The 72,089-nt window shown below is 41.6% G+C and overlaps 1 protein-coding gene and 1 long non-coding RNA gene across 4 annotated transcripts; one reads left to right on the top strand and one right to left on the bottom strand.

Annotated features, from left to right (window-relative positions):
• Window positions 1-15,730: 15,730 nt before the first annotated feature.
• Window positions 15,731-18,044, bottom strand: LOC147884331 (glutaredoxin-like). 3 transcript variants are annotated; one of them, XM_087398332.1, is made up of 4 exons: window positions 17,881-18,024; window positions 17,608-17,696; window positions 16,110-16,208; window positions 15,731-15,918 (listed from the first exon to the last, which is right to left on the bottom strand). In XM_087398332.1, the coding sequence occupies exons 1-4, from the start codon at window positions 17,934-17,936 to the stop codon at window positions 15,854-15,856; spliced, it is 309 nt and encodes a 102-aa protein (XP_087254458.1). In that variant the 5' UTR covers window positions 17,937-18,024; the 3' UTR covers window positions 15,731-15,853. The 3 variants fall into 3 exon arrangements, with proteins under 3 accessions (XP_087254458.1, XP_087254456.1, XP_087254457.1); XM_087398331.1 differs by lacking the exons at window positions 15,731-15,918; window positions 16,110-16,208 and adding exons at window positions 16,958-16,973; window positions 17,207-17,390; XM_087398330.1 differs by lacking the exons at window positions 15,731-15,918; window positions 16,110-16,208 and adding an exon at window positions 16,353-17,390 and having other exon boundaries at window positions 17,881-18,044.
• A 15,601-nt stretch (window positions 18,045-33,645) lies between these two features.
• On the top strand, window positions 33,646-36,767 carry LOC147884330 (uncharacterized). The gene is made up of 3 exons (XR_015543619.1): window positions 33,646-33,996; window positions 34,199-34,281; window positions 36,659-36,767. It is a non-coding gene; the product is annotated as an uncharacterized LOC147884330 (long non-coding RNA).
• The last annotated feature ends 35,322 nt before the right edge of the window (window positions 36,768-72,089 follow it).

The following is a 72,089-nucleotide window of genomic DNA, read 5'->3' as shown; positions in this document are numbered from 1 at the left end:
GATCTATGAGGGAGACGAGTTCTCTACCATGTACTATACCTTGAACCTTGGATCCTTCTTTTGAACCATGAAACTCTTCTAAACCCTGGAACTCCTTCTAAACCTTGGAACCTCCTTCTAAACCTTGAACCTCCCTCTAACCCTCAAACTCCTCCTAAACCCTTCAACTCCCAATGAAGGCAAAAGCATTCATTACCCCAATCATGATGATGCACTTCCCTTTTACACATGCATGCACTATGTTTGCTTACCACGCTTAAGTGTACATCTCTCTCATCGGAAAATGACTTGAGGTCCTAAGCTACACTTATACTACAAATGACCACACCAATATATCTGTAGGTGACAAAAAGCCTCAGAACCCTGCATATTGAGAATACCTGCTCTTCCTACGGAAGTCATGGGAAAGAGCCAACATTTGGCATTTTTGCCAGGGAGACTAACATCTCAAGTAATGAGGGTAATCATACACAAGTATGTGTAAAAGACAAACTACTACAAACTTTCACGAACATAACACTCAAGGGCAAGGAGAGCATTTTTTTCCCAACTCTAGCCAAACATATCAATCCCAAGTGCCAACCTTAGGTTACTACCTTAAGAAATTTTCTTTATTTCTTAAAAATAAGACACTTGAACAAATCAGGCTAGATAATGGACACCACTATGTAGAGCCTGCAATTTTGAACATTTTACCTTTTTATAGAAGAGCGATCCGAGCTAACCATGAAAAGTTATGGCCCGAGAAGAGTTTAGGGTTTGACCCTAACCCTGAACCCATTCTTATAAAAACCCACTCCATCCCCTCATTCTTCTTCTTCCACATCTAGCCTCCATCCTCTTCCCATTCTAGCTCCTCCCTCTCCATCCACCACTAGCCTACTACTCCCATCCTCACACGGTGAGTTATTTAGATCCCTTCTCACTGTGATAACCCACCCACCATCCATTCACCCTCAACAATCCTGTTACATCGAGAAAGACTTGGGAGAGCATTGAAAGTAATTATATCCTCCCTTTGAATTTCTGTCAAATATCCTCGTCAATCAAGTTTCCACCCCACCCCCACCCCCACCCCCACCCCCACCCACCCCTCTCCACCACCCCCACCCCCCCGCCCGCCCACCCCTCTCCACCACCACCCCCCCTCCACACAAATTAAACGTTGTTTCGATCTCTCTTTCACACATGCAAGCACCACCCTATGGGGCATTTTTCCAGCCCATTTCACACCATTTTGGCATCCCTAGAACTCGTTAATTTGCGCTCTCATGTGGGCCCCTTTTCACACTAATTCGATCATAAATTTCTATTATGACCTCCGATTGATGATCCGTATGCATTGGCACATTTTTCTACTCACATGGGACAATCCTAGGCACATTATTAACACGACGGTCCCTACTAAGCTAACACATCTTACAAAAGCAACTTCTTGAAAGGAGGAGATTGAGGAGACAAGGCTACAACTGGCTCTACGTAAAGCCGAACGTGATGGAGAGACAATAAACGAGCGCGAGCCAGAGTTATCATTTGGATGTATGGTGCATCTAAGTTTCTTACCTCTTGACGTAAGTAATTATTTGTGGCAATATATGCTATAAAATAGATGCATCTTCATTGTTTTAATGATGCTCTTTTACAGTACAAAAAGTACAGTGCATTATGGTCCTCTTATGGTCATATGGACGACATTTTCACGTCTAAACCCTAAACCTCCTTCTAAACCCTAAACCTCCCTCTAACCCTTAAATGCCTCCCTTTAACCCTCAAATGGCTCCTAAATCCTTCAACCCCCAATGAATCTGAAAGCCTTCATTATCACAATCATGATGATGCACGTCCCTTTCACACATGCATGCACTATGTTTGCTTACCACATTTAAGCCTATGTCTCTCACTAGAATATGACCCGAGGTCCTAAGCTACACTTATACTACAAAACGACCACACCGATATATCTATAGGTGACAAAAAGCCTCGGAACCCAGCATACTAAGAATATCCTTCTCTTCCTATGGAAGCCGTGGGAAAGAAACAACAGAGAGAAAGAGAACAAATAGAGAAGCAAAGGGAGAGAAAGAGACAAAGGGAGAAAGAGGGAGGGAGGGAGGGAGGAGCAAGCGAGAGAGAGAGAGAGCAATGAGGGAACAAAGGGTGGGGAAGGAAGGAAGAAAGAATTATTAACATCCTTGGAAGACCTCGCGGATCTATGGCACAAAGTACAATCATAGATTGGAACACATAGAAGCCACTATGGGCTATATACAAGACTAGTATCTGACATTTCCATTGGGTACTACCCACCACATTTACAATGGTTTGGAACTCCCTTGCTAGAAGGGTAGGTGCAATAACTTTGTATGGTTTGCTAGTGTGACTCTTTGTCAATTACACAATGATGCTTTTCTTAGCATTTGAGCCAATCACAACCACTAAGAGTTGGTGTCCTTCACCCACTTTGTCATGTAGCATCACTTGGATTTCCATCTAGTGCCATAAGACTTAGGGAAGCCATTTTGTGCTAGAATGACATTTGGTTGGTGATTGATTTTGAACCAATAACAGATACCAAGTCATGGATGTGTACCATTGGTGCCACACATTCTCACAACTGGAAAATATGGTTCCCTCTTTGGATCCAAATGGACAAAGGCCATATGTGCTACTGCATGGGTAGGTTCCAAACCTCTTACCCATCCGATATATTTCAAAAGACAAACATAAGAAGATGGATTACCCCTTGCATCTTCGTGCGGGATATGGTAATACTTATATGATAAAATCCAACACTATACACGTGGCAAATTACTCTAGGTATAATGATTTGCCAATGAGATGCCTATAGAAACTAATAGATGTAACAAAAGACCATAATTGAGTTGAATTTGTTGGTTTAGCCATGGATTTTGTAGCTTTAATTTTTTAAGGTTCATTTATTATTCCATCCTTTGGTATCACATGGCCAGTAGGACACCAACTCAAACACGAAAAACACTCTTTGCTAGATTTAATGAAATACCAACTTGTCTACACCTATCAAAGACCTTACTCAAATATTTTAAATGATTAGAAACAACTGAGTAGACACAAAAATCATCCAAATAAATGGAATTAAACTAAGCCAAGCAGTCTCTAAAAGTTTCAACCATAAATCTTTGAAAGGTAGTTGGAGCATTTTTGAGTTCAAAGGCCATAACTTTAGTGGCAGTGTTTCTTTAGCTTGAAGTTGTTGCAACAAAAATTCTCTACATTAAGGTGAAATTTTGAGTAATTCTACTATTATAAGGTTGACTTTGATTTGCTAGAAAATATCCCACGATTTTTCCATTTCTAGACTGGAATCCCCTTCTAAAGTCGATAATATCTAAGATTGACTTGTACAAGCCTCATCCAAGTTATCTATTGGTGGCACCTTACTCAAAATCAAAAGGTAAGTCCACAACTAGAGCCATTTCCTTCAATTTCCAAGTTATCCATGAGGCAATCCACTTTTGGGTCTTCCAATTGAGTCACTCATAGGAGAGGCTGATCCATCCTCATTGGTGACCTATTATCACGAACACATTACTGCATGTGCATCAATTGAACTTGGAAGTTTTGCTAATATTTCCTAGCACCCAAGGTCAACTTCTCATCTTTCCATGTTTTTTTGAAGTAGTTTTAATTCTCTTGCCACAACATTCACTTAGCCTTGATGTGGTTACCATTACAAAAGTAACAATGACTCTGTGAAGGACCTTAATTCTTATCTTTCCCACTTTTTCCCTTATCCTTACCTTGATTGGGTTTTGGCAATTGTGCTTCCTTACTTATGGACTTAGACTCAGCTTGATTCACTTTTGGTGTCTTCTTTTTTGCATACTAGCAACAAGTAGACTCATCATACACATATTTAGAACAAATCCCATAGTATTTTATCCTACTGTCATTTTTTGCATGTCCTTACTTGGAGCACTTGTTACACCCATTTTGTTCCTAAGTCATCTTCTCCTAGAAGCCCATTTCTTTCAAGGATTTTTCACAGTCAATTTCAAATTATCAAGCTTGGTCAAGGCATCATCATCATTACTTGCTTCAATCTTCTTTTTAGTCTTTTTTTGGAGTCTGCACTTTTTTCCAGAGTGCAACAACATAGTTCAACAATTCTTCAAATGTTTTTGTTGGCTTGACTATCTCCAAGGATTGGAGATTAATTTGAGTGCATCTTGTGATCAATCAAGCTTGCAATGACTTGTCATGTCTAGATTAATTTAAGTGCATCTTGTAATCAATCAAGCTTGCTGACTTGTCATCTAGAGTTGTGCTAAGTTGATTGATCAAATATTGCTATTTGAGCACAAAATATCCAATAGATTCATGTTTCTTCTACTTCAAGTCACTGACTTTAATGTGAACATCCTCCTCATTGATCTCTTGTTGGAATCTTTTAAGGAAAGCCTCAAACATTTGCTGATAATCCTTAAAATAACCAATGGGAAGTCAATTGAACTAGTGTTAAGCTATCTTAGTAAGTGTACACGGAAAATACTTTATGTATTCCTCCTTTTTTACAACATTGTTCATATGACAAACTTGCAAGAAACTCTACGACCGGCTATAAGGGTCTTTGTCTTTATTCCCCTTAAAATCTTGGAATTTAACTTTGATTGGAGTAGTCGATTTGACCTTAACAACAGTAGGAAACTTGGTTTTTTTGGTGCTTCCTCAGCCTTTTTGTCATCTTCATGGCTCGCTTCATGGTGACATTCCCCTATTTGGATGTGCTCATGGCGGCATCCCTTGGTAGTTAAAAATAATGGCACCTACCTACCAACTTGGAACCTTTGGCATTTTTGGCCTTAGTCGTTGTTGATAACGTGTATGGATGTACCCCTGTGCTGGTATAGGACTCGGCATTTGATTCCTTGATGGTGGATTAGGACTAGGTGTTCCTTGTCCCAACAGTGATGACTAGCATCATGAAGCATTTCTTCTATAAATATTCGAGTCTTAATTAGAGGCTTAGCTATGACTGTGTTTAGCCCCCTTTCCTTCATACATGCATGGGCCTCCTTTGTCATTCCCAACTAGAAGTATGTCTAGCTTTAGAAGTGGATTTGTATTGTCATCTTGGATAACTGTGCTCATAGCTCTGTCTACATTATGACCTATTGGATTCCTTAGAGTGGATAACTCTAGGGATGTTTGAGCAGAATCTTCTTGCTAGAGCCTAAAAGTTGCCTCTCTATTGAAGGGTTTAGGCTATCTTGGACATACATTTGGACTTGGCTCAATTCTAGTGTCTGTTGGTATCCTATAATGACTCCTCTCTACATGCAGTCGAGTCTTCATGTATCCCACATCTCTGTGGTTCCCCGGATTCTCTTTTTGTTTCCATTTTTCATCTTGTACTAGCTTTAAATTCATAGCAACTTCTTGGTCTTCCATATTTTGCCACCCTCTTTGGCCTCTCTATAAATACTCTTCTCATCTTGCCGTGTACCTCTCTCCTTGCCAAGCATGTATCAGACATCCTTGTAATGATTGAATGACACAAAGTGCTTCCTAAGAGCACTCCTCAGTCTAGACATCAAACTTCAAACAACAAGGTTGCAAGAGTTGAAAGCTTGAGATTGTCTTGAGAGAAACCTTTTATAGTAGTTTGCTAAATCAAGTAATTATTGTACCATGACTCGGGTTAGCATAGATTGCATTTGGTGTAATTTGTGCATTCAGTTCTATCGAGTCCTATTCTCATTCCACTCAATTTCCAACTCATCACTTTTAGCGCCACTCCCTAGCAAGATTGCCAATCCTATCAACCAAGTTGACTGGTTAACTAGATCTCAATGCAACTATGTTCGTAAGAGAAGATTCCCTCTCTTGAAACAGTGGGTTGCGATGCAAGGTTTTTGACTCAACACTGGAACAATTAGAATTAAACATCGATGTAACTAACAAAGGGCAACACAATGTGTATCCAAATTGTATGAAGATAGGTATAAAAGTACTTTAATAGATAAAGACAATATAAAGGAGCAAGCATTTATTGTACTATAGAAGTAATCTTTCCATTACAATAGTTTATGGCTATACAATTCCTTGACAATTCCACTTAGACTTGATCTCACCTTCCCTTGCCTCGATTTGGCTAAAAGCTCTAGGTGCCAATAGACTTTACTGGCCTTCCTACTTCTATGCTACCTCATAAACTCATTGTATCAAAAGAAGTCTCTAAAGACTCCCTCCCTAATCTCACCTCTACCACTAAGTCGAAGCTTCATTGACTCAATCAAAGGTGATCTCACCGTCTTCTAATTCTATTCCTATCTAACAAGGTGGATAGCATTACACTAGTGGCTACTGTTGGAGACTCACTGTCTCACCAGTCTCGTGGCATCGTTAAATCTTTCACCGTTTCCATGTTGGCTTCCATGTGAGTTCCTTTCTACTGAGTCAATCAGCCTCGAGGATCCTGTAAACTAGAGCTTAATAGAAACCCTGGAATCAGATGCGCCACATGGTCTCTCATCAAATGTTAGTTGTATTTCTTTTATTATTGAGGTAACAATGGCCAAAGACCTCTCCTTCTCAGAACTTAAGCCCAATAATTACATGAAAAAGGCATTGTTACATGAGCTATGAGTTTTCTTTTTGGCAACATGAAAATTTTCATCATTGAGGCATGTTAAATAATAGCCTATGATGACATGGATGATGTTATTTTTCTTCCTTCAATTTCACAAACATAATGGTTGTCTCGTTCACTTTCCTAGCACTCCCCACACGATAGAGAACGTCCATCAAAGTGGAGGTTGATTAGGTTTTCAAAACTCCAATCTACTTAAGTAGAATAGAATACTTATTTGGATCCCAAATCGCATAGTACTAGTAAATGCACAAAATATGTTTGCTATTACTATGCACATAAAGTTGTGAGCTGAACAAGAAGTATGTCACTGACATAACTTTTTACCCAAGTAGGTCAAGGGGACATACTATCTCTACTTTTAAAAAATTCAATTGATTAGCTATTTAGGGGATGTTAAATTAACGCCATTAATCTAAGTTCTAATCCCCTCACTCAATTAGCCTAAGCTCCATGCCCCTCCCCCTCTCCTTTGTCCTCTCCTCCACACTCTGCCTTCTTCTCCATCCTCCTTTCTCCTTCCTTCTCCCTCTCCCTCTCTATGCCTTTGATGGAGAGGTGGAGAGAGAGAGAGTGAGAAAGAGAGAGAGAGAGAATTTTCCAAAGTAAAAACAATCAATTTTTTTAAAAAGGGAAATGCCCCTTTTATAAAGTACACTTATAAGGTCATATTCACATTGTCATTTTCCCACTCTTGAGTAACCTTGCTTTCCACAACCTCCTCTTTCATCTTCAAGAGCATCCTTCTGCACTCATGGCTTCCCCTAGAGAGGATCTTGACCAGTGGATTTCATCTAGTGATTCCCATTCCTCTCTAGATTAGGTTTACCCTATCTTCTGCAAAGCATTCCACATGAGTCGCATTTGAGATCTCTCCTTCTTACTGATTATCCCTCTATCCAATTTTTTGATAGCCTTATCCATGGGCAATTTGTCGCAATTGCTGACTCCCCTCACCAATGGGTTTCATTGGATATTTTGATCTCTTTTGACCAGGGTGCTAACTTCAAGAAGACACTAGGTAGGGCCATGGATAATGTCCCTATCTCTCTCTATGAGTATGATATTCCCATCAAAGATGATTCATCTTCCCCAATTCATTTGATCGAGAGAGATGCAGCCCTTACCATTCTCCTTGCAACTAGCAAGTTTGATGAGGATGTTGGTGAACATCCCCAAGGTCCTTCTACATCCACAAGTGGTGGAGTAGGTCCATCCACAAGTGGTGGAGGAGATGACATAAACCTAGACATAGAACCTGATATTAACCTAGCTGAGGAGCAAGTTGAGAGCTAGGTCATCTTATCATCATATTTGACTTGTGCATATCCATCCTCCACCTATAATCCAGATGGGGTAGCAACCAAGCCACACCTCGCTTCAGTTGATCTAGGATTGAGGGTGAGGAATACCTTACCCTATTGGAATTGATGGAAGAAATCGGTCTTCAAGAGGATGAGGTGCTATGTCGGCTCTCGAAAGAAACCTTTGATGATGTCATTGACTTTGATGCTTCAGTCGACCTAGCAATCGATGAGATTACATGCTTTGATGACTCGAGCCTCACCGATCTGGAGGCCCCAATCCAATGAACACATAAGACAATCGAGGAAGCCGCACCAGAGTATGACACATCCGATGAGTAGTTTATGAATTTTTAGAGGGCATTGTTCGGGGAGAGAGATGAAGAAGCTAGCACCCCAAGCCAGCATGAAGTTCAAGACCAACCACAAAAGGGAGTTCAGTTGGACACTATAGCTGACACCATTCACGATGAGGCAAAAAAGGTATGTAGCTTTGTCAGCTTTATCATGTGATTCAATATGTGAGAAAACCCTAATCCTTAATTATTACTGAAAAAGGATGTTTTCTTAATTTATATAATCACAAATTATGGTTTAGGTTTATGATGTAATATGTGGTTGTATGATATCTTGTGGATTGATGAATATGCTAGACACAAGGGTGAAACCAGAGGATCTTCTGGTGGGGGGATGGCTTCAATTGGACACTACATCAATAGAGTGGCTCAGCACATTTTGGTCTTCCATCGACCGCCACATGGAAAGTAAAATATTATGAAGGCTAGGGTCCTTAGTCGAATAGTGAAGATGAGGGCCATCGATCCTACTGTGGATTGTGTTTTTTTATTAGGCATAATGTAGCTTTTATTTTGTTCTCAAACACATGTTTCGGGCCTCTCCATAGCATCATAGCTATTGCAGAGCTAGCTAGTGTTACGGATCCCCAAGCCATAGGAATTGAAATTGTGCAACCCTCTCTTCTACAGCAAGCTAAAAAGGGAGTTGAACCAAGCAAGCAGAAGGCTAAAGTAACTTGTGCCCTAAACTGGATGTTCTTTGTAATACCACTCTGAGTCAACAAAGAATACAATTTTCAATTTATTTTCTTGTTTGTTACTGAATATTGTTTCCTTTTGCATGTAAGTAAAATTGAGTATTATTTCTTTTTGCATGTTCCATTGAGATTTGCTAAATATTATTTCATTTTGCATGTAAGTAATTTGAGATTGCAAACACAAAGGAAAAATATTATATATTGTTTCAAATTGCATGTAAGTAAATTATAGATTGTAAATACAATAAAAATAAATTGGAGATTGTAGATACAAAGATGATGTGAAAAAGGATACTTTATTATATTCAAAAGAGGATGATAAAAAAGTGATGCCCAAAGGCAGAGTACACCACCTAAACCCTAACTATCACCCAAGGCATGTGTACAAAAAACCTAAGTGCCCTTGGGCTTCCTAAGATGCACAATGAACTGCATATCCTTTGTAGTCACAGTGACCCTTTTCCTGTGGATTGCAGCCAGTTGGGTGTCATCCATGAGGTCTACTAGGTAGGCCTTAAAGGCAACAAGCAAGGCATCTCTGGAAATACACCATGGAGCCTCCACACTTCCATGCCTATAATATCAGGATATGGGACTTGCATGACCTTGCATACCACCCTCATGAAGCTTGCCATCGAGATGAGAAGATCAATAGATTTTTGAAACTTTCTGATATCTTGAAGTGCCACAATTGCTGTCTTGGACTTATATCTCGTCACGGGAGGAGGGCCTCTTTTCCCTAGACGTGGAGGGCCTCTTTACCCTTGACATGGAGGGCCTCTTTGCCCTGGACCTGGAGGTGGGTGTCCTCTCCCGTGTGGGCATGGATGTGGATCCTCTTCTCTCATCTTGGTCCTTTGCTTTGTCCTTCACTCTTGCTCTTCCTCGTTCTCCTCCTCTGTGCTCTCTAAGTCCTTGTCTTGCATCCTAATACTCATGGGCATTCCTCTCTCCGTCTATCTCTAGCCCTGCCCCTTGGTCCCTCTATGGTTTCCTCTCTGGCCTTCGGATTTGTAGTTTCTCCCTTTAGCATGGATCGTTGGGGGGAGAGGAGGAGGGGCTCTCGCTTTCCATCTCTGAGTTTGGATGTGGATTTTGCTCTACCAATCTCCTTGGTGCCTTGATCTTGGGATGACCATGGAGGATGGAGAGACTGTGAGAGAGAAAGGGTGGGGGTGCGAGAGAAAGGGTGGACTCTCAGGGGAAAGTGGGATGGTGTGGGAGTGGAGAGATCTTTAAACAATGAAATGAAAATGAGGGCCCATTCTTTTATATAGGGCATAAAACCCTAATTTTTAAAAATACTTCTCTTTAATATAAACTATAAAAATTTTAAAATTGGTGTTCTCCAGCTTCAGATCCTCTTCAACACAAGCAGCTCATTGGTACTTATCACCAGGCCTGAAATTTCTTATTGGGTTGGTGTGCTTAGTTAGTTCATGCAAAATCCCAAGAAGACTCACCTTCTTGCAGCAAAGAGAGTACTCAAATACCTCCATGATACATAGGATCATGGACTACATTATGCCAAGGCATTCGACTTACAACTCCCTAGATACACAGCTGCTGATTAGGCAAGAAGTATAAATGATAGAAGATCTACCAGTGGGGATACTACTTCAGCCTTGACTCCGTAGCTTTGTCATAGCAAAGTAAGAAGCAACCAACAGTGGAATTGTCTTTGACCAAAGTAGAGTATAGAGGCTCCACCAATGCAACATGCGAAGCAATCTGGTTCAAGCGGCTTCTTTCATAAATTGAGATACTTCTAGATATCCTACTGTGCTCTACTCTAATAATATGAGTAGCATCCAACTAGCAAAGAACAAAGTGTTTCATGCCAAAACAAAACACAATGAAGTGCATTATCACTTCATTTGTGAGAATTTTTTCATTTAAGAGATTGACTTGGTACATTGTTCAACCCAAGAACAGGTTGCAGATATCTTCACCAAGCCGCTTTCCCTTGACAGTGTGCACACTTTCGACATCAGCATGGTCTTCGTCAATTACGACTTAAGAGGGGGAATTGAAGGTTAAGTTGTACACCTTTGTACATACTTTTTCTGTTGCACTTTTTTCTCCCTCTTGTGCATCTTTTGTTGCCATCATGCAACATTCAAAAAAATTGTCTTGTAAAACACCCTCTGCTTATGCAATTTAAGAGGGGGTGTTGAGAGGGGTGTAAATTGCACCACCTAGATAGGGTTCATGTTATAAACCTTAACCCTAACCCTAAGGGGTCCATGTATATATTCCCAACTTCTTTGGAATACAACTTAGTGTACGGTAAGCTATCTCTTGTGCACTCATATCGCTCCCTCTCTTCCCTGTTTTATCAATGATTGGATGAATGATCACCACCTTCCATAGCTTCCTAGCTAGGATCTGAGTCCCTTGACCTTTAACTTTTACAAAGGGCAATTCATTGTGTCAAGATTGCATGTTTCTTTGAATTTCAAACCTACAAAAGACAACCCCATACCTACCACTCCTACACTCCACACAAAGCCTTGGGATAAGGTAGAATAGAGAGGAGATAGCTTTGAGAAGTCGGCTCAACAGAGTTCTGTGTGTACACCTTGGGCTTTGATATCATGTAGAAATATAGAGAGAAAGACTTGCCCAAATAGGACGAGCATATTACTCAAGTTTGACTCCACTCAACATAGAAAACATAACAAATAGAATCGTAAAGCATGATCCACTATAGGACTTCCAAAACGTGTAGGAACCAATACTCCAAGAGAAACGCCTTCTCCACAGACCTCAAGGAGAGGCCTTAGAGGTAAGCAAGAACATAATTAAATATGTGATGGAAGTGGGGGACAAAGTGGCAATAGAGGCTAGAGTAGAGAACTTATTAATAACGGCTGGAAGCCCCTAAGAGGGCCAAATGAACTTGTCCTAGGCCGACTTGATTTGGCTTTGGTAGAGTTATCTAGCCACAAAAGTTTGCTGACTAGTCTACTAGCTAACATTATCCTTAGCCATATAGAGTAGTAGGTTCGATTCCCTTTTGGCCAGTGCTACTGTACTATAGTCTTCAATAGCCATTGCTGTGCCTAAATATAGGAACTCACAACCCTTAAGTGAAATCCAAAAAGGATTTCTCTCTAGCCCTAGTGCTTGCCCCAAATATAGGCATCATAGCACCATCCTAAAAACTCCCAAGTGTAAGGCCTAATGCCTCTACAAGGAAGCTGGAGCTATGGTTAAATTTAAAGGGGCTTACAAGTAGGCACTACGTTTTCAACACAAGGTTCATCTAATAAATTTTCAACATCAACATAAATTACATTCATGCCATTCACTATTGTGATAGGAGCTACAACCATTCAGTGTTTGCTCGATCAAGCTACCAAAGTGAGAAGACTAGAAGAGAGTAATCCCACAAGGCCAACACCCTCGCTAGATTGAAAACCCATGAAAGCTAAGAAGAAATCAATTCCTACAAAAGCTAAGATTGGTTTGGGAAGCCATGATATCAAAGATTGATGAAAGCTAGTAAGAATCCAATTCTTGCAAAAGGTGAGATTGGAATTGGTTCAAGGAATAGCCTTAGCGAGCTTCATACTCAAACCCACAACAACAATGATCAAAGATGGCAACGAGGGCACTCTTGCAAGGGATGTTTCCAATGCTATGAAATACTATGACGGTATATGCAAATTACACGGTGGTTCCCATATACGAGGCCCATAGGCAAATTCTTAAAGACGTCCACAATCACATAACCGACCGTGGAGTAAGCACCATTCGCAACTCTTCATCATGTTGAGGTCAGCTTGAATTTCGAATGCCATCAATGATTGAGCAATAATGGACACGGTACTATCTGAGACAAGAACGTCGAATATATTCTTGATCGCAAGCACCTCTATGGTGTCCATTCAAGGTAGAAGTGGAAAGATCGATAGTATCGGTTTTGTGTACCTGGGAACTACTAGCTAGATGTTGATTTCATATTAAGTTCAAGCAGAACCCAAACAAATCAAATTTCCTTTATTCAATTAACCTAGCTTGAACCAAAATTTCATCACAACGGTAATCGTTATCATGGAGAGATGAAGTCAACGTTAATCTAGATAGGCAAAGGTCGCATGAAGATTCGTGATGTCATGCTCAGCTAAGAGGGACGATCAAAGCATGCACATAGAAACCTACAAAAACAAAACAAGCAAAGTGGTTGAGGCAAGTTACGGCTACAATTATGACAAATGGCTTAATGAGGCTGAAAGTATAGCTAAGGAACTTGATAACCCTAGATCCATCGTTCCAAAGGGTGCCAAATGGGTAGGATGTTCAAGCCTTCACCAAAATCAAGATGTATCTCATCACACTATAGCATCAAAGGTTTGAACACGTTGATTTCAAAAGCCTAGGATCATTGAAAGATCATACATGGTACAAGGAACATAGACAATCATGTTCTAGGAGTTCGTATCTTCTCTAGATCATTCATTCTAACAAATAACGTTATGCATCTAGCTAGTCAATGGTTGAGGCATTATTCATTGAGGGGGGGTTGTTAGATTAGAAGGGTTGACTCCCACTCCTAAGCATGCAGAGGTGAGCATGGCAAGGTGCCACCCTAGGAGGGGAATGAGGTAGAGAAAGTCTTGCCATGCAGGCAACAAAGCTGCTACATGTGCAACACATTCGTCCTTGTGTTTGATGGAGACCCATTTTTCGAGCAATTCTGTCCATGGGACAGCCATGGTGTTTGCCATGGTTTGGGCCACACATTCAGCTAGGTTATGGCCCCAATGAGGGCTGCACATGCACGTGTATATAGGCAACTACACAAACCAGATTGGGAGCGAGCAAAGCCAGGCAAAAAAATGGAGAATGGGTCGAGGATTTTATAGGCTCCAACCTAGGGCTGGCCGACAGGTCTATAGATTAGGTTGGCAGTCAATCTTTGGCCAAACAGGGGATATATATCCCCCATATGAAGCCACTAATGGGGGGCAGACAAGCATTCAGTCTAGCCCATTGCAAGCTACCAAGCAACCCTTGAGAGCGCACAGTGAAGCACTAGAGAGGGAAATGAAAGGCAAAAAAAAACCATTAGAATCCATTTTCCCATGTTCAAGATTTGCTCTGCCCACATGCCATCCCAAGAACATTTCGAACATTTCCCATGCTCCTATTACACTGAAACGACATTTCCCCATTCCAAGAAGTCTTCCTTGGTAACTATAAAGGCAGCAACACAAGGTGACCTACCATTCTCTGGTGGTCCGAGGTCTGTTTTTCAAGACATTCCTAACATTCCCAAGGCCCCTGTTACTCCAAAAGGACGTTTCAACAATAGGATGCAACAGAGGCACAATAGTAGTAGAATTTATAGCACACAGGGCTCCTAAGCACTGAAGACCTCACTTGCAGCAGGAATGAACAAAAGATTGGGCAACAATTCATGGCCTCAAGTAGCACTAGTGGAGAAGCATCCCGTTGTCCCTGTGGTGTACATTGTAAGCACCACTTGTGTATCCATGTTTTTCAGGTGTGATCCCTATATCCCACAACCATTGTGCAAGTCCCTCAATAAACAGAGTCGTTCTTTGCACGTGCATACCTCAGACTCGAGAAACCCAATCACACATCAAAAAGCAAGATAACAAAATATTTCAAAGTGCACACCTCAATAGAGGACCCTACAGACGTCCAAAAGCAGTAATTTTAAAATGCCAGCAAACCAGGTTACACGACTGGAGCTTACCAAAAATGCATGAAAAGCTGCCTAGCATGAACTCCCTTTGCAAATCACTAGACTCTAGAGCACTTAACACCACACCACCTTTGGAGTACGATTGGGTCATGCATGGCTAACTGAAGTCCATCAAAGACGGACCTGCCAAGCTCCCCTAACTTCACAACAAGCAAGCTCCCAGCATGCATAAACAGAAAGCACCATGGAGAACTTCGCCCATCAAGGCCATGGCTCCAGTAGCCAAGGTTGACTCCATGCACGACACCACAAAGGTCAGCCATAGCAAGGCCTTTACATCACAAGCGACCTCTGAAGGTCTTGGATATCAAGAGGCGCAATGCGATACATGAACCACATGCAGGCTGTCATCCTGACAGCTTGAAAAGGGCTCTGGAAGGGGATGCAATATGATGGCTATCATGAGTGCAGGTGCTATTTGCAGGAGGACAGCCCACACGCCTGTGTGCAACATCTCCCAGTGTTCAGTGCTTGAGTTGACTCACATGTGCAGCCAATACTCACCTTTCCACAAATAGACTGGCACGTCTTGCTCACACACTACATGTAATCCTTCACGATCATACTCAACGTGTCTAATCCTTCACGATCATACTCTACGTGTCTAATCCTTCACTGGCTCCAGAATCCAAATTCAAAACAGTGATTTCTTACAGATTACTTAGTTTACCATCCCTTACCATACAACCCTGCCTTTCCCAACAAACTTAGCCTCTCAGAGGCAGTGCCCACACGCTCTATAAACTTATCATGCGAGCTTATATTACATAAGCTGCGTACCTGTTATACACTGAACGATTCAGACTACATCACAATCCTTCAAAAGCATATCAACTACAGATGCTCCCAGGGATTAGACATGCAACTGCCAAACTTACCTTCATTACAAGAGTCCTCTCATCCTCCAAGACTGTTTGTTGGTCAATGAAGGATTAACTCAAGCCAGCAACAAACTCCATCATGCATAACACTTTTAAAGCAGCATGAGCCCAAAAACATGCAAATACTCCCAAGTTCAAGCCATTTCAATCTATAAAAAAGTCTTATTTCGAAAATGGCCTGCTTGGGCACCAGTACATGTGACATTATCTTCTTATAATAATAGTAAATGTTCAGCTGCCTGCAGTTCACAAAGCACTAGCCGCCTGCAAAAGGGGAACCAGTTTTCCCTCCTTGTGCTTTGCCTCTGTACCTGTAAAGCAACAGCATACCAAAAGAATCAGATCAAGCCCATTTTGGCGTGAGAACACAAAGCTCCTACGAAGTCTCTCCTCTAAGGACAAATGCAAGTGTAACACATTGAGGCCATCAAAAATTAACATGCGATAAGCTGCAAAGCATCCAGAATGAGAGGATTTTCCTAATCACAGCATTAGAACTTACTATCGCAGCCACCAATGTGTTTGCCTCCGATAAAGACACTGGGAACAGTTCTCTGTCCTGTCCACTCTAGCAGAGCAGACTGTATCTCTGATCCATCACCAATAAGCCACAAAACAACACATTACATCTCGTGCAAACTTCCTCTCTACAAGATCCTTGGAAAGGTTCATTTATAGAAGAACTATTTCAGCTTCAATTTCAGGACACAATTTACTATGATATTTCATGACTACCAAAACAAGGCTGGCAAATACTAAAGATAAATTGAAACCTGGCGTTAAGTCAACCCCACTTTCCAGAAACAAGCAAGCAAGCTGGTTAAGAGACACAACATATTACAAACCATCCCATCTTCAGAAGGTGATAAAGATGCGATAAGATCAAATAGGAATAAGAAAGGCAGGATGAGGTCGCCTTCTGTGCTGATGCTCGGTATGACGATATGGCATTACAAGTGAGTGACACTTTACTCCCAAGAAAACAATTCTTAAAGGAGAATACTTCAGCACAACAATTCAGTACAATTCTTGGATTTAAAAGAGGTTTAAAAATTGTAACATTGGTGACAGAAGCCTACCATTAGGCCAACTCTAATCGTAGTAGGAATATGAAAGGCACAATCAGGTGGCCTTCTACACAGATGCTCGGTATGACAAAACGCTTTAAAAGTAATTTTCAATTGGCGGAAGCTCAATTTGATTAGACATCCATGTAGGCTGGGATTGTCTGAAATGAATGCCTTTGGCAGTAAAGACCAAGACAAAATGTACCCGTTTCTAGAAAGAATTAAATTGCCTGTAGAGGACATTCCACCTTGGCTTGCAGATTAAACAGTAATAACTCTCCTCTTGCACACGCCAGACTCTGGCCATCCACATATTATGTCAAGCTTTAAGCTCCATGTATCTGTGTAGCCTCCGTAGCTCTCAACTTCAAGAACGAAATTTAAGTTCACATTGAACTTCAAAGATTCTTCCTTGAAAGTCCTATACCATCTACATATGCGGCAATCTAGGTCAGGTTGTTTTGAAATGAAGCGTTGTAAGCTACATGAATCTGGTTGTCTGAAATATCTATCCATTTTCACATCCACAAACCAGGTCAAATTACTGTGAAACTTTTTTTTGTAGGTACAAGTCGAATGCGCAGTCCAAATGCCAAGGTTAGCTGTTTTCTTTGAGCTGTTGCGTGTAGGAATCGGAAAATCTTTGGAAATGAAACCTGGTAGTCCTTCCAATGAAGTAATTGCTGGATTGTAAGTGAAGTGCCCCATTCCCAAACCTAGCACGACAAAGTGGCAACCGCTGAAATGCAACGCCAGAGGCTAAGACATTGTCTAGCGTGCACAAACAGCACTACATAAAGTGGGCATTTAAGCGCCATCGCTAGTCTAACATCACAGGGAAAGTTCGGGACACAGACGTAAAAATACATTTCATAAACACAGACGCCGTATTCCTCCATCAATTCAGCACGATACTTATTGGAGGGAACTTACTCTCTTCACCGAGCTCGATAACTTTGCTTTTGACGCCCAGGCTTGCTAGGAGCTGTTTGACGTCCTTGCAATAAGGACAATACGACTTGCTGCAGAAGAACAAAGCAAATTTAAGATGTCAAGAAGCAACTAAAAGGTGGGAAAGCGCTCTCTCTCTCTCTCTCTCTCTCCAATTCTGAGGTAACATCTCCATCTCCCTCTCTCTCTCTCTCAAAAAAGAAACATGCAGAACTGCCCACGTCCGCACATCGATACATACGTGGAGAAGCATACCTGAAGACGACGACAGGGTTGGCGGAGACAAGGTTCTTCACCTTTTTTAGCGCCATAGCCCGGCTACCCTTTCGAACAGAAGAGACGAAATAGGGAAAGCCCTTTTGGACAAAAGTCAAGAAATATGACAGTCATCATTTTAAATTGTAGGGTAGCTCTTATGGCTTCTTTTTTTACCATAACGTAAGAAGAGTGTATCCCATGGCCACCCTTTTGGATGTAAGGTGAGAAATGGGGTATCCCATGGATGCCCTTTTAAATAGGGTAGTTTTTCTGGTGGCTCTTTTAAATGGGGGGTGGTAATTCTTATGGCAACGAGTAATTTTGATGGACTGAAGGTCAATTTGGTGGCCACCCTATCCTTTTGTTGACCTTGGGTTATCTCAACTATCTTCCGCTTAAAGAGTTGTTCATGGACTACACTCGGACACCCAAAGTGAAATTATTCCTAAGCTTCATCCAAAAGAACTTTGAAACATGAGGTTGGTGAGTCCTCAAGCCAGTGGTATGAGGAACTCAAGCATTCTTCCACGGAGAGTTGGGATTCTGGGGTATCCAATGAATCTAACCATGAGCTGAGCCATGAGCACAGTGATCGACCTTGAAGGTGCAATGCCAATCCAGAGGTCAAAAGAGCCTCATGAATAGTACTAAGAAGAAGACCTACCCGTGAGACATTGACGGAGCATGGAGCATGGAGAATGGTTCAAGCGGTATGCATTATCCAAACCAGTTGGTGGTAGATGAAAATTCCTAGATCATATATCAGAGTTTAAGCAATTTGTCATGCCAATTCAGCTAAGTAGTGCTCCTAACACAGACTGTACATATAAAGATCATGTCCATAGCAACAGTTGCCAACATGGAGCATGTGGTTACTTGGCTCTAACTGATTGCCTACAAGATATTTCAAATTTTGAGCAATTCGTCATGGCAATTTGGCCATGTAGTGCTCCTAACAAAGAATGAACATATAGAGATCATGTCCACAGCGACACTTGCCAAGGTGGAGTGTGTGGTTACTTGGCTATAATTGATCACCGAGCTATTGCGACTTGGGTACCAAGTCCTATGTGAGCTAGATCAGCATAGTTTTCAAGTCCTAGGCCTTCCAGATCATTGGTTTAGGCAAAAAGGCATAAAACAGAAAGTCTAGTTCAGACACGAAGACTTAAATCAAAGAGCCTAGTTGTAGTGAGAAGAGCCAAACTAATAAGTCTAGTTGGAGCAAGAAGGACCAAAGTAAGGAGTCCTTCACTAAGGATTCCTTCACCAATAACAAGAAGGAGCAAAGCAAAATAATAAGTCTAGGTGGAGCAAGAAGGTCTACCAAAGCAAGGGGTGCTTCACCAATAGCAAGAAGGACCAAAGTAAGGAGTCCATCACCATCTACAAGGGGGCCTAAAGCAAGGAGTCTATCACCAACTAGACCTACTACACCTATTGGTCATAAGCCAAGGCTGAGGCCACTCAATCTTATAGACCTAGATCCACTAGATGTATTGCCCAAGCCAGCCACGCTATCAAAGCAAAGGCAGCCCGGCTTATGAAAGGCAGGTTTCAAGAATTCAAGGGTGTTGATGATGAAGACCTGCATAGTTATTTGCAGAGTTTTCTGCGAGTATGCTACATAAATGGGGTCACATCTATGGAGGAGTAAATGAATTACTTCCCTTGCACTATGAATCCTGATAAAGACAACTCATCACTAGTTCAATCAAGTGGTTATTTTTTGGATCGGTAGCAGGCTTTCCTCAAGTGGTTCAACCAAGAAATTAATGATGAAGATGTTTGCACAAAGCTCAGCGACCTAAAGTTCAAAGAAAATGAGTCCATTTAGGACTTTGTTTTTAGAATACGGTCCGTCATTAATAATTTCAACACACACCAATTGATAAGTCATTGGGTGCTTGGCTAGTTATGGGTTGCACACATATTGACTTATGATCACCCGAGATTGTCAACTTGACTAAGAGTTATGAAGAGCTACTGGACCGTGGTAGGCCTAGAGAAAAGTGGACCTGCCTAAAAGAGGACAAAGAACAAGGCTGAAGGGAGTGATCTTGAAGATACTTCCTCCAAGTCGAGCAAGTTAAAGTCCATGCTCAAAAACACTTTGAAAGAATAGGTTTGCCCTAGTTCAAACGAAAAACGGTGCAATAAGTCTTCCAAGCAAGAATGCACTGAAGACGGGTGTTGCACCAAGCATTGCAACACCTATAGCAAATTTGGTCATGATGCTTTTGAGTGTCGATATAATAAAAATCACATTACAGATGTGCATTATGTGTCACCGGAAGCAAAGCTTAAAGATGGACACTTGATGGACGTCCACCGAAACCCGAGAATGGCAAAGGCAAAGGGAAGAATGACAAAAGTAGGAACAAAGTCCATCACATATTCACTACTATTTTTGTGATGAAAATCATACAAAAGTTGGATGCAAATTGTGGCAAGAACATCTCAAGTTGCTCAGGAATAATGCTGAGCAAAAGGAAGTCGATTTCTGAGTATCGAGCCATTTTTACAGAAGTGTTGGACTCAATGGAAGTTAATGCAGCTACTTAGTCACAAGGCCCTATGACTAGTTCAAAGGAGGAACCACCAACCAAAGACATCAATTAGAAGGCACAAAAGTAGGTCATGTCTAAAATCACTAGAATTGAAGGGGACCCATAGTCAACTTGTCCACCAAGGAAGTTAATCCAATTACCTAGTCACATGGTCCTACTACCAGTTTGGAGGAGGAACCATCAAACAAAGACATTAATTGGAAGGCACAAAATCAGTTCGCATCTAAAATCACCAGAGATTTGATGGGGAAAGTTGATTTGCCCACTAAGAAAGTTCTTATATTAGTGATACTAGACTCAGGCAAAGCTTCAACAAGCCAATCTCAATCTTATCTGAGTACCACTGAGTATCCATCACTAGAAATATTAGTTTGATCTGAGTACCACTGAGGATTTGGATGCCCAAAAGTGGTCAAAGCGTGGGAGACCTTCCATGATATGAAGGTTCATGTCACAATCACAGAACTTCTTAAAATTGCCCCATACCACAAAGAATTCCTCTTACAACAACTCCGAGTAGAAGAAAAGCTTACCAATCAAGTGGAATCTTCTATGACCATATCCACCGTCAATACAGTAGTGGTGGATGAAGAACTTCAAGTCATCGCTTTCAAGCTCAAGAGCTAGAACATATCTGGTGTAAATCATGGATGGCAGTTTTGGAGTCAACATTATCTTGGATGTTGTTGTGAAACTATTGAAGCTTAAGAATCTTAAGCCCTCTCCATTGTGGGTACACATGTTTGGAGTGTCGTGCAAGCACACTCAAACCCTTCCCACAAATAGGACAAGCATGGTACCCACTTATTGCAAGTCCTGCATGCATGTGTGAATGTGTTAGTATAAGACATGCGCTAGAAAGAGTCATAAGAGAATCATTATACATGTAAAGACAAAACCACATACCTACGCACTCTCCATATCCTAGGTAGTCATGCATGGTCCACATTAAGATTTCCTTGACTAGACCAAAATGTCATTGGTATGTCTAAGAGCTCTAGAAATATCAAAGACCCGTATGCCTCTCCATAAGATCTATAAATCCTCTATCAAAGGTGCCATGTACATGTCCATATTTTTGGCCTTGTACTTCCTTGGCACAAGTAGTGCAAGCATGTGGTGTCCCTTCTTTATTGTTAGCCATTGTGGGATATTGTAATTCACCAAGACTATAGGCCATGTCGACCAAGATGTCGAGCGTAACCCGAAAGGGTTCACGCTGCCCATGACGACGAGCCCAAGATGTAAGTTGCATGGCTCCCTCACTATGTGCTTCCAAGTAGCACAATCTGCAAGAACCCTCAATGTGTCATCAGTGGAACGATGTGTAGCATGCCAAGTCATCAACTCCGCTACGGATTTGCATCGGAAGTTTTGTATTCTAGCAATGATGGGAAAGTGTCTCAAGACATTTACTAGGATCTGCTCACCCTGCAAGTCATCTCTATATCGTTGCTCCCCACACTTCGGACAACTAACCAAATCTCCATGCTCACGATGAAAGAGAATACAATCATGGATGGTATCATAATCCATACCCACCATTTTTAGCATCTTCTTCACTTCATCTCTTGATGTGGGCATGGTATTTGGTGCAGGCAACATCTTCTAGAGCAACCTATCGCAATTCAAACATACATATGCTTCCAATAATGAGAAACTATGATGATTCTCAAAATAATTAAGATCCAAATTGAGATAAATTATGTGCTAACTTCATTAAGGCTGAGACACTTGTATCGGACCACCCATACTTTGCTTGCAGATTCAAGATTGAGAGACAAGCTCATAGTTTTGATGTCTTAGCACCCTCGTACAACTGTGTTGATTGCAACTCTCGCACCACAGCCTCAATGTACATGTGATGTAGTGCCCCTAACAATAGATCCATCATGTTCACCATACCACCCTCGTCATCATCTGGCACATTCGAGAGACTACCCCCTTGCTCAAAGTGTGAAGGTGTATATACGTGCCCCCTCGCCACCCTCCTCATCTTATCTCAAGGTTTCGTGTAAATTACGAATGCAATATTAATCAACGAACTCAAATAGCATTGACTTACCAATGATCCATCACCACCACCAACGGTTGGTACTGGTGTAGGCTCCTCCCCATACATTTGCAAGTGGTGCATGACAATATGGCATTGATGTCGTACTTCTCGCTTTTGCGATGAGTGCAAGGACAATACAACCTCTTGGTAAGCCACTCTGCGCTCCTAGTCATTGGCTAATCATCTAACGAGCTTCCACTCATCCCTTCCATCTGCACACCTCCAAAATCACAACACAAAATGATTACAATTCACTCAAGATCCAAAAAATAGCCTATTCTTAGTTTTTATGCTCTGTTCATCGGTATATACTGACTTTTAGCCCTGTTTGTAGGTATATACCAACTTTCAGGGATACACAGAGTTAGTATATATCAACGTTTTGGAAATAATACAGCATAGGTATATACCGATGACATTGAGTGCTAAAACCCGAAACCTGCATCACCGCCCCTCATAATTCCATCGCGAAAAAAGCAAAAACCTCTCCTCCTTCCTCACCTTCAGCAACCTCACCTTCCTCCAACCTCTTCCCCACACCCCTCACCCCTATCTAGCCCCTCTCCCAACACTTGTGCTCCCTCTCCATCCTTCTCCCTCTCTACTCATGTGAAAGGTCATTTTCCAAGAAGGTGTGTTAGCTCTTTCCCATGGCTTCCGTGGGAAGAGCAGGGTATTCTCAGTATTATGCAGGGTTCCAAGGCTTTTTGTCACCTACAAATATATCGAGGTTGTCGTTTGTAGTATACGTGTAGGTGAGGACCTTGAGTCATGTTCCGATGAGAGATGTGGTAAGCAAACATAGTGCATGCATGTGTAAAAGGAACGTGTATCATCATGATTGAGGTAATGAAGGTTTTCGACTTCATTGGGGGTTGCAAGGTTTAGGAGGAGTTTAAGGGTTAGAAGGAGGTTCCAGGGTTTAGAAGGAGGTTCCAAGGTTTAGAAGAGCGTCCAGGGTTAGAAGGAGGTCCAAGGTTTAGAGAGAGGTTCCAAGGTTTAAAGAGAAGTTCCAGAGTTTAGAAAAGGTTCCAAGGTTAAGGGTAGAGTACATGGTGGAGAACTCGTCTCCCTTGTACATCATGGAGGTTAAGGGTTGAGGAACTAAGGGTTTAGGTGGAGCATAGGAGTGGGAGAGGAAGAAGGTGTAAGAGCATGGGGGAAAGAAGAGAGAGGAGGGAGGAGGAGGAGAAGGAGGGAGAAAGAGCAAGGAGGAGGAGGAAGGAGGAGGAGGAGGAGGGAGGAGGAGGAAGGAGGAGGGGGAGGAGGGAGGAGGAGGGGGAGGAGGAGGAGGAAGAGGGAGGAGGAGAAGAAAGGAGGAGGGAGGGGTAGGAGGAGAAGGGAGGAGGAGGAGGGAGGAGGAGGGGGAGAGGATGGGTTGCAAGGTTGGAGAGGGAGAGGATGGGCTGCAAGGTTGGAGGAGAGGGGAGGAGGAGCTGCAAGGTTAGGGCATGCTTTTGGACATGGAGTGCAAGGAAGCATGGACACTTGAGACAATTGCTTGGAATACCAAAGTAGAACTCAACACAATGCCCCAAAGAGTGTGGGCTTCATTCCATTATGGGGTATTTATACAAGTTGGAGAGCTTCTCTCTTTGCATGTAGGAATCGTAAGACATTCTCTCTCTACATGTAGAACTTGCATGTAGGAGTTGCATGTAGAACTCGCATGTAGGACTCGCATGTAGAACTCACATGTAGAACTCACACATTGTAGGAGTTGCATGTAGAACTTGCATGTAGAACTCACATGTAGGAGTTGCATGTAGAACTCACATGTAGAACTCGCATGTAGGAGTTGCATGTATAACTTGCATGTATAACTTGCATGTAGAACTCGCATGTAGGAGTTGCATGTAGGAATCGTATGTAGAACTTGCATGTAGAACATGCAAGTTGGATTTCTCAGAGGGATGATTTCTAGCCTTATGCAAGTACAAGCGGAGCTTTGCTGCTAGAATACACACACATTCTATTCTACCTAAGTCCATGTTGGCACAGAGACAACATACTCCCGGATCCATTTTATTACCCATCCTCGGGTTATGGCTTATTACGAGCATGTACCTGGATTGCCATGCCTTTAGTCCACTGGTCGTGGAACTTGTGTCGTGCCAGTCGATCCTGCTATAAAGCATTGGCACCATACAATTTTTGCTCAGTTTCCAGGTAACCTATATCCACCATTTGTTCGAACAGAGATATGTGGCATGCTTCTAAGAAGATCACTCTTTGATAGAGTCGGCTTATAATCTGAGCATAATCTGAGCATCGACCCATTCATTGGGATTGAAACTGAGTGGAGGCAAATGGGTATCGAAGTAACATGGGACCTCCAGAATGAATTCCAATGTTTTACAGAATATAGCACTTAGGCGAAGGAAGCGATCAATGTTGCCGCGCATTATTTGCTCATGCTACTGAAGTGCTCAGATCATTGTGCCTTGGATAGTCCATTCTACACTAGAGTATGGTTTGATCATTGGCCAATTAATGGCTCGATCTTCATCCAAAGTGTGTATGTTGGCTTCCCATTTTTTACATCATGGAACTACATAGAACTTGGGATGGGTTCTGAGACATGGAGGTGCACGTAGTACTCCTTCAAGAAGATTACAACAAAGAGCTTGGGATGGCGCCAATCAGGTTGTGGATCCAACTTGCTTATCCAACCTTCACTAATTTGACGCTGACGAACATTGGTAGGAAAGTTGTCTAGGGTTCATCCACCTCAAGTTTTCATATCATGATAGTTGCTCCAAAATTCCTTGATGGGGTTATTGGGAAGTGGTATCTCATCAAAATCATACCCATCATTGGAACTTGGCATGGGAGTACGAATTGGATTATCTGGATCCTGATATTCATAATCAAATACTATGTCATTTTCTGCTGATGGAAGCACAAGTAGTGTCAGAGGTGATGACGGGGTAGGGAGAGAATTTGGGGACATGGGGGAGAAATATGGAAGAGTGTTAGTTGGCAAAAGGGGGAGCAGAGGGGAGGAGGGGAAGAACTGGGCAAATGGTTTGAGCAGCTTAGTAATCCTCAAGGGTAGGATTAGCAAGGGAGGGGAAGAAGCTAGGTGTGAGGGGCTCATAAGTTTGTGACTGTTGGGTTAGTTGAAAATGGTGAGAGGCATGAGCAAAGAGATGATGGAGGGAATAGATGTTAGGATGGAGCTTAGGGAAGGTTAAGAGGGTGGTAGCAGCAAGGGTAAGTGAGGTTATGAAGTTGGCACAAAGAGTGGTTAGATATGGGAAGTTGGATGTGAGATAGGCCTTGTCATCTTTCGACACTTCTTTTTGCTAGTACGGTGGGATCATCAGCTGCAAGGGTGGGATGTCGGTTATGTCGTGCCGTGCAAATAATAGTGATGGCCTTTGTAGCAATGGTAACAAACCTACAATAACCTTGAGGGGAGGACTACCCATGAGGCATACATATGCAATGAAAGCATCCGTCCTGAGTGCTATAAACCCCGCATGTGTAGACAGGTAGAAGATATTTTTCTCATCTTCGGACAAGTCTTGGCAAATTATGTGTAGGGTTTTGGTCCCTATGGAACGCTCCCATTTGATTGTTGGATGAGCAGATATGATCCTGATTTGGAGTTGCTTCCATTGGATAAGCACACATGCGTTGAGGTGATCTTCCACTTGTAGAGTAGCCACAAGCTCTTGGTACACCACCATTGTGCATTGTAGTGGGGCTTCATTATTGTTGTCTTCCAATGCCTCATTGGTGTGCATTAGCAATTGGAGTTCAAGCTTGGAGATGATTATCTTTTGGGAGTGCATCTCATTCATTTTTTCTTTGTATTGCTAGTAGATGGTTGTATATGCCTCCTTAAGCTTTCTCATAGGGTGACCTTTGCCTATTGAGGATTGTCTTCAGTGGTATTGGACCATTGGTCCAAGACTTGTGCTTGTGAAGTGCTAGCCTCTTGAGCGGTAGTAAGTTGCTCCTTTAAGATTCTACATTCCCTTGTAAGCTCATCAATGCTAAAGGCTCGTACTGCCAAAGATTGTTTCATGTCTTCAAGAATGTCTTTGCAATCCTAGAGCTCTTCTTCTTTGTAAATTAGAATGAGTTGAGCTTGTGCCACTACCTCCGTTTGCTGTGAGCATGTGCGGATGTCAAGGAGTTATAGTAGGTCTATAGGATTGTCGTTGCTTGTATTACTGCTGTCAGCTGTGTTTGACTTTGGTGGAGGTTGGAGGTCACATCCCTCACTACCTTCTCTTAAGCTTGGAGAGCGTGGTTCATGCGCACTTCTTCTACCTCCTTCTCATCTATCTGTGCCCGAAGTGCCTTGACCTCTATGGTAATTGCCTAGAATTGGTCTTCGATTTTTGTTGCAATCTGTCTATCCAATTCTCTTGCATATTCTTCTTTGGAAAAGCTATTGAATAGTTCTGACATTTGGATCACTTGGCTAGCTTGATGTTGGAGAATGATAGACGGTGATGAGGACTGGCGATACTGCTGATACAAGTGGTGCCCATGTAGCCATCCCGATGATTCTATAGTACTTGGGGAAGGTTGTTCCAATGGTATTTCAATCCCTTGTGTACAATAGTCATACTGTTGATCTAGCACTAGCTCCCCTTGTGGCTCATCGACTGGCATGGTGCCAATCTTTCCTCAGGTTCTGGTGCCGATCTTGCCTCAGGCTCTGGTTGCTATTGCTGTTGTTGTTGGAGATATATTGGTTGTTGTTGTGCACTGAGCTGTAGCATCTCATGGGGCAATTCCTCCATCCCGACTTCTAGAATAGGTATTTCTTCTAAGGCATCTGCACTTATCAATGTGATAGTAGGAGAAGTTGGTGATGGCTCCCATACTGGTGAGAAGGGTATGTCCAACTCCTCAATTGGTTTTGGTGACTGGGGTAGAGTCATTTCTCTTTCTTGTAGCCCTTTTTTGATGATTATAGCTAATAAGTGTGGAATTTTACATTTTTGGCCTGATCAACCATCTAGTTTCTTTGTAAAGAAGATGACTAAGTGCTGGACCCAGTCTTGTTTTAGCTTCCTACTTAGCAAAACAAATGTGCGGAGTGGAAGGGATCGATTCTTGCCATACTTAACCCCCAAGATTGTGGATAGGAATTGTGTTGCTTCCTTGAGGTGATGGTTAAGGATTGTGCAAAGCAATATGCCATCCCTACGGAATAGTGTGCCCTTGGTAAGGAGAGACTATACTTTGAGAAACTTTGCATCGGCAAGCCGTGTAGGGTATTTGGCACCGTGTGTTGGTAGTGAGAAAGCCCTTTGAATGACTGTACTGTCGAGGATAATGTTTAATGGGCTTTGATGTACATTGATTGTACTATACTTGCCAACCTTTGCATTGTTGGAGTGGTAAGAATGGAGAAAGTCCCTAATGTATGTGGTCATTGTAGGACTGTCCTCCAAGGTTTTTAGGCTTTCATGCAAACTCCCTAGACCCCTTTGCTCTAAGTAAGATGTTGCTTCCTGGGAAAGAGCATATGTCGATGTAGGTGGCCAAACAAGTTCCAGTGACTGGGCCCCATCAATGGTTGTGTAGGCCAGTGGTGACTGGGGTGGCATTTGTTCTTCTTGGTCATGCACTGAATCCTCTTTGGAGCTATCGCTCTAGACCACAAATGCCTATGGTCATCGTGGTTGAGAGGATGTAGATGACTACGAACTCTAGAGGGGGTCTCATGGTTGAGGCAGTGGGCTCTTTCTATGCATCCTCTTTAGTGGCAGCATCTTTTCTGAACGTGCATCCATGTGCATGTGGTGTACCATTGATCATTAGATTGGTTGACATGCAGGTATGACCTTTCTGTGTGTGTGTGGGAAATTTTATTTTTATACATGCTTTGAGAGTGTGGAATGAAAGTGTGTGGTACAATTATTCATGCGATCATCTATGTGTCTATGCGAAAGCGTGTGAGTGCACGTGACCTAGTAGCTAGGTAGGGACTAACTATATGCTTTTTTTATTACTAGGATTTTCATAGGGCAGCTAGAACTCAGGCATCACTTCTAAGCCCTAGGTTAAAATCGATTGATGCTACCTATATGTGTGAAGACGTACATATGCAAGTGAGTGCTCGTGATACAATCTAATCCTAACTAAGGAAGACTTGGTTTCCCAAATCTTCGTTTTTGTTAGGGATGGCTTGCGTGTTGAAGTAGTAGCACTTCAGTCGGCTCCTGTTTATTGTTGTGTTGAATTGGACTCATCCAATGTTTCTAGCAGCACAGCTCCAATGGGATTCATCTTTTGTACTCAATAGGGTCCTTGATCTAGATACTTTAGTTTCCCCTTGTGTACTTTGGCATTGTATAACAAGGCTGCTGTTGCCTTCCTTGATGTCTTTAGCTTTAAGATTTCTTTCAAACCATGCCTTTCTTCTACGTTTTTCTATTGTCATGGCATGGTAGCCGACTAGTCTTGTCTCTGTATGCCTCTCCAACTGATAGAGCCTTTGCTTCAAGGATTCATGGTCTCCCATGCGTTCCTGTATTGCTATGCATAGGCTTGGTATTACAAATTCTAGTGGGACAACAACTTCAAGGCCATACACCAATTGAAAAGGTGTGTGCCTTGCGCTGACCTTGAGTGTGGTTCTGTATGCCCATAAGGCTGCATTCAGTTTCTCTGCCCAATCAGAACGTTGTGTTTCTACTACCTTGGTGAGGATAATGCATATTATGTTGTTGGTGGATTCGGCCCTGTCCATTCCCTTGGGGGTAGTAGGGTGTGCTTTTTCTATGGATTATCATAAAGCCAGACAAGAGTTCTTGGATTACCTATCCGACATAATTTCAATGGGGCATCTGAATCGGGTGATCACATTTTCACATAGGAATCTTGCTGTGCTTCTGGCATATTCTTTCTGACTGCCTTAGCTTCAGCCCATTTTGTAAAGTAATCAATGGCCACAATGATGGAGTGTGCCTGTGTTCCTTTTGTTGCTGGATGTATGGGAGCCACATAGTCAATCCCCCATTTTTCAAATGGTTTTTGTGCAACAACTGTTGTTAGGGGATTGAAGTCTTTGTGTTGTGGTTTAGTAGTCCGTTGGCATACATCAGAGCCTTTTACATATTCATAGGCATCTACCCACAGTGTTGGCCACCAGTAGCTTGCGAGGAGAACTTTTCTTGCTGTGGCTTCCCCTTGGAAGTGTCCTCCTGTAATGCCTTCATGGACTTCACTTAGGATTAGCATGATCTCATGAGGCATTACACATATTCTTAATATCTATTCCTTGCCCATCTTGTACAGTTGTCTTGCAATGAGATGATAGGGTTTAGCCTTCAAAATCAATTTTCTAGCATCTACTACTTTCATTTTAGGGGGTGGTCTTCCTGCCATTAAGTACCCAATGATATCTCCACACCACTCTGGAACAGCATCTATTTGAAATAATGTGGCATCTGGTAAGTCGTCTTCTACTCCAGTGGCTTCTTCTCCCGACTTGACACGAGACGTGATTGGCAATGTAGTGTTGGGCACCTTTGCGGACCACTACTTTGAAGTTGAATTCTTGAAGCAAGAGGAGCCATCTGGTTATTCTTCTTGTTGTACATGGATGGTTCACAAGATAAAGCAATGCTTGATGGTCGGTGTAGAAGACAAAATCATTTGCCAGTAGATAGTGCCAAAATTTATTTACACTATACACCATTGCTAGGGCTTCTCTTTCTGTGGTGGTATAGTTGATCTCTACATTAGTGGAAATGTCACACCAATAGGTACCCCCAGATTGAGTTTGCACATATTAATTAATTTGTCTTGACTAGGGAGGCATAATGTTTGAGTATAGTAAGCTGGGAGGACCAATCAAATGCGAGGTGCCTTTGAAGGTGTGATCGAGAAGCTTCGATGGGGTCTCCGACTCCAGAACTTTCATCGCAGCCGCCTTCAACTGGTATATGAGGGGGAAGGGGGGGAGCAAGGAAAAGTGAGGGAGAGAGGGAGAGGTGGAGGGAGAGGGGAGGTCTCAATAGAGAGGGGGAGGGAGGGAGAGGGGAGGCCGCGGCTGAGGGGGAGGGAGAGGGAGAGGGGAGGGCTGAGTAGAGAAATATGGCAGGGAGGAGAAGGGAAGCGAGGTAAGGGGCTACTAGAGAAAGCAAGAGGTGGCACAGAAAGATGGCAACACAGGGGATGATGGTGATGAAAGAGAGAGAGGTTAATCAGATACTATCACTTAGGTTAATCGATGAAAGGGCATTGGAAGAGGTAAATCAGACACAAAAACACTTAGTTGAATCGGGGATTCAGGGGTTTGATTCATAGAGTAACTAATGAATTAATTAACTAATAGTAGAGGAATTTCACCATCAATGGTTCTCAAGGGTACATATACGTAGGGGATATATCACCGCCTTTGTCGGATTGATGCCATACTTTGCACATGCTTTAATCTTATTCACTTAAAGTCATGGCATGCCCATTAGACACCACTTGCATGGGCATGCTTATTTTCTTATTTTCCACCTCGTCTCATATACCTGAGTATCAAAAAATATGCATCTATTTGCTCCCATAGTATGTTCCTTTGTCCAATGGGTACTATACTTTGCACACATACTCCTTAATCTTATTCACATTAAGGCTTGTGCAAAGTTTCATACCCATCGGACACCGTTACATGGGTGGGCATGCTTTTTTTCTTGTTTTCCACACCGAGTCTCATACTAGAGTATCAACAAATATGCATTTGCTTACCCCCACCATATGTCCCTTAACATTACTCACTTTAAGTCTTGTGCAAAGTTTCATACCCATTGGACTTCATTTGCATGAGTGGGCATGCTTATTTTCTTGTTTTCCACTGCATCTCATATACCCGAGTATCAAAAAAATATGCATTTGCTTGATCCCCATGCTTGATCCCCATCATATTGTATGATGGGTACGATACTTTTCACACATCTTAATCTTATTCACTTTAAGGCTCGTGCAAAGTTTCATACCCATCGGACACCACTTGCATGGGTAGGCATGATTATTTTTATATTTTTCACTGAGTCTCATTCCCTCTTTCCACCACATCCTCACCACGTCTCATATACCTGAGTATCAAAAAATACACATCTGCTTGAGATCTTCTTGCTCCTATGTGCCTTTGTATGATGGGTATGATACTTTGTACATGCCTTAATATTATTTAATTTATGGCCCATGCAAAGTTTCATACCCATCGGACACCATTTGCATGGGTAGGCATGTTTATTTTCTTGCTTTCCACCGAGTCTCATACTCGAGTATCAAAAAATACGCATCTGCTTGCTCTCAGGGGGTCCATCTAGGAAATGTAAGTATACTATGAGAGTTCAAAATGAGGGGTATTTTAATTCTCAAGACTTACAGAAATATATTTATAGCAGGGATAATTTTATGCACCGTTTTTAAATTAACAAGTAGGGTGTGTTTATTCTTAGATCCAAATTAAAGTTATTTTTTAAATATTGTCTCATCTAGGATGATGTGTAAGAGCAGTCACAATTTGTTCATGGGTAGCTCAAAGTTTTAATGTGTTGACTAGCCCTCGTAGTCATGATAATAAGATATTGGTGTTGGATTCAATGAGACACACACACACATATAGAGAGAGAGAGAGAGAGAGAGAGAGAGAGAGAGGACTCAAATTGTATCTTTTAAGCTATGCTTTGAGATAGTGACAATTTAGTAACCTAATGTCGCCTCATATTGGAGCCTTAGCACCTTCTAGATGAGGGATGAGCAGATAAATCCACATGGAAGCATCCAAATGATCACAACTGTCACTAGAATGGCTTACATCACTTACATCATTGAAGGGCCTAGCTTGTCCCATGCATCCTCTATGAAGTCATTGGTAGGTTGCTATGTAGTTGGAATTAGCTCTAGTAGAGCTTGAGTAACCCCATCCAAGTTTCACGGAGATCTAGAGAGGATGGGCAATTTGCTACCTCATCCATTCCTTATGATGCTCAACTCTTCCTTTCCTCATGTTTGCCTTTGGCTTGCTCCGTTTCGTGAGGGGATTTTCATTGTGCCTATTGAGGCTATATGGTCCCTTCATCTCCCTTTGTTGCCTTTGGCCCGTTGATTATGCTGCAAAGAAGAAGAAAGATATAAGATAAGGGATCGAGAGAGAGAAGATGAGAAGCTGATGGACATGGTACAGAAGCAAAAGGAAGGGGGGACGATTCAAGAGCTTGTGGCTCAATATAAGACTGCCCAGTTGTTTTATTGCAGCCAAGACGCTTTTGTAATCTAGAGCAAGAACTCCAGGCCATGGAGAACAATTCCTTGAATGGCACCAAGCGGAGCTGCCCTCATGCCCTAAATGCCTTGCCCATCCTAGCTTGGTGCACGATCTCCATGATCTGATCCCATATTTCTAACCAGGAAGTGTCTCAGCAGCAACTATGTAATCTTAGCAACTTCCATGGCAGATGATTTTCTTAACGTTTCTAGCTGTGGTAGCTCAGTGTTGTTACCAACCAACTTGGGCATTTTTTATTAGTAGAACTGTTTTGTGGTGAAGGAATTTCCCGAGTTTCCAAGGACTAAGGATAGCATTATGGAGTTTACGTTCTACTCATCTGTTGGGGCACTTTATGGTCGTACATAGAATTTGTTTTTTTGACGTTGTGTTGGTTTGGGTTATCATGTTTTTGAGTAATGATGAATCGCAACCTATGTTTAAGATCAGAAAATATGCATATACACTGCTGGCAGTCATCTATGGGAAGAAAAAGGTTTTCGATGACTTCAAAGGTTTTTGATGTCATCAAAGTGGTAAAGTGTCCTCCCTCCAATGTGGAGAAGGCTACTACTTTGTCTGACAATGTAGACGTATAGTAGGAAGCAACACAGGAATCCGTCCTGTTTCATGGCTTTCTTGATCTTGTGACAGCGGGCCAAAATGAGGTGGAAACATTCTAAAAAGCTCTAGAATCTGCTTTGTAGTGCAAGCTTCAGGAGAATTAAAAGGAACATTGCCTTATTGCAAGCATGCTTTTACGATGTTGACTGAATCATATGCTGGTGAATGACTACAGGTCCATATCTTGGAGTATTCCCAAGAAGATTGAAAGAGTTGGAATCAGAGATAGTTTTTTTTTCCAAGGTGAAGCAATATTTGGCTTTGATAATGTAGGCCTACCGATTGCCAAATATCTTCTCTGGAGGGCATCGCAACCCTCTTTAGCGAAAAATTACCAGAAGATGTGGCTCTTATTCTCCTAACTTTGGGGCTGAAATTTGCAACTTTCTTAAGCTAGCTATGCACTACATTGGAAATAGGCTATGCCTTGTATTTCATGTTCTTTGCAGGGTTTATATCCTAGGATTTCCATTTTTGATGCCACAGCCTTCCCCTCATGTCCTATTTGAAACTAGTAGGGCTCAACTATGTTTCTGACTTTCAAGGCGGCCACGTATGATGGTACTACATTGTTGATGCAATCCTTGGCAGATAATATATATTTCCTCAAGGATTATATGAAGGTAAGCATGATTCTTTTGACACAACTCTCTTGTCTTTGCAGCCTTGAATGTTTTACATAATTTCAAGCCACCTCATAGGTTTCAAAGTCATCCTAATTATGCACTATCTATGGATGAATTTTGAAGTCATCTCAAAGTGAGGGCTATCACTCTGCATTTCTTCTTGATTGTTGATAAATCGTACTTGTGGCTGAACTTGAAGGGCTTATGGAGATGGCAATGGGCAAGCTGATTGCAATTAAAGGTTTTGCATTACATGGCAATCTTCACCAGTAGAGGTTGATGGTGAGTGTGTTCTCAAATTTCTTCCAATAGACTATGTACATGTGGTTGGGTAGGGTTAGGTCTAGGATGAACGATGTCTTGTACAGATATAATTTGGTGTCTTTATCTAGGTCGTATCATGCATATTTGGTATTTTGGATGGCAAGGCATTAATGAAAATGTAAGTCAATTTCATGTCAAATTTGGTGGATATCCATATTAAATTATGTAGCAGCATCTAAGCAGTGACCAAGGCTTCATAAATATATGCTTAGATCATTAGAGAGGGTTAATGGAATATGTTCAAATAATTGATCCAAACGTCACTCACAATTGGTTGGACCAGGTTAGATCAATTCCTTGTCTTGGTTGGTGATCTTCCCTGGGGCAACCAACACATCAATTTGTTTTGGCTCCGTGCCTTGCATCACCCTCCAAATCTCCCTAGCCACCATGTGGATCCACAAGTCGAGGTATTTATTTGCAAGTTTGAAGCTCTTCAATGCCAAATCGGTGTAGATCCATAGGGTCCTCTAGGGCCAGCTCATGCACAGCAAGACTAGGGCCCATCAGGGCAGCAAAAGGGCATAGAAAAGCCAGTAGTAACCAATCCAGTCAGCCTTGGTTGGCTGACTAAGTCGGCCACATTAGAGCTAACTAGATCTAGTCGGATGGATAGACCAAAAAGTTGGCCAAACATGGTAGCTCTAAACACTCTTTGCAGGTTGCATTCTAGGCAAGTAGCACATACAATCCAACCTTTTAGCTTGTAGCTCCTAGTAGATTATCCACCCTTACTAGCATAACATTTGAGGGCAGCATGTCGCAGTTTTTGTGACACCATTTGATGAGCAGTAGCAGGGCCATCATCTGGGTCTGTAGAGATGCATATGGGGCTGGAAGTAGCAGTCCATGTGCTCAACACATGGGCCTAATTATAGGCCATGCCTAGCCACTCAAGGTCACCCAAGTGGGCCAAAAAATAGGCCAACTTGAGGGTTGATTTTGGGCACCATAGGGTTGGGTATGTAGGTAGGGAGCTGACCCCCTGTTGGTTGGTCTTTGTGCCCTACACAAGGCCTATATCATGTGGTGATGGTACCTCTAGGCATGAACTAGAGTGCATTCAGACCTTCCTTACAAAGTGCATGCTCTCCATATCGTATAATTACTACATCTCTTGAGACCTCATTATGAACTGGCACCTTGTCAAACACTTTTTGTGCTTTGCAAGTGACCTGTCTGACAGCTCCAAAGTGCGCTTGATTGTTGCATCATTTACTGCTGTTGCACAAGCATATCCTATGTTTGCAGACTCTTTCTAGCCTGGTCTAGCTTGTAAAAAACCTCCAACCTGTCCCTGGAACAACCATCTTTCTGCCACGTATCAATCCGAGATGCATAGATTTTTCTTTGCCTTGACCACCAAATTAGCTCCAATTAGCTCCAATCTCTGGTCCTGGATGCTGTGTAGACATGCAACATTGTTTGTTGCCTTTAACCTGGCTCCCATTTTGCCTTCTTTCCCATCTCTCCCATTGCACTTTCATTCCCATCCCATTCCTCCCATTGCCTTTCTATTCATTGCTTGTAGAATCTCTTTTTCTCACTGGGAGTGTCTTTGTTTTAGAAGCACAAGTCTCCAAATTTGATGATAGTGAAGGCCAGAAGAACAAGCTTATGTTAATGTTGCATGGTGGCACACTGTGCAGAGGCAGCAAACTGAACTAAGGTTGGTTGAGCCATCATGGTGTGCTCCAAAAAATGGAGAGGTGTACTGTTGGAGGAGGTCGCAAGGTTTAAGGATGTTACCTCCATGACTAGGTGAGTGATGTCATGCTCCAAAGTTGCAAGCTTGCTATCCAACAACTCCTAATCTTGTCTAAGGAGGGGTCTCAAATAGGATGTCATACTAGGATTTAAGAAAAAGACTCATAGCACCACAAATAAGTATGAAAGAGGAGTGAGTGAACACTCTTGCTGGAGTGATCTAGAAATCTAAAATCTGTCCTATCTAAAGTCCCTGATAAGAACTTGACTATGGGCTGATTTATAAAGTGAGGATACCCGTTTGATCCAAGGATCACAAAATCCATGAATGCACCTTCCAAGAAACCCCAGTCTACTCTATGATAAGCTTTCTCAAAATCTAGGAATGTTAAATTTTGGCCCTTAGCTGTGTGAGTATTCTGGGAAATTTTATATGAGCATTTGTATTCAGTTTTGATCGTAAAATAGTGAGATTCTGATCATAATAGTGTGCTTGCTCTTACAATAACTGGTAAAGAATCACCCTTTTTAGTGTTGAATCATCTTACCTTTTCTCTTCTCGATATAAATGTAACCTTGTTTTATCGATTAATATGTTGAAATTATTGATGGGCATGTGCTTATGCAGGTGATTGCTGGAGTCATGAAAAAATTGAGTTTGACAATTCCTCCATTTGCGCACATTGACAGAGTTGTGATCAGCTGGTATTTCTCCTCAAAATCTAGTATGTGTACCCTGCCTTTCCTATACTACATGATTCTCGCTACATATAACCTATATATGAAGTTGTGCTTTTGGCTAGATAGCATCGTAATTTTTCATTTTCTTTTTCCTACTATCATCTTTATCATTCAATCTGATTTAACTACTGGCTTTGGAGGAGAAATTTTATATCAATTTTCTGGGATCTTGTTTCCATTTCTCTGCTTCATATCTTGTTAGATGTGTAATCTAGTAAGACACAGCAAACTAAGTAAGATTAAGCAAACTAAAAATTTATGTTGCAGACACTAGGGCCTTTTATTGGCTGCTATGCATTGGATTGGAAGAGGCTATGTTCCTTGTTTCCTACCTCTCCATTCTCATCACTTTGCACACTTCCACTCCATCTGCTTTCTGCCTTCAAATAGTAGTAGCAGTTCATCATACTTCTTTCCCAGAGGTTGTCTATGTTGGAAATAGGAGGATAGAATAACTGACACCTCTGGACCATTTAGCTCCAAGTTAAAAACACTTAATAGATAATCACACTGACACTAAAACTTTACTCAAATAGCACATGAAAAAGATAGACAAAACTCAGAGTATATTCTTCCACAAAGTGTGAGGTAGACTAGAGCACAAAAGAAACAGAAAGAATGATGTACAAAACTGTTGAGTATCCTCAGTATTCTCCTCCTCAGATGCACACTGCTTGGGTTTAGTAGAATGCCAAATTAGGTGTAAATGTCTCATTAGACATGATTTATACAGTGAGGAAACCTTCTACAAAATAAAAAACGTCCCTCTAGACAACATTTTGATTGAATACTTTAAAGTTTGAATAATCAAAGTGGCAGAAAAGAAAAATGAGATTAAGAAGAGACATAAGGAGCAAGCTACATATGATGATCCCATTCATGGAAGCCACAAAGGGTATGCACACAAGTGCTATTCTTTTCTTCCATGGTTTTTCAAGATCTGATGAATTTATAACCTTTGTCTTTGAGTTTTGAGATGACAACATAAACCAACTTGTGTGTGGCTGCTCTAATCCATACCTCATCCCTATTGTCCCCTATTCTTGAGCTTTAGATGATTTAGCAAGACTAGAGTATCAAAGCAGGAAGTGAGTGTGGATGGTTAGCTCTTTCCAGAGCAAAGAATATCCCTATTTGTCTTCAATTAGTGGATTTGTGTCAAAATGTAGGTCTACTAGCCTTCTTAGTTTAAAGTTGGTCAAGAAAGTGTGTGCACACATGTCCTCTTTCTATCTTGGCAATTTCTCCAAGAAAAAGAATCACCCTCAATGGAAGCCTAAATCTAAAAATATTTTAGTAGCACGTGCTGTGTGGGATATTGTTTGAGCTGTGGCCCCATGTCCCCTTCAATTTGAATAGTGAGGCTAACTTTAAATGAGAAGGTCTAAGTTTATATTTACTTTATGATTATGCATATCTGTTATATTTGAATAACTATTTAAACACTTTAAGAAATTGCATTTGAATTTTACTCCTTTGTTGTCTTAGCTCATAATTTTGAAATCCATAACTTTGAGAATCCAGTCTTAGCATGTAAGCAATTTAGCCTCGGGAGCACTTCGGTCTCTTGACACGGTCTGTAATTCCCCTGGCAGAATGCTTAGACAATCAAGTTACATATGTAAGTAATCTAGCCTCGGGAGCACTCTAGTCTCTTGACATGATCTGTAATTCCCCTGGCAGAATGCTTAGAGAATCAAGTCATGCAATGTATAGTATTAAGCAATCTAGCCTCGGGAGCACTCCGGTCTCTTGACACAGTCTGTAATTTTTTTGGCAGAATGCTTACAAAGTCGTGCAATGTATAGTATGTAAGCAATCTAGTCTCAGGAGCACTCTAGTCTCTTGACATGGTCTGCAATTCCCTTCGCAAAATGCTTAGAGAATCAAGTTGTGCAATGTATAGTATGTAAGCAATCTAGCCTAGGGAGCACTTTAGTCTCTTGACATGGTCTGTAATTCCCCCTGTAGAATGCTTAGAGAATCGAGTCATGCAATGTATAGTATGTAAGTAGTCTAGCCTTGAGAGCACTGTGGTCTCTTGACACAGTCTGCAATTCCCCTAGCAGAATTGTCACAAGAATGAAGTCGTGCAACGTTTAGTATGCAAGCAACCTAGCCTCGGGAGCACTCCGGTCTCTTGACACGGTCTGCAATTCCCTTGGTAGAATGCTCAAAAGAATCAAGTCATGCAATGTATATTATGTAAGCAATCTAGCCTTTGGAGCACTCTGCTCTCTTGACACGGTCTGCAATTCCCCTGGTAGAATGCTCACAAGAAACAAGCCGTACAAGAATCAAGACCTAGGGATTTGCCTTCATTCCTTTGATATTGAATTGAGCATCTACAAAATATAGTTTATCTACCAAATTGTGCAATCAATGTAAGTGATATGGATCTCATCAAAGCTTGAAACATCCCAAACCTCTAACTAAACTTTCATGTGAAACTCCATATTGTGCATCAAAAGATGGATTGTAAAACTCTAAAGGACTGCTAAAGGAAGAATAGACTATATCCAAGAAACTATGCTGCCCAATGTACAGGTGGTGTATGGCTTCCCTTAAAGATTCACGCATTCCAATTATATCTGTCAAAATAGCTTATTATTTTATTTACATATGGTCTCAAAATTGTGAGAGGAAGCATGGGTCCTTCAAAATTTTGAATTGAAATATAGTAGAAATGGAATAAAGGGTGCTTTCCAAACTGAAAAATTGTCAGATGCATTAATAATTAAGATCTGAATTCAATAAAGAAGCTATAATATTTCATCATTCTATAAATTTTCCTTTTATATCTTATAATCTAGCATATGATTTGGAAGTTAGGATATTCAAAATTTAAAAAAAAGTGATGCAAATACATAAATATGAAAGCATGTAAATTAAAGAAAAGTAAAGCAGCATAAATTGAGAAAAAGGTATGGATTGAGTGATAATAAGCTTAATAACTTTGTGTACTTTATGATGAGAGGATAAACACTATCTTTTCCTAATACAAAAAGTGGCATATAGGCAACATCATGCTAGTGCATGCATCGTATTGAATATAAACACTTGCACTAAATCAACATAATGCTACTATATGCATCATATTTAATATAAAAACTCCCATTAGATCAACATAAGGTTAAAGTTTGGGCCATCTTCTTATAAGTTTGTGCCATTTTATTCATAGCTCAATTCCAATTCCTTCATGCAAATCTCTAGTAGCTAGTGACAATTTGGGAGCATGCAAGGGAAACAAAATTGATAAGGTGGAGTAAATACATGAGACTTTGGGAATTGAAAAGGTCAAAAGTTGAAAATACGTTCTATTAGGTACTAGTATGGGTGTAAAGCATGTGTCTCCGCGACATACAAATTAAAGGGTTTTATTCAATTATACAATACAATTTCTTATAAGTAGCATCTGTTTCAACTTACACTGAAATGTACAAGAGGAAGGCAAAAAATAGAGGCTTCTCAAATCTTGTAGTAGTTGTGGGGTCCCCTTCCTCTTTCTCCCCTCTTTAATGCCCCTCTTTATTAATGTCCCCTCCATTATTTTCCACTTCTCCTGAATTGCCAAGTCTCTTGTCATCCCTCCCCTCCCCTCTTAATTCCACATTTCCCTTACGTTAATCATGTGCCATTTCACCCCTCTTCTTTCCTCCATATCTAACACTCACCCTACTAATTGAATTTTCAGTTTTTAATTTGATGGGGAGACATAATGAGCGAGTTATTCAACAATAATCAACAATATTTGTCTTAAGAAAATTCAAAAGGCAGTATTTAAGACAAATTCACATTATGTAAGTGGGGCTGGTGGGTTTTTTCTTAGAAATGTATATATACATATATAAAACTGTTAACCATGGGGGATTTTATAGTTCATAATTTAGATGATCTAGGGGAGGGGGAAGGTTTATTATTGTAAGTGTGTCTTATATAGATAGACAAATAGATAGATAGATAGATAGATGGATGGATAGATAGATATAAGTCAAAGCCATTAATAGAAATTTATTGCGGGGTAAAAGGTACTAATAACTATATAAGAGTTAGTGCACCTAGGTTAATAAGGGGGTATGAAGTGCTCATAATTAAGAGTAGTAAGGGGGTTTAAAGACCAAATAATTGAAATATTGTGTATGTGTGTGTGTGTGTGTGTGTGTGTGTTTTGGGGGGGACTATTTACTATAAATAGGGTTTGAGAGAGAGAGAGAGAGAGAAATGGTTCCAATAAGTAATTAGGAAGAGGGATTAATTGTGTGTGTGTGTTTGTGTGTGTGTGTGTGTGTGTGTGTGTGTGTGTGTGTGTGTGTGTGTATCAATATCTATATACTTATTAATAAATATAACTATAAGGTGGATGTAACTAATCTAGAGGGGGGTAAAGTTAAGCAGAAATAATAGAATTAATTGCCAAGTAAGGGACCTACACCAAGATAAACAGCGTCCATAACTATCAAATTACTAAAAACGAGGGGGGGGGTGTGTATAAGGAAAAAACATGTGTGTATGTGTGTGTGTGTGTGTGACCCACCGCTAACCCACATGGTGGGGAGCAAGCCCACCATGTGGAACTTAATGCTGACCAAAAAGTATGTGTCAAAATGCAAAAATTTATGATAAGTGTCAAAAGTGATTTAAAAATAAAGCCAATAGTAGATGCATGAGCCAATACCATAGTAGGGTGGGGTCAATTTTGTGCTCAGAAAAAGTAATAGTTTTGCAAAACAAATAGTAAGGAAAATCACAAAATGACTAAGAACTATCCACACTAAAGATTTATCCAATGAACGTGAATTAACTGTATGGCGCTAGCCCAATCAAAGGCTAGTTGGGAAATCAATGTGTGTGTTTAGTTTTAATAGTCCTATCAATAAGCAAGCCATACAATTAATTCCATAATTTGGATAAAAAGTTTTATATAAGGAAAAAATATTTTGAAATATCTACGTTAAGAATTGTAACAAATTGAGAGTTGCATAAAATCCAATAAAATTTGAGAATTTATAATAATAATGAGTTTGAAAAAGGAACACAAGATTGGAACAAGGTGTCAAATCCATCAAGTAGTCTAGGTTCCAAGGTCAGGGTCCACTTACCTGCCACCATCCAAATAAACCATATGTTAGAACACTATAGCTTGATTTAGGTAGATAAGTAATGCCTGTGTTCCTTGGCTTGTTATTGCTTTACCTAGGAACAAGCACAACCTTCTAGATTCTAGAGTATAAAGAATGAGGAGAATTATAAAGGTGTAATGTTAATACAAGAATATGTACTTTTGAGAAAGTTCTCAAACTTAGGAATATGTACTTCCAAATCTTTTAAGAAAGTGCTCGAACTTGATTAAGCAATTGCTTATAGTGTAACAGTTACATTCTTTTATTACACATGATTAAGGCCTTTAATATGTATATCTTATTTATTTTGCTTATTTTGGGAGGTAAACCACACCCATTAACAAACCATTTTTTTGAAAACTCCTTTGAAGACATCTTTGAAGGGCGGTAATCCACTCCCTTGACTGACTAAAGAAATAATTCAAGATTAACCACATCCCAAAATGTTTTTATAATCTGCTCTCAACATCACTAGTGATTTTCACTACTTAAATAATCCTAAGGAATGATTCAAGATTAGCCACATTCCAAAATGTTTCTATAATCTACTCCCAACATCACTAGTGATTTTCTTCTTACCTGTGTGGTGACCACCTGCTTACCCTTGTTTCTCGTTGACTTGTTGTTTGGTTACTCAACTAGTGGTACCTAGTAACTCAAATACCTAGGTTTGGCATTTCAAGCTAACTTGGGGTTAATAAGACATGCTTCCAATCATGCATTCTGACTTCCATACAGTCCCTTGGCAAGGAATTGTACTTCATCAACCTTATACTTCTTTAAGACTTCTTTAAAAGGAAGTCCAATACACTCAATATTTTCAAAGACTTCTAAGACTTGGTCAAGGATGTAGACTAAGGTCTTTGCTATGACAATGAAGGAGACTACAAGTCCACAAAGATTAATGCCTTTTTTACGCCTTATGGAATCAAATGCCAATTCACATGTAGATTCACTCCAAAATATAATGGAGTGGTTGAGTGCAAGAATAGAGTGATTTCAAAGACAAATCAGCTGTAACCTCAATCAAAACAAGGTTCCAAACAGTGCTAGGCTAAAGCTGTGACATAGTTGTTGCGACTTGATGAATGTTGTCTCCATGCCAACATGGACTTAGGTAGCATAGAATGTGTGTGTAGAGTAGTGAAAAAGATCCACTTGTACTTGAATAAGGCTAGCAATAATCTCTATTAGGAATCCTCAACATGCATGTTCAACATGCAATTCCTACATGCAAGTTCTACATATGATTTCTACATGCATTTTCTACATGCAACTCCTACATGCATGTTCTACATGCAAATCCTACATGCAATTCCTACATGCAACTCCTACATGCAACTTCTATATGTGCATCCTAGATGCAACTTCTACATGTAGAGAGAGAATGTCTTATAATTCCTACATGCAAAGAGAGAAGCTCTCCAACTTGTATAAATACTCCATAATGGAATGAAGCCTGCACTCTTTGGGGCATTATGTTGAGTTCTACTTTGGTATTCCAAGCAATGTCTCCAAGTATTTATGCTTCCTTGCACTCCACGTCCAAAAGCATGTCCTAACCTTGCTCCTACTCCCCTCTCCTCCTCTCTCCTCCTCCCTTCTCCTCCCTCTCCTCCTCTCTTCTCCTCCCTTCTCCTCTCTCTCATTCTCCCCCATGCTCTTACACCTTCTTCCTCTCCCACTCCTATGCTCCCACAAAACCCTTCTCCCATAGATTAGTCCCTCAACCCTTGACCTCCATTATCTATAAGGGAGACGAGTTCTCCGCCTGTACTCTACTCTGAACCTTGGATGCTCCTCCTAACCCTTAAACTCCTTCTAAACCCTAGACCTCCTTTTGAACCCAAAACCTCTTCTAAACCTTGGAACCCCTTCTGAACCTTGAACCTCCCTCTAACCCTTAAACGCCTCCTAAATCTTTCAATTCCCAATGGAAGCAAAAGCCTTCATTACCCCAACCACTTAAGGATTTTTTTATTTCTTGAAAAGAAGCCACTTAAAGAAAAAATCAGGCCATCTAGTAGACACCAATGTGTAGAGCTTGAATTTTTAAACATTTGTCCTTTTTATAGAAGAGCGATCCAAGCTAACAATGAAAAGTTATGGCACAAGAAGATTCTAGGGCTTTACCCTAACCCTAGACCCCTTCCTATAAAAACCCACTCCACCCCCTCATTCTTCTTCTTCCACGTATAGCCTCCATCCTCTTCCCCATTCTAAGCCCTATGCAAGACCCTCCTCCCTCTCCATCGACCACCACCCTACTCCCATTCTCATCGTCAAGTGGCTTTGAGCCCTTACCTAGCCGCCCACCCACCGTCCATTCACCGTCAACGATCCCATTATATTCAGAAAGAATTGGGAGAGCATTGTAGGTGACCATCCCCTCCTCCCTTTCAATTTTCGTCAAGTTTCCACCAACACCCCCCCTCCCCATCTCCTCCACTCCGCCACCCCAACCCCTCCCCCTCCCCCTCCACCACCCCAACCCCTCCCCCTCCCCCTCCCCCATTCCCCCCTCCACCACCCCACCCCCTCCACGTCCACCCCACCACCTTTGCCCCACCTTGCCACCTCCACCTCCACCCACGCCCACCTCCACCTCGGCCTTGCCACCTCTGCCTTGCCCATGCCTTGCCACCTCCGCCCTACCTCGCTAGGGGAAACCACTCGAATTGTCGGTGCTTTGCTCCATTTTTTTTGCCTTCTATGCCTGCAACCGATGCCTCCACCACCTGGTGTCACTGCTCACTCCCCCACATACCTTCGGCCACGTGCCCTATGCCTCCCCCACCCCCTTACAAACCACCTCCCCCATAGCCCCCTCTACCCCTCCTCCTTCCCCCTCCCTCTCCCCCTCACCTCTCCCCCTAGACTCACCCCGCAGCCCCCCTCTACCCCCACCCTCTCAATGACCGCCACCCCCCCTCCCTTAGGGGGGGGGAGCCCCTATCCCCAATCTAACCCTAGATAGACTATCTAGGTTAGGCCAAGTTAGCCTTACATTAGGTTGGAATTAATTGTACTTAAGTAGACTAACTATAGTTTAGTTAGTAGACTAACTACAGTTAGTTAGGCCCAATTAGTTAGGTTAGTTGAACTAAACCAATTAGAGTAACTGAATTGCCTAGCAGTTAGTCTAACTAAGTTAGGGTTAGTCCTCTTCAAACTAAAGGCTATTCACACCCCACTTAAGGCCAAAGTCCCCGCCCCAAAAAAAGGGCCCATTACACACCATTTTGGCATCCCTAGAACTCGTTAATTTGTGCCCCTGTGTGGGCCCCTTTTTGGACTAATTCGCTCTCATAAATTCCCCCTGTGAGCTCTGTTTGATGAATCGTCTGCACTGGCACATTCCCACACTCAAGGGGACAATTCTATGCACATTTATAACACGACAGTCCCTAATACACTGACACATGTCTAACCCCCTAACACAAAAACATCAACACCCAGACTTGTGGAGGAGGTACCCGATCCACCACGCGACAATCCTGTATGCAACTATGCTTAGGCCAACTTCTTCGACCACCCTCTCCTGGGGCATCAACTCAATATGTAATATGGTACTATCCTTGTCCAAAGTCTAGGGTATGGGGGGACAAGGTCCATATATAATATGCATGGATTTCCTTAAAAATTTTCAAATATGCAAGGGAAAAATATGAAAATTTCATGGCCCCCTGCCACAAAATATAAGGTATGTACCTTGAAAAATATGCAAGATTTTAAAATTTGTACATATTTTTCATAATATGTGAGGTCCAAGGGGGGGGTTCTTTTGGATGGGGGGGGTAAAACAAAAAATACATTAAAATATGAAAACCCATCTCCTTTCAAATTAACGTAACTTTTTCATATGTTACCCAAATTTCAAGGTGTAAATACATATTTAAAGATCTTTTAGTGTAGAACACAACCATATTATTTGAATAACTTCTACTCGTGGCATATTGTTGAATTCATCTCATACTCAAGATTTTGATAGGTTTCCTTACTAAAGGGAGTTGGCACCCTAGGCCCCTCTACCCTGAATTCCCCCTTGAAATTCAACCAATACATTTGACTTTTCCAAGTCACAACATGGTAGATCGTCGTCGCAATGATGGTGACATTGACTTGAACATAGATGCAGATAATTTCTTTAATGCTAGCAACAATTATGGCCAACCCAATAACAATCAAGAAAGGTGACCTCTGGGCAAACTTGAACTTTCCAAATACAATGGTCGAGGGGATCTAGCAAAATTCCTCCAACATTTTGATGCCACATGCGGAGATGGAGGAGATCAATCCCAATGAAACCAAGGTCGTATGGTTCCCCATCACAATGATGGTGACATTGACCTGGAGGAGGCAGACGCAAATAATTTCTTCAACGCTAGCAACAATTATGTCCAACCCAATAACAATCAAGAAAGGTGACCCCTAGGCAAACTTGAACTTCCCAAATACAATGGTCGAGGGGATCTAGCGAAATTCCTCTAGCATTTTGATACCACATGCCGAGCTAGAGGAGATCAATCCCAATGAAACCAAGGTCACATGATTCCCCATGGACTTAATTGATGAAGACTCAGAATGGTACGTAGACCTCCTAGTGGAAGAGCAAGCCACATGGGACCTGCTACAAACTGAATTCAAGAGGTGGTTCGAAATAGAGAGACTACAAGATGATCCCACTCTCCAACTGAGAAGGCTCAGACAAGGTCAGGGAGAAGATGTACGCACATACCTGGGCAAAATGAACATGTATTTTCAATAAACTAAACATTTTCAAAGACTTTCAAGGCTTGGTTAAGAAGTAGACTAGGATGCAAATTAAGTTCTTTGCTATGACAATAAAGGAGACTACAAGTCCACAGAGATTAATGTCTTTTTCAAGCATTATGGAATCAAATGCCAATTCACATGTAGATTCACTTCAAAGTATAATGCAGTGTTTGAGTGCAAGAATAGGGTAATTTCAAACAAGGTTCCAAACAGTGCTAGGCTAAAGCTGTGACATAGTTATTACTTGATGAATGTTGTCTCTGTGCTCATGTGTGAGTGGAGGTTTTATCTGCATGACCTTAGCATCAATTGTGAGAAGATTGGATCTAGTGGATGGTAGTTGTCAATGGTCTCCAATGCTTGGATCCACTTGTTGACATTGCTTTGTGTATCTCCTGCTAAGGCATGTTGTTGTGGGAGGGCTGATTTTCATGAGATCGTTGTTGCTGGAAGAGCTTTCATCCAATGGTCTAGGCACAATGGGTTTTATTACTCCTATCCCCGCATTGACTCTTACTCCTGTGTCACGATTTTGTATTGTCAATCTATCAATTCCCCAATCATAGAGGACTGATGCTTCATGCAACCAAGGACGTCCAAGCAAGATTTGTTAAGATTTCTCGCCATGAGATCCTAGATTTTGAACTGAAGAGTAAAGCAGACTCCTTTGTGGATACTCCATTCACTATACCCAAGGGCTTTGCACGTGAATTATCTGCAAGGCGTATGTTGAAATGAGCCTTTTGCATGGGTAGGAGAGCCCATTCATCATAGAGATCCTTGGATAGGACATTCAAACCTACTCCACCATCCATAGTGGCTTGGATCTCATCATATGCTTTATGGATTAAAGGCATGATGATGTTGCATATGTCATCTCTTTCACCCATCTGTAGCACAGGGATATCTTCTATGTCTTCTATAGGTGGAGGAGGATGTGGACTTTTACCATGAATAGATCGATATATAGCTTGAATTTGAAGCATGTCTTATATAAAACTCTAACTATTGGGATTGTAGTTTAGTCCACTAGAGCACCACCCCCTATCAAGAAAGATCTTATGCATTCGAGGTCCATTAATCCCGTTTCAACTCATTGAAGCACTTCTAGTATAGCTTCATTAGATGATGACAAATCCAAAATATGGCACCATGGTCTATGACAAATTGGAAAAGCTCTTACATGCAGGATTCATCTATGAGATAGAGAACATTGATTGGGTTTCACCTATCATGATCATGCCAAATGCAACAAGAAGCTAAGGATATGTGTCAACTTAAAGAATGTGAATGCCACCACAATCAAGGATCACTATTCCCTACCCTTAACATAAACAGTGTTGGAAAAGGTGGCTGAATCAAAGATATACAGCTTCTTGGATGGCTTTAGTGGCTATAACCAAGTGCAAATTGCTCTTGCCAACCAATCAAAAACAACATTTGCTATAGAATGGGGCTTATTTTCCTATAGAGTCATGCCCTTTTGCCTATGTAATGCCTTGACCACATTCTGAGAATCATTTTCACCACCTTCAAGTGATTTTTGAATAAGTTCCTACAAGTATTCTTGGATGATTTATGCATCCACTTCAACAAGAAATACCATTTAAAAGGTCTTAAAGCAGTTCTAATCAAATGTAGGGAGTATGGCATCTCCCTAAATCCAACAAAATTCTAGTTCATAGTCACCCATGGAGTTTTTTTGGGACACATCATTTCTCAACATGGGATTGCAACAACTGCCATGGACAAAATCAGAGTCATCATGGAATTGCCACCTCCTACAAATTCCAAAGGTATATAGGTCTTTATGGGACATGTCAGCTACTATAGAAGATTTATCTTGCGGTATGCCATGATAGCTAGACACATTTACAAATTGTTGGTGGACGTCTTATGGACAAAAGAGTGCGACCAAACCTTTGAACTTTTAAAGTGGCACCTAATCACAACACCCATCCTTATATCTCCCAATTGGGATATTGATTTTCGTGTTGATACTGATGGCAAAATGCCCTATTGAGGGTAAAGATTTGGTTTCATTTGTTTCTATAAATGGAGATGCTAAGAAACTATCTAATGTGTTGTATGTTCCACAAATCAAGAGAAATTTGCTATCAATTGCTTCCATAACTGACCTTGACCACGAGGTGAGGTTCAAAAAGATAGGAGCAAAAATTATGGATAGTGTAGGCAATCTTGTTGGCACAGGAGTAAGGAGGAACAACCTATATAAGCTAAGTGCTCTTACAGCCACTGCTGGAGTGGGCACAAGTAGACTTTGGTACGAAAGATTCGGCCACGTCAGATTTGCAGTGCTAAAGGAGATGCAGAAGCAAGGTATGGTTGTGCACTTACCTACAGTAGCAAAAGTCAAGGAACCATGTGAAGCTTGCATGATGGGCAAGCAACAGAGAAAGGCATTCCCACAAGAAAGCAAGAATAGAGCAAATGCTCCTCTAGAGTTGGTGCACGTTGACTTATGCGGTAAGATGCCTACATAGGCCTTGGGGGGATCTTCCTAGTTTTTATTGATTGTCGACGACTATAGTAGGAAGATGTGGGTGTACTTTCTTCGTGAAAAGGCTCGAGCTTTTGGTAAATTGAAAGAATGGCTATAGCTTGTTGAAAATGAAACAGGGAGAAAAGTGAAGAAAATCAGATCGGATGGTGGTGGTGAGTTTGTTTCTACAGAGTTTGGAGATTTTTGCAAGAGCAAAGGGATCAAGCAACAAATGATGACACCACATATGCCTCAGCAAAATTCGGTTGTTGAATACTGAATGCAGACCACCGTGGAGATGGGGAGGTGTATGTTGAAAGCTGCTAGACTACCAAACCACTTTTGGGTTGAGGCTATCAATACTACGGTTTAAATCCTTAATCGTAGCTATACAAAGGCACTCAAAGGTAAAACACCACATGAGGCTTACAACAATAAGAAGCCATCTGTCTCCCACTTCAGAATGTTTGGGTATGAATGCTATGCACATGTACCAGACAAAGAGAGAAACAAGCTACAACCAAAAAGCACCAAATGTATCTTTTTAGGCTATTGTGATGAGAAGAAAGCCTATAAGTTGTATCACCGAGAGGCAAAGAAGATCATAGCGAGCTGCGATGTGGTGTTCAGGGAGCAACCACATGCAGTGGAGGTAGAGAAGAGCTCTTCCACTTTATCATCAAGCGAAGAGGTAATTCACTATGGACCTGTCCCAGGAGCTGTAAAGGAGGAGGAAATATCAAATGATGAAGGTATAAGTCACCAACCTGTTGTTACACCACCGAAAAAGCCATTGCCACCAGGATAGGTAAGGCAACTCTATGACCATGATAACCAGATGCCTATGTCTATTGAGCAGCATGCAGATGGACCAAGGCGGTCTCAGAGAATTGAGGAGCAAAAGAGGGCTTCTACTCACATAGTCAATATGGCCTTGATGGCTGAGATTATTGCAGAAGTAAAGGAGCCTACGAGTTTGGAGGAAGCACTTGCAAACCAAGATTGGAAAAATGCTATGCAAATAGAATATGACAGCATCATGAAGAATGAAACTTGGGAGCTAGTAGATCGACCACCTAATAGAAAGGTTATTGGCACCAAGTGGGTTTGGAAGGTAAAGTACAAGGCTAATGGGACTTTGGAAAAGTACAAAGCCAAATTGGTTGCACAAGGATTTTTGCAAGTTGAAGGGTTTGATTTTCAGGAATCCTTGAGTTGGCATGAGACCTTGTCGAACTCTACCAAGGAGGAGTAGGACCAAGTGGTGGCAGAGATTTGGGGCAGTGGAGTCGCCAAATGCTTTGATGTTGCAGTTGGACCGGTCCTATCAAGAAGAGGGTGAGTGGTCTCTGCGTTGGCAATCCAATATGAAACTTTATGGACAAAGTATGAAAGGGAAGCTTTGCGAGCTATGGCATCTACATCATCGGCCCCTCAAAGTCTCTCAGGGATGGAGCACTTAAAGATGAGCAAATTTGTTATGGCTTTGGAGCCTCGTTTTCACTAAAAAGTAATGAGTAAAGATCCAACAACATACATGGAGGCACTTCGCATTGCGACCAAGAAAGAAGCTTCTCTAAAGATCGAATCCTCTTTTGTGTCTTCAACAGCTTCAACTTCTAAGGTGGAGGTAATGGGCACTCCTCAGGTACCAAAGTCCTTTGAGTTAGATCATAATATCTCCCAATTGATGGCATAGTTTGCTGATTTGAAATTGCATTTGGTTAATGCACGACAACCTAGAGCATCAAAGAGTGAAGGTAGGCCCCGAGATAAGAGTGGGGTCACTTGCTATGAATGTAATAAAAAAGGTCACTATCACCCTGAGTGTCCTAGATTAAGAAAGAAAGAAGAAAAACAAGTATCCTTGTTAGAATCTTCTTCAGGGATGAGGAAAGAGAGGTAATGATGGCTAAATGGGGGCGTGGTAGAGCAAAAGAAGAAGAAGAGAGCAAGGAAGAAGTAGATGAGGAGCATCAGGAAGAGGAACACCATAGTAAGAAAAAGAAGGCATCTAGAAGGAGAATTAGCCAGTTAGGCTTTCCTTTAGGACAAGGAATTGGAAGCTATGACTTGTTGTTTGACCTTAAAGAAAAGGAAGCTCATATCACCTTTGGTCAATTACTTGCTTTGTCTCCAAAACTACAGAACAAATGGGGAAAACTAGCAAGCACAAGAGTGTCAAAGAAGATAAAGAAGAAAAGTGCTATTCCTGTTGTTCAAAAGGTAGATATAGATGTTGGTGATGATGTACCTAAGGTTGATGTGATCATTGATGGTCAAGTGATTTCTAATGTGTGCATTGATAGAGGTGCATCAATTAATGTCATGAATGAGAAGACCATGATAGATGTTGATTTAAAATACTCTAGTACTACCTCTCCTTATCGCATCAAATTGGCTAACAACACTAGGGTTAAGACCTTGGGAGTTGTGAAGAATCTAGAAGTGGATGTATGTGGAATTTCTGTGCCGACTACTTTTCAAGTGATCCCTACCAAGCCAGATGCATGTGCCTATCCATTGATTTTGGGAAGGCCTTGGCTATGCAAGGTGAAGGTTGTTCAAAAGTGGGATACTAGAGAATTGATTTTGCAGGGAAATGATAAGAAGGTGCACTACAACATCAGAAGCTGCAAAAAGGAAGTTGTCAAGGAGGAGTCTTCAACATCAGAGAGTTCAAGCTCTGACTTAACCGATGAAGAAGAAGAGATAGGGTGTAGCTCCGAGGAGTCCAACTCAAAGGATGAGGTGGAAGGAGTGGCCTTTAGTCTTTGTCTTGGTGCTGATCGAGATGAGTCGGGAAGGAACAAGGTGGTGGTGCAAGAAGATCCTATAGAGACACTTCATCTGGAAGATGTGGAGCACACTAAATGACGCCAATGCAATGAAGAGCTTCTTGGTGATTCTCGATCAGGTAGTGAGAAGCTCCAGTACTTGGATATGCTAGATGATTTTCCATGTCTCTTTGCAACAAGCTATTCACACGTTCGACCAGTCTCTCTTGTGGAGCACAAGATTGAGTTGAAGCCAGAAAGCAAACCAGTTGTGCAACACTTAAGGCGATTGGGGGTGATCCAAGCTGAGGCACTAAAGAAAGAGGTAACACAACTACTTGAGGCAGGATTCATCTTTCCTGTTGATGATTCAGAATGGATATCTCCTGTAGTTGTCACACCAAAGAAAGGAAATAAGTGGCGGGTTTGTGTGGACTTTCGTCCTTTAATGCATGCACCAAGAGGGATCATTTCCAAGATGAAATACTGGACCAAGTAGCAGGGCATGAGATGTAATCTGTATGTGATGGGTATTCTAGGTACTTTCAAATTCGTATTTGGGAGGAAGATCAAAAGAAAACATCATTTGTCACACCTTGGGGAGTTTTTGCTTACAGAGTAATGCCTTTTGTGTTGACCAATGCACCAGCTACATTTCAAAGGTTCATGAGTCAAGTCCTAGAGCCTTACTTGGGAAAGTTCATAAGGGTGTTTTTGGATGATATTTGCATTTATTCTTGGTGCATAGATCACATGGAGAAGTTAAAGATGGCCTTAGCTAGAATTGATGAAGCAAAAGGGTGTCTAAATCCTAGCGAGTGTCATTTGGCTCAAATAACCTCTGCAGTGTGAGTTGCTGAAGGAGACGCGAAACTCCCATCTGCGACTCAGCCACCACCAATGACAGCTCGCGCAACGATCTCCAGCGACATATCCTCTCGCCATCCTGACTATAGCCCCAAGCTGACTCTGCAAAACTCTCTCTATCAAGCTTCAAACGATCCCAGCATCGTCTCCTTCACGTCCGTCGCCTCCACTCTCACAAAAATCTCCAAGGTTCACTTACCTTAGGAGACTGACACGTGTCCGGTTACCCAGATAAGGTTGGGTCCCCCTGGTATTTGGTGTGATTCTCTCTTGCAGGCACTAGCATTTGGGATTTTGTTTCATTTGCATCATCGCAAATAACCACAAAACAAAACATCAATGTGCTTAAACATTCAAAATCCAATGCACGACACAAATTTTAGGAGAAATGAAAAGCAAAAATGAATTCCAACTTGCAAATGCAAGACTATGTTTCAACCAATAATCGTACACAACATCGACTCTTGCAGCACAAAGAACACCACAAATACCTTTCACAAAACAACCTTCATGTTTGCAATAATCTTTCACGTTAAAATGTAACACTTTTGCAATGAAATTTGCAAATGCATTACCAACTTATAACCAGCAAACATATATGGATCCTGACAAGGTCCAAGCAATCATGGCATTACCAAGTCCTAAGAGTGTCACTGGTGTTCGCAGAATTCTAGGAAAGAGCAAGTATTATCAATGCTTTTGTGATGATTTCACAGAGTGCATCCCATGAACTTGTTGACAAGAAAAGGAGTTTCTTTTCAATGGGGTGTGGAGCTGTGGGGGTTAAGGTCACTGTGCCTTTACCCCGGTTATGTACAATACTCAAACACATATATAAATGAATGAAAAAGAAGATTAGGGTGGTTTTGCACCCACCAAAACTTGTGTGGCTTTCTCTCTCTCTCTCTCTCTCTCTCTCCTTCTTCCATTCTTGCTTTCGTTGAGAGCACTCTCAACTGGTATCGAAGACCGGGTGATCTAGCTGAGCATGCATGAATGCTTGAAGCTCAGCAGCTCTGTGGGAAGAAGGAGAAGCTCTATGGGAAGCTTTGTGGGTGACTTTACTTGCATCTGAGTGTGCAGAGACCTTAGAGGAACCTTTGGAAAAGTCACTTTGGCTTTGCGAAGTGGTTTTGAGAGCCTGTTAAGAGTTTTCAAAGAAAAAGTCGTTTTTTGAGCTTTTCCCTGTTCCGTTCGATGACAGAGACTCCATATTGACTTGTAAAGGCAACTATTGCTTGCTTTTGGTGCCCACTTCACTTCAAGAGCTTGGAAACACCTTCATTCTTGAATTTGGGATCATTTCATTGGATTTTTGGCTCACCGTGTCAGTTTCTGCGTTTTTTGCTCGGGTGTTGGAACTCAAGTTTGGAGCAACCATTTGCAGATCTGTCAGTTCCAATGGACTCAGGAGGTCCTAAAACTTCTATGTTGCTCATTATTCGCACTCCAGTGGAGTTTACAAATAGCTCTGTTTCCAAAAACGTTTTTCAGTCCGTGTGTTGGACCCAGTGATTGAGACCACGGTTTCCAAAACTGTCTGTCCCATTGCATTCCAGGCGCCCAAAAACCCCTCCCTGTCAGTTATTGCATGATTCGGTGGAGGATTTTCAGAGTTATAGATCTCTGTGTATTTGATTTCATCTCTCTGTTATGCATTTTTCATTCTAAGGTTTTGAAACCTTAGATTTATGCCACATGGCAGTGGATAAGTGTTGACTCCCATTTCTCACTCATCGGTTGGGATTTTGGAGTTCTGATAGAAGAGAGATATTTGTATATTTTCTTGTTGAGTCCGATTATGCAATGGTGCCCATGTTTTGAGGCATCTCAGGTTCTATTTTCAGTAGCGGTCATTACCATGGGACTATGATTTTTTTAGCATACCTTATGCAGATCACTCTGGTTGCAGTTTGAGTAGTGTGCGCTCATTCGTGGTATGCATTGGGTTGCAATGGATGATTTATAGGCCATTTGGATGCATTACGGTCCTTATTGGATGCGATGATAGACCCAAATTGCCTTGTGGGATGCTATTTTTTATGGACGCTTTGCACATGGATGCTATTTTAAGCTGAGGGATAGCTTTCACACATTGCAGGTGATGCACTGATAGTGCTATGCTCTCTTGGATGAGATATTATTGATGCATATGCCAGTGGACAGTGTTTATGCTTGAGTCATTTGGCACTTATTGGTATAGCAAGAATACTTATGAGCTAGATGCATTAAAGGCCAAGTTGCATACAATACTCAAACACATATATAAATGAATGAAAAAGAAGATTAGGGTGGTTCTGCACCCACCAAAACTTGTGTGGCTCTCTGTCTCTCTCTCTCTCTCTCTCTCTCCTTCTTCCATTCTTGCTTTCATTGAGAGCACTCTCAGGAGCAACAAGAGTCTTTCCAGCAACTTAAGGAGGCCATGAGTAAGGGCCCAATATTGAAGCCCCCTAATTGGTCTCAAGACTTTTATGTAAATCCAAGTGTATCTTTGCATTCAATTAGTACTGTATTGCTACAAAAAGGAGAGGCAGGTAGAATGCAACCTATCTATTATGCCAGCCGATAGCTTATAGATGTGGAAACAAGGTATGAAGAAATGGAGTAGCAACTCTCTCTTTGGTGTTTTCAATCAGAAAGTTTCGCTCCTATTTATTTCCTCGACCATTTTTCTTCCTTACCTCTCAGTCTGTATTAGCATATCTAGTTCGCAAGCCTAATCCTGGGGGGAGATTTGCAATATGGTTGTCAGAGCTTCAAGAGTTCTCTTTCTCTTTTGTCACTGAAAATACCACTAGGTCCACTATGGCAGATTTGCTCACAGGACGAGAGGATCTAGGAGAAGAAAAGAAATGTAAGGAGAACATTAAAGATGAAAGAGATATACCACCAACAGCTTTTGTTTTGTATTTTGATGGGGCTTTTAGTCCTTCATGCCAACAAGGAGCCGGGGGGATGGTCTTGATGAATTCTAAAGGTCAAGAAGTTATGGGCAAGAGGACAAGAGCTTCCAAGTATCACAACTAACAATGCAGCTGAGTATAATGCTTTGATTCTTAGTTTGGAGTGTTGTCTTCAAAGTCAAGTTAAAGAATTGGAAGTAAGAGGAGATTCTTAGCTTATTATAAAGCAAATGCAAGGGCATTACAAGATAAGAAGTCCTCATTTGAAGGAGCTTAATCAAAGGCTATGGCACTATGTAGTCAATTTGATTTTTGCAAGTTTGTTCATATAAACAAAAAAGAAAATCAAAGGGCAGATGAGTTAGCTACTCAAGCCATTGTAGTCCAAGACCGGGGGGTGGTTTCTTTGGTAGATACTGGATGGCCAGAACTGCAAGATGTTCAGCAATATGTGGAAGAAGGCATGTTTCCTCGAGGGTCAACTCCACAACAGAAGCAGAGATTGGTAAGGAAGGCTTGTCCCTATACTATTATTGATGACATTCTTTATAAATTGGGAAAAGACAAGGTGCTCCGTCGGGTGGTTCATCCCATGGAGACTAGGAGAATCCTGGAAATGTGTCATGAATGCTCTGGTCATTTTGCTTCAGCAAGCACAACTAGGAGAATTCTTAATGTAGGTTACTTTTGGCCACGCCTCCATAAGGATGTATATGAATGGTGTTGAAGTTGTAAAGTATGCCAAAAGTTTGGAAGGCGACAATTGATTCCTCGGCCCTTAAAGCCTATTCCAGCATATGGACCATTTGAGAGGTGGGGGTTGGACTTTGTGGGACCACTCCCTCGCTCATCTCAAGGCAAGCCTTATTTATTGGTGGCCACAGATTATGCGACTCGATGGGTAGAGGCCAAGGCCACAGTCAATAGCAAGGCAAGCATAGTTGCAAAATTTCTCTTTCATTAAATTTGTTCACGCTTTGGTTGTCCTTTGGAAATTCTCACTGATGGAGGAACCTCTTTTAGAATTAAACTAATTGAAGATGTGGTGCATAAGCTAAAGATAAATCATAGCATGTCCACACCATACTATCCCAAATGTAATGGCTTGGTTGAGAAAACAAATGGATTGTTGTGCAATTCAATGGGAAAGCTTGTTGACACCAAGAAAAGGCATTGGGATAGGCACTTGGCAGAAGTTTTATGGGCTTATAGAACCACACACAAGCTAGCTATTGGGCTTACACCATTCCAACTAGTGTATGGAATAGAAGCCATTTTACCCATTGAATTGGAGATACATAGTCTTCGCACAGCTGCTGTAAGAATAGAAGGACAGGAGGATGCCTATGCTCAATGCTTGGTACAGCTAGAAGCCTTGGATGAATGTAGATTACAGGCCTTACAAAACTTGGAATCTTCTCAAAAAAGGCACAAGGCCCATTTTGACACCAAATTACACAAGAAGAAAGATATTGCAGAAGGAGATTCAGTAATGAGATTTGATAGCCGTCTAGACAAGCGGCTAGACAAAAAGTTTATCGGTCGATGGGAGGGACCATATCGAGTCGAAAAGTTCACGAATGGAACCTATCAGCTTGAGGATGTTGATGGCATGGTGATACCCGGATGCACCAATGAGTACCGCCTTAAATTCTTCTATGCTCGACCACCTTGAGGGCCAGCAGACCCTCTCTGTACTAGAGAGGATCTGCTAGGGGGGAAAGATGTGATGCCAAAAATTGATATTTTTAATTTGGCATTGGTATTATTTTTCTCTATGTTTGATAAGAGTTTGAGTATCAAGTGCTAGCCTAGCGGCTCTCACTTATTTCTATTTTCTATGATATTGTGTGGGATGGAGAGGATGAGCGGAATGGCTCATTGTAAATACCATAGGTATGAATTATAAATACCTTGGTATGGGGTGAGAGTTATTTGTGTATGGGATATTATGGAGTTTTTTAGAAAATAGGAAGAGAGTCATATAAAGAGGTGGGCTCATGTCCATGTGTTCCAATAATATAGGAGAGGCCACATGCCAAGCATGTGGAAGGCATGTGGAGGAGTGTAAAGTCAAGAGGAATCCTTCTAGAATTCCTATGTGGAATAAGGAGGATGTGGACATGTGGAAAAGAGAGGGTCCCTATGGGCTCCATGTGGGGAGACTCTTGACTTTCTCAATATTTTAAGAGTCTTGAGCATCTAGTGATGGTACACATTGCAAGAGTCGCCAAAAAGGACATGGATAGTGACATACGTCCTTATGTGATTGATGGGGAAAGAATCTACAGGCAGCAATTGTAAATGGGTGGAGGGTGACAAAATCTCTATAAATGGAGCCCTCCTCTCCCTTGTTCATCAATCTCTTCCACCATTAGGCCTCATGTTGTTGTAGCTCTAGTCTCCCCAAGCCTCTTCCATGAGCCTTCTCTCCCTCTTGTAGATATTCTCTTATGTAGACTCTTGAGTCCATCTCTATCTAGTTTATTCTCTCTCTATGAGTAGTCTTGGAGCTTCTGCTCCCTCTTGCATGTATGAAACCTCTTCTTCTCCCTTGTGTTTGTAGTGTTGGAGTGGATTCTCACTCTATTGGTAATGAAGGTCACTTCAGGTTCTCTCTCTCTTGAGTGTCTCTTCCCTTTTCTTTCTTTCAAAGCCTTAAAAGTTCATTCTATTCAGCTGCTCACTGTGCACACATAGTCCATATGTTTTCCAAGCCACTATGCAAACTTCTTCTCCTCTTCTAGGCGAAATCTATGAGGGGTGGATCGTTGATGAAGGTGGAGTCTTGAGGGAGCATCCTGCTCAGGCGAAATTAGCATGGGTGGAGAGTAGTTTTCATAACAGTTTGACCCCCTGTTAGTATTTTGCTCATAAATTTCTACTCAATAGTCCGATTTTAATGAAATTTATATCAGCGCAAAGCTCTCTTTAAGGCTCATGTTTATATGTGATCAGATCTTGAATCAGATACTGCTGCAAAAAGTTATGAGTCTCTGTGTTTGACAATCTGTTTTCATAACAGTTTTTACCCCCATCTAGTAAACTGTCCATAACTTTTTGGCCGCTTCTCTGTTTCTTATGAAACATATATCAACGTGAAGCACTCTTTAAGACGTATGTCTCTAGTTACTTAGATCTTGAATCAGATACTGCTGTAAAATGTTATGAGTCTTTGTATCTGACAGTCTGATTTCATGATAGTTTTTACCCCTCTCCAGTAAACTGTCCATATCTCTTCAACGGTCTGTCTGTTTTCAATGAAACTTATATTAGTGTGAAGTTCATATTAAGTGCATCTCTTTGTGTGCTTGAATCTTTGATATCATGTCTCTATTGAAAGTTATAGGCCTCTGTGTCTAATGATAGTTTGTAGAGTGTTTTGAGCTAAGTGTAAAGGTGTCTATGAAGGAGGTGCAATGTTTCCTCAGAATCTACCCATCTGACCTAATCAGCCCCTTCAAACTCCTCTATATATATCAGTTCATGTCATGTTTCCTCCCTCAGATGAGAATGAAGATGGTAACATCCCAAGTGATGTTGTAATCAAGCATAGGGAGAAGGAAAGGATCAGCAGAGGCCATAATCTCAGCGAGCCGATCTGCACCACAGAGAAGAGCGATACGTTGTTGAAAGAAGATCTTGCGACTCAACATGACATGAACTGATATATATCGAGGAGTTTGCAGGGGCTGATTAGGTCAGATGGGTAGATTCCGAGGAAACATTGCACCTCCTTCATAGACACCTTTACACTTAGCTCAAAACACTCTACAAACTGTCATTAGACATAGAGGCCTATAACTTTCAGTAAAGACATGATATCAAAGATTCAAGCACTAAAGAGATGTGTCTTAATATGGGCTTCGTACTGAATAAGTTTCATTGAAAACAGACAAACGGTTGAAGAGATATGGATAGTTTACTAAAAGGGGGTAAAAACTATTATGAAAATAGACTGTCAGACACAGAGAATCATAACATTTTGCAGCAGTATCTAATTCAAGATCGAAGCAACTAGAGACATTTGCTTTAAAGAGAGATTCGCTTTGATATATGTTTCATAAGAAACAGAGAAGCGGCCAAAAAGTTATGGACAGTTTACTAGACGGGGGTAAAAACTATCATGAAAACATACCGTTAGACACAGAGACTCATAACTTTTTGTAGTAGTATTTGATTCAGTATTTGATTCAAGATCTGATCACATAGCAACATGTGCCTTAAAGAGAGCTTCGTGTTGATATAAATTTCATTAAAATCATACTACCAAGCAGAAAGTTATTAGTAAAAAACTAACAGGGGGTCAAACTGTCATGAAAACTACCCTGAGCAGGATGCTCCCTCAAGACTCCACCTTCATCAACGATCCACCCCTCATAGATTTTGCCTAGAAGAGGGAAAGAAGTTTGCATGGTGGCTTAGCAAACAGATGGACCATGTGTGCACAGTGAGCAGCTGAATAGAATGAACTTTTAAGGCTTTGAAAGAAAGAAAAGGGAAGAGACACTCAAAAGAGAGAGAACCTGAAGTGACCTTCATTACCAATAGAGTGAGAATCCACTCCAACACTACAAATACAAGGGAGAAGAAGAGGTTTCATACATACAAGAGGGAGCGCAAGCTCCAAGACTACTCATAGAGAGAGAATAAACTAGAGAGAGATGGACTCAAGAGTCTACATAAGAGAATATCTACAAGAGGGAGAGAAGGCTCATGGAAGAGGCTTGGGGAGACTAGAGCTACAACAACATGAGGCCTAATGGTGGAAGAGATTGATGAACAAGGGAGAGGAGGGCTCCTTTTATAGAGATTTTGTCACCCTCCTTTACCCATTTACAATTGTTGCCTGTAGATTCTTTCCCCATCAACCAAATAAGCACGTATGTCACCATCCATGTCCTTTTTGGCTACTCTTGCCATGTGTCCCATCACAAGATGCTCAAGACTCTTAAAATATTGAGAAAGTCAAGAGTCTCCCCACATGGAGCCCATAGGGACCCTCTCTTTTCCACATGTCCACATCCTCCTTATTCCACATAGGAATTCTAGAAGGATTCCTCTTGACTTCACACTCCACATGTCTTCCACACTCTTGGCATGTGGCCTCTCTTATATTATTGAAACACATGGACATGAGACCACCTCTTTATATGACTCACTCTTCCTATTTTCTAAAAAACTCCATAATATCCCATACACAAATAACTCTCACCCCATACCAAGATATTTATAATTCATACCTATGGTTATTATAATGAGCCATTCCACTCATCCTCTCCATCCCATACAATATCATAGAAAATAGAAATAAGTGAGAGCCACTAGGCTATCACTTGATACTCAAACTCTTATCAAACATAGAGAAAAACAATACCAATGCCAGATTAAAAATATCAATTTTTGGCATCACATCTTTCCCCCCCTAGCAGATCCTCTCTAGTACAGAGAGCGTCTGCTGGCCCTCAAGGTGGTCGAGCATAGAAGAATTTAAGGCGATACTCATTGGTGCGTCCAGGTATCACCATGCCATCAACATCCTCAAGCTGATAGGTTCCATTTGTGAACTTCTTTTTGACTCGATATGGTCCCCCCCATCGACTGATAAACTTTTTGTCTAGCCGCTTGTCTAGACGGCTATCAAATCTTATTACCAAATCTCCTTCTGCAATATCTTTCTTCTTGCGTAATTTGGTGTCAAAATGGGCCTTGCACCTTTTTTGAGAAGATTCCAAGTTTTGTAAGGCCTATAATCTGCATTCATCCAAGGTTTCTAGCTGTACCAAGCATTGAGCATAGGCATCCTCCTGTCCTTCTATTCTTGTAGCAGCTATGCGAAGACCATGTATCTCCAATTCAATGGGTAAAATGGCTTCTATTCCATACACTAGTTGGAATGGTGTAAATCCAATAGCTAGCTTGTGTGCGGTTCTATAAGCCCATAAAACTTCTGCCAAGTGCCTATCCCAATGCCTTTTCTTGGTGTCTACAAGCTTTCCCATTGAATTGCACAACAATCCATTTGTTTTCTCAACCAAGCCATTACATTGGGGATAGTATGGCGTGGTCATGCTATGATTTATCTTTAGCTTATGCACCACATCTTCAATTAGTTCATTTCTAAAAGAGGTTCCTCCATCAGTGAGAATTTCCAAAGGACAACCAAAGCATGAACAAATTTGATCAAAGAGAAATTTTGCAACTGTGCTTGCCTTGCTATTGACTGTGGCCTTGGCCTCTGCCCACCGAGTTGCATAATTTGTGGCCACCAATAAATAATGCTTGCCTTGAGATGAGTGAGGGAGTGGTCCCACAAAGTCCAACCCCACCTCTCAAATGGTCCATATGCTGGAATAGGCTTTAAGGGCCCAGGAATCAACTATCGCCTTCCAAACTTTTGGCATACTTTACAACTTCGACACCATTCATATACATCCTTATGGAGGCGTGGCCAAAAGTAACCTACATTAAGAATTCTCCTAGCTGTGCTTGCTGAAGCAAAATGATCAGAGCATTCATGACACATTTCTAGGATTCTCCTAGTCTCCATGGGATGAACCACCCGACGGAGCACCTTATCTTTTTCCAATTTATAAAGAATGTCATCAACAATAGTATAGGGACAAGCCTTCCTTAACAATCTCTGCTTCTATTGTGGAGTTGACCCTCGAGGAAACATGCCTTCTTCCACATATTGCTGAACATCTTGCAGTTCTGGCCATCTAGTGTCTACCAAAGAAACCACCCCCTGGTCTTGTACTACAATGGCTTGAGTAGCTAACTCATCTGCCCTTTGATTTTCTTTTCTGTTTATATGAACAAACTTGCAAAAATCAAGCTGACTACATAGTGCCATAGCCTTTTGATTAATCTCTTTCAAATGAGGACTTCTTGTCTTGTAATGCCCTTGCATTTGCTTTATAATAAGCTGAGAATCTCCTCTTACTTCCAATTCTTTAACTTGACTTTGAAGACAACCCTCCAAACCAAGAATCAAAGCATTATACTCAGATGCATTGTTAGTTGTGATACCTAGAAGCTCTTGTCCTCTTGCCCATACCTCTTGACCTTCAGGATTCATCAAGACTATCCCCCCGGCTCCTTGTTGGTATGAAGGACTAAAAGCCCCATCAAAATACAAAACAAAAGCTGTTGGTGGTATATTTCTTTCATCTTTAGTGTTCTCCTTACATTTCTTTTCTTCTCCTAGATCCTCCCGTCCTCTAAGCAAATCTGCCATAGTGGACCTAGTGGTATTTTCAGTGACAAAAGAGAAAGAGAACTCTTGAAGCTCTGACAACCATTTTGCAAATCTTCCCCCGGGATTAGGCTTGCGAACTAGATATGCTAATACAGACTGAGAGGTAAGGAAGAAAAATGGTTGAGGTAATAAATAGGAGCGAAACTTTCTGACTGAAAACACCAAAGAGAGAGCTTACTGCTCCATTTCTTCATACCTTGTTTCCACCTCTATAAGCTGTCGGCTGGCATAATAGATGGGTTGCATTCTACGTGCCTCTCCTTTTTGTAGCAATATAGCACCAACTGGATGCAAAGATACACTTGGATTTACATAAAAGTCTTGAGACCAATCAGGGGGCTTCAATATTGGGCCCTTACTCATGGCCTCCTTAAGTTGTTGAAAAGACTCTTGTTGCTCCACACCCCATTGGAAAGAAACTCCTTTTCTTATCAGCAAGTTCATGGGATGCACCATCTCTATGAAATCATCACAAAAGCATTGATAGTACTTGCTCTTTCCTAGAATTCTACGAACACCAGTGACATTCTCAGGACTTGGCAATGCAATGACTGCTTGAACCTTGTCAGAATCCATTTGTAGGCCTTCTTCAGACACAATATGCCCCAACAAGACTACTTTTGTTTGAGCCAAATAACACTTGCTAGGATTTAGACATCCTTTTGCTTCATCAATCCTAGCTAAGGCCATCTTTAACTTCTACATGTGATCTATGTACCAAGAATAAATGCAAAAATCATCCAAAAACACCCTTATGAACTTTCCCAAGTAAGGCTCCCCAAGACTTGACTCATGAACCTTTGAAATGTAGCTGGTGCATTGGTCAACCCAAAAGGCATCACTCTGTAAGCAAAAACTCCCCAAGGTGTGACAAATGATGTTTTCTTTTGATCTTTCTCCCGAATATGAATTTGAAAGTACCCAGAATACCCATCACATATAGAATACATCTCATGCCCTACTACTTGGTCTAGTATTTCATCTTGGAATGGCAAAGGAAAATTATCCCTCTTAGTACATGCATTCGAAGGACGAAAGTCCACACAAACCTGCCACTTATTTCCTTTCTTTGGTGTGACAACTACAAGAGATATCCATTCTGAATCATCAACAGGAAAGATGAATCCCGCCTCAAGTAGTTGTGTTACCTCTTTCTTTAGTGCCTCAGCTTGGATCACCCCCAATCGCCTTAAGCATTGCACAACTGGCTTGCTTTCTAGCTTCAACTCAATCTTGTGCTCCACAAGAGAGACTGGTCGAACCTGTGAATAGCTTGTTGCAAAGAGACATGGAAAATCATCTAGCATATCCAAGTACTGGAGCTTCTCACTACCTGATAGAGAATCACCAAGAAGCTCTTCATTGCGTTGGCATCATTTAGTGTGCTCCACATCTTCTACATGAAGTGTTTAAACAGGATCTTCCTGCACCACCACCTTGTTCCTTCCTGACTCATCCCGATCAACACCAAGACAAAGACCAAAGGCCACTCCTTCCACCTCACCCTCTGAGTTGGACTCCTTGGAGCTACACCCTGTCTCTTCTTCTTCATCAGTTATGTCAGAGCTTGAACTCTCTGATGTTGAAGACTCCTCCTTGACAACTTCCTTTTTGCAAATTCTGATGTTGTAGCACACCTTCTTATCATTTCCCTGCAAAATCAATTCTCCAGTATCCCACTTTTGAACATCCTTCACCTTGCATAACCAAGGCCTTCCCAAAATAAATGGATAGGCATGTGCATCTGGCTTGGTAGGGATCACCTAAAAAGTAGTCGGCACAGAAATTCCACATACATCCACTTCTAGATTCTTCACAAATCCCAAGGTCTTAACCCTAGTGTTGTCAACCAATTTGATGCTATAAGGAGAGGTAGTACTAGAGTATTTTAAATCAGCATCTATCATGGTCTTCTCACTCATGACATTAATCGATGCACCTCCATCAATGTACACATTAGAAATCACTTGACCATCAATGATTACATCAACCATAGGTACATCATCATCAACATGTATATCTACCTTTTGAACAACAGGAATGGCACTTTTCTTCTTTTTCTTCTTTGACACTCTTGTGCTTGCTAGTTTTCCCCATTCCTTCTGTAGTTTTGGAGACAAAGCTAGTAATTGACCAAAGGTGATATGAGCTTCCTTTTCTTTGAGGTCTGACAACAAGTCATAGCTTCCAATTCCTTGTCCTAAAGGAAAGTATGAGTGGCTAATTCTCCTTCTAGATGCCTTCTTTTTCTTACTATGGTGTTCCTCTCCCTAATGTTCCTCATCTACTTCTTCCTTGCTTTCTTCTTCTTCTTTTGCTTTACCACGCCCCCGTTTAGCCATCATTACCTCTCTTTCCTCATCCCCTGAAGAAGCTTCTAACAAGGATGTTAGAATCCAAGAGCATGTGCCTAGCGTGCCCCCCGCCAAGACCGCTAGCACCTCACGGAAGTGCACAACCTTCATGGCCACTACGGAGGCTCTGGCATGTGTGTATGGCAGGTCCCCACCCCTGCCATAAGGCACCCTTGCCTAGCCAGCCCTCCAACCTCCACAAAAGGCAAGCTTGGGGGAATTGAAGATAGGAGGGGCAACTTGGACTATTTATGTCCCTTCATCTTCCACACACCTTTGTATGTGGGATAATTCAACCCTTTCTCCTTCTTCTTATCCCCTTTGTCCATGAGAGATTTGCACCTCCAACACCCCCCTCCAATCGATCATGGAGAGAGGTGGCCGGGGATCAGACCCGGGCTCTGATACCATGTTAGAATCCAAGAGCATGTGCCTAGCGTGCCCCCCGCCAAGACCGCTAGCACCTCACGGAAGTGCACAACCTTCATGGCCACTACGGAGGCTCTGGCATGTGTGTATGGCAGGTCCCCACCCCTGCCATAAGGCACCCTTGCCTAGCCAGCCCTCCAACCTCCACAAAAGGCAAGCTTGGGGGAATTGAAGATAGGAGGGGCAACTTGGACTATTTATGTCCCTTCATCTTCCACACACCTTTGTATGTGGGATAATTCAACCCTTTCTCCTTCTTCTTATCCCCTTTGTCCATGAGAGATTTGCACCTCCAACAAAGGATACTTGTTTTTCTTCTTTCTTTCTCAATCTAGGACACTCGGGGCGATAGTGACCTTTTTCATTACATTCATAGCAAGTGATCCCACTCTTATCTCGAGGCCTATCTTCACTCTTTGGTGCTCTAGGTTATCGTGCATTAACCAAATGCAATTTCAAATCAGCAAACTCTGCCATCAATTGGGACATATTATGATCTAACTTAGAGGACTTTGGTACCTGAGGAGTGCCCATTACCTCCACCTTAGAAGTTGAAGCTGTTGAAGACACAAAAGAGGACTTGATCTTTAGAGAAGCTTCTTTCTTGGTCGCAATGCGAAGTGCCTCCATGTATGTTGTTGGATCTTTACTCATTACTTCTGAGCGAAGACGAGGCTCCAAAGCCATAACAAATTTGCTCGTGTTTAAGTGCTCCATCCCTGAGAGACTTTGAGGGGCCAATGATGCAGATGCCACAGCTCGCAAAGCTGCCCTTTCATACTTTGTCCATAAAGTTTCATATCGGATTGCCAACACAGAGACCAACTCACCCTCTCCTTGATAGAACCGGTCCAACTGCAACATCAAAGCATTTGGCGACTCCACTGCCCCAAATCTTTGCTTCATTGCTGCCACCACTTAGTCCCAGTCCTCCTTGGTAGAGTCTGGCAAGGTCTCATGCCAACTCAAGGCTACACCTTTAAGAAAATCAGGCAAAATCTCCACTTGATCCTTCATGGACCATCCAGAAATCTGGCATCCTCGAACAAAATCCCGAACATAAGACTCCGAGTCTTCCTCTTGGGTCCCTCGAAACACTAGAATCTTCACCATGATGAAACACAAAAAGGAAACACCAAGATCCAAATAAAATCCCAAAGAGCCTTAGTATACCAAGACGAACTTATTATGCATAACCACTTGTTGAAAACCCTTCACAATGTGATCCTCAACAAAATCTCCAAAAATAACTGACCAACCAGCACCATGAAAACATTGTGTATACGTGCATTCTAGAATCACCCTTCTCACAATAGGAAGTGCACATAAAAGCTTCAAGATATTGTACTCTTCATCATTTTCATAGCAAAAGAAGTTGAAAGCATTAAGAATCACCACTCCACTGTTATAGTCAAAAACTACCCAAAGACTCAACTCTTCTTCACACCAAGCTGCCAGTGCATGGAACAATCCCCAATCTATCATTGTGCCTACTGTTGGCATTGTCGATTCACCAACATATTCAACAGTGCAAACATAAAGGATATGATCATGGTGACTGTGTGAATAGCTTGAGCATCACCTTCACAATCTTCAAGTTCTCTTAAACGGGTTGCAATCTCTTCTAACGGAGTTCTTCCAGGCATTTTCTTTATCTCATCAGAAACACATGCCTATACTAGGCATCACATGCAATCAAGTACACCTGAGACCATTCAGTAAGGTGGGATGAATCCAATACCAAACATACCCGGCGTCTCCACCAAAAAGATGTGACATGAAGTTGGGGATAATAAACTTCATGCACCTCTTCACTTCCTGCTGCTTTCGAACTGACTGACAAAGATATTTATCATTAAGAATGGGACATTAGAAAGAAGCTTTTATGCCAAGATACCACACCATACTTTCCCCCCTCAGATGAGAATGAAGATGGTAACATCCCAAGTGATGTTGTAATCAAGCATAGGGAGAAGGAAAGGATCAGTAGAGGCCATAATCTCAGCGAGCCGGTCTGTGCCAAAGAGAAGAGCGATACGTTGTTGAAAGAAGATCTTGCAGCTCAACATGACATGAAGTGATATATATCGAGGAGTTTGAAGGGGCTGATTAGGCCAAATGGGTAGATTCCGAGGAAACATTGCACCTCCTTCATAGACACCTTTACACTTAGCTCAAAACACTCTACAAACTATCATTAGACATAGAGGCCTATAACTTTCAGTAGAGACATGATATCAGAGATTCAAGCACACAAAGAGATGCGCCTTAATATGGGCTTTGTGCTGATATAAGTTTCATTGAAAACAGACAGACGGTTGAAGAGATATGGACAATTTACTGGAAGGGGGGTAAAAACTATCATGAAAACAGACTGTTAGACACAAAGACTCATAACATTTTGCAGCAGTATATGATTCAAGATCTAAGCACCTAGAGACATGCGCCTTAAAGAGAGCTTCGGACTGATATATGTTTCATAAGAAACAAAGAAGCAGCCAAAAAGTTATGGATAGTTTACTAGACGGGGGTAAAAACTATCATGAAAATAGACTATTAGACACAGAGACTCATAACTTTTTGTAGTAGTATCTGATTCAAGATCTGATCACATAAGAACATGCGCCTTAAAGAGAGCTTTGCGTTGATATAAATTTCATTAAAATCAAACTACCGAGCAGAAAGTTATGAGCAAAACACTCACAGGGGGTCAAACTATCATGAAAACTACCCTCCACCCATGCTAATTTCGCCTCAGTAGGATGCTCCCTCAAGACTCCACCTTCATCAATGATCCACCCCTCATAGATTTTGCCTAGAAGAGGGAAAGAAGTTTACATGGTGGCTCAGGAAACCGATGGACCATGTGTGCATAGTGAGCGGCCAAATAGAAAGAACTTTTAAGGCTTTGAAAGAAAGAAAAGGGAAGAGACACTCAAGAGAGAGAGAACCTGAAGTGACCTTCATTGCCAATAGAGTGAGAATCCACTCCAACACTACAAACACAAGGGAGAAGAAGAGGTTTCATATATACAAGAGGGAGCGGAAGCTCCACGACTACTCATAGAGAGAGAATAAACTAGAGAGAGATGGACTCAAGAGTCTGCATAAGAGAATATCTACAAGAGGGAGAGAAGGCTCATGGAAGAGGCTTGGGGAGACTAGAGCTACAGCAATATGAGGCCTAATGGTGGAAGAGATTGATGAACAAGGGAGAGGAGGGCTCCTTTTATAGAGATTTTGTCACCCTCCTTCACCCATTTACAATTGCTGCCTGTAGATTCTTTTCCCCATCAATCACATAAGCATGTATGTCACCATCCATGTCCTTTTTGGCTACTCTTGCCGTGGGTCCCATCACAAGATGCTCAAGACTCTTAAAATATTGAGAAAGTCAAGAGTCTCCCCACATGGAGCCCATAGGGACCCTCTCTTTTCCACATGTCCACATCCTCCTTATTCCACATAGGAATTCTAGAAGGATTCCTCTTGACTTCACACTCCTCCACATGCCTTCCACACTCTTGGCATGTGGCCTCTCTTATATTATTGGAACACATGGACATGAGCCCACCTCTTTATATGACTCACTCTTCCTATTTTCTAAAAAACTCCATAATATCCATTCATTGTGTCTTTGCTCATGGCTTCCTTTCAATTAACCCAACAGTCGCAAACTTACCATCCCCTCACACCTCACTTCTTCCCTTCCCTTGCTAATCCTACCCCAGAGGATTACCAAGTTGCTCAAACTTATTTCCTAGTTCTTTCCTCCCTCCCATCTTATTCCCCTCCCACAACTAACACTCTTCCATATTACTCCCCCATGTCCCCAGATTCTCTCCATGCCCTGCCATCACCCCCGATACTACTTGTGCTACCATCAGCAAAAAAATGACCCAATATTTGACGTTGAATATTAAGATTTAGATAAGCCAATTCACACTCCCATGCCAGATTCCAATGATGGGAATGATTTTGATGTAATACCACTTCCTAGTACCCCATCAAGGATTTTTGGAACATAGTATCCTGATATGAAAACTCGAGGTGGCTGGACCCTAGACAACTTCCCTACTAGCCTTCCTCAGCACCAAATTAGTGAGTCTTGGATTAGCAAGTTGAATCCCCAACTTGATTGGTGCCGCCCCAAGATCTTTGGTATTATCTTCTTGAAAGAATACCACCAAGCATCTTCATGCCTCAGAACCTGTCTCAAGTTTTATGCAGTTCCCCGATGGCATAGATGGGAGGCCAACATACACACTTTGGGTGAGGAGCACACCATTAATTGGCCAATGATCGAGCCATATTCTGGTGTAGAATGGAACAATTGGATAAGTACAAGGCTCGGCTCGTGGCAAAAGGATTCGCACAAGTACATGGTTTTGATTATCAGGATACTTTTGCTCCCACAGCTCGACTAACCACAATTCGTAGTATTTTGGCTTTAGCAGTATAGGGAAGTTGGCTCGTGTTTCAGATGGATGTAAAATCCGCCTTTCTGAATGGAGATCTCAAGGAGAATAATCTGAGCACTTCAATAGCATGAGAAAATAATGTACGGCAACATTGACCACATCCTTCGCCAAAGTGCTATCTTTTGCAAAAACTTCTAGAGGTCCCCACCCACATCGACTGCCATTTGCCTACATTGAGTTTTAATCCCAATGAACCAATCGATGCTCAGACTACAAGCAAACTCTATCAAAGAGTCATCTTCTTAAAAGCATGCCACATATCTCTGTTTGAACAAACGGTGGATACAGGCTTTCTGGAAATAGAGCAAAAATTGTATGGTGCAAAGGCATTATAGCAGGATCCACTGGCATGCCACAAGTTCCATAGCCACTTGGTTACACGCATGGCATCCCAACTTTGTGAACACAATAAGCCATAACCTAATCTGAGGGTATGTTATCTATAACCAAATATGGACTTAGGTAGCACAGAATGTGTGTGTAGAGTAGCAGCAAAGCTCCGATTGTACTTGCATAAGGCTACGAATAATCTCTCTTAGGAATCCTCAACATGCATGTTCAACATGCAAGTCCTACATGCATGTTCTCTACATACGATTCCCACATGCAGTTTCTACATGCAACTCCTTCATGCATCTTCTACATGCAAGTCCTACATGCAACTCCTACATGCAACTTCTATATGCACATCCTAGATGCAAGTTCTACATGTAGAGAGAGAATGTCTTACAATTCCTATATGCAAAGAGAGAAGCTATCCAACTTGTATAAATACTCCATAATGGAATGAAGCCCACACTCTTTCGGACATTGTGTTCAGTTCTACTTTGGTATTCTAAGCAATGTCTCCAAGTGTCCATGCTTCCTTGCACTCCATGTCCAAAAGCATGTCCTAACCTTGCCTCCTACTCCCCTCTCCTCCTCCCTCCTCGTACCTTCTCCTCCCTCTCCTCCCTTCTCCTCTCTTTCCTTCTCCCCCATGCTCTTACACCTTCTTCCTCTCCCACTCCTATGCTCCCCCTAAACCTTTCTCCCATAGATTAGTCCCTCAACCCTTGACCTCCATGATCTATGAGGGAGATGAGTTCTCCGCCCTATACTCTACTCTGAACCTTGGATCCTCTTTCTAACCTTTAAACTCCTTCTGAACCTTGGAACTACTTCTAAACCTTGAACCTCTTCTAAACCTTGGAACCTCTTCTGAACCCTGAACCTACCTCTAACCCTTAAACTCCTCCTAAACCTTTCGACCCCCAATGGAGGCGAAATCCTTCATTACCCCAACCATGATTATGTAGGTTTCTTTCACACATGCATGCACTATGTTTTCTTACCACACTTAAGCCTACGTCTCTCACCAAAATATGATCCGAGGTCCTGAGCTACACTTATACTACATGATGACATTGATATATCTATAGGTGACAAAAAGCCTCAGAACCCTACATACTGAGAACACCCTACTCTTCCTACAGAAGTCGTGGGAAAGAGCCAACAATGAGCATAAGCACTATCACTCTATTATAGATCATTATGCCATATTAAGAGGACATCATAGGAAATAATCTTTCTATCAAACTCTTGAGAGTACTTGGAAGGCATGCACCTAAAGTACTTATTTTGTAAATATCACTATATAAGAAATATGAAAAAATAGAGTTAGAAACTATCGGAAGTCTAATAGTCCCAAGGGCTTCTAACATTTGTCCCAAGAATACACTACAAGAATTGATTCTATAGCTATATGTCTTGATGTGCATCCTCTTTTGATTGGATTTGAATATAGCTCAATATCTTCTTATCTATGAGTTTGTCTCTCTTATCATACAATTTTCTAATTTTGT

The sequence above is a fragment of the Dipteris shenzhenensis genome, chromosome 27 (assembly GCF_047967505.1).
Source record: "Dipteris shenzhenensis isolate YYH24624 ecotype China chromosome 27, Dip_SZ_1.0, whole genome shotgun sequence".
NCBI lineage: Eukaryota > Viridiplantae > Streptophyta > Polypodiopsida > Gleicheniales > Dipteridaceae > Dipteris > Dipteris shenzhenensis.
Note: the sequence above shows the minus strand (reverse complement) of the source record. Positions and strands in the feature narration are given on the sequence as shown.

What these genes read in the sequence shown, in the direction of transcription:
- LOC147884331 (XM_087398330.1), bottom strand. Translation starts at nt 17,936, where the DNA reads ATGGCGCTAAAAAAGGTGAAGAACCTTGTCTCCGCCAACCCTGTCGTC. An exon ending in AACCCTGTCGTCGTCTTCAG is followed by an intron (nt 17,697 to 17,880) that starts GTATGCTTCTCC and finishes GTTCTTCTGCAG; the next exon opens with CAAGTCGTATTGTCCTTATT. An exon ending in TATCGAGCTCGGTGAAGAGA is followed by an intron (nt 17,391 to 17,607) that starts GTAAGTTCCCTC and finishes TTGTCGTGCTAG; the next exon opens with GTTTGGGAATGGGGCACTTC.